The sequence below is a fragment of the Pyrus communis genome, chromosome 16 (genome assembly GCF_041283825.1).
Source record: "Pyrus communis isolate YQ-2024b chromosome 16, ASM4128382v1, whole genome shotgun sequence".
NCBI lineage: Eukaryota > Viridiplantae > Streptophyta > Magnoliopsida > Rosales > Rosaceae > Pyrus > Pyrus communis.
In genome coordinates, this window is record NC_142580.1 from 13,378,280 (window position 1) to 13,450,368 (window position 72,089).

General features: G+C 39.2%; 3 protein-coding genes and 2 pseudogenes across 3 annotated transcripts in view; 1 reads left to right on the forward strand and 4 right to left on the reverse strand.

The window, feature by feature from the left end:
* LOC148690012 (3-ketoacyl-CoA synthase 20-like) overlaps positions 1-4,636 on the reverse strand; it is a 5,357-nt gene extending 721 nt beyond the window's left edge. The window contains exons 1-2 of the mRNA XM_088688166.1: positions 3,804-4,636; positions 1-123 (exon numbers count right to left, since the gene is read on the reverse strand). The exon at positions 1-123 is cut by the window's left edge and continues 721 nt beyond it. Coding sequence (XP_088544292.1) covers positions 1-123; positions 3,804-4,583 — 903 coding nt within the window. The 5' untranslated portion in view covers positions 4,584-4,636. The remainder of the gene's footprint in view (positions 124-3,803) is intronic.
* A 14,026-nt stretch (positions 4,637-18,662) lies between these two features.
* Positions 18,663-19,454, reverse strand: LOC148690013 (3-ketoacyl-CoA synthase 20 pseudogene; annotated as a pseudogene).
* A 21,469-nt stretch (positions 19,455-40,923) lies between these two features.
* Positions 40,924-42,143, reverse strand: LOC137732720 (F-box protein CPR1-like; annotated as a pseudogene).
* A 616-nt stretch (positions 42,144-42,759) lies between these two features.
* Positions 42,760-45,919, forward strand: LOC137730753 (armadillo repeat-containing protein LFR). Its single transcript, XM_068469713.2, has 8 exons — positions 42,760-43,014; positions 43,367-43,536; positions 43,782-43,924; positions 44,032-44,285; positions 44,669-44,774; positions 44,857-44,995; positions 45,085-45,230; positions 45,347-45,919. Exons 1-8 carry the CDS (start codon positions 42,828-42,830, stop codon positions 45,600-45,602), a joined length of 1,401 nt encoding a protein of 466 aa, XP_068325814.1. The 5' UTR covers positions 42,760-42,827; the 3' UTR covers positions 45,603-45,919.
* An 11-nt stretch (positions 45,920-45,930) lies between these two features.
* On the reverse strand, positions 45,931-49,218 carry KCS20 (3-ketoacyl-CoA synthase 20). The gene is made up of 2 exons (XM_068469712.2): positions 48,167-49,218; positions 45,931-46,896 (listed from the first exon to the last, which is right to left on the reverse strand). Exons 1-2 carry the CDS (start codon positions 48,944-48,946, stop codon positions 46,111-46,113), a joined length of 1,566 nt encoding a protein of 521 aa, XP_068325813.2. The 5' UTR covers positions 48,947-49,218; the 3' UTR covers positions 45,931-46,110.
* Between the last annotated feature and the right edge of the window lie 22,871 nt (positions 49,219-72,089).

Genomic DNA, 72,089 nt, shown 5'->3' on the forward strand with positions numbered 1-72,089 from the left:
GATGGCAGCGCCACCCATTCGGAAGAGGCAGTTGGTGAGAAGCATAGAGCGGTCATTTCCAAAGTACCAATTGAGAGTCATGTTCTCCATGCTTACAACTAGGGCATAAGAGTTGGGGTGCACCTATTACACATGTTAAGTACAAATTTAGACATGATTTTACCTAATTTCGTATGGATATAGGAATTGCTTTTGTAAGAAACATTTATGTTCACAAGTGCTTCGATTAAAAGTGGTAAGAATTCAAGTAATTCATGAAGAAGTATTTGACAAGTGTTTTTGTAGTAAAGCACTTCTATAATCCATAAACACTTTTAACTTTTATGTCAAATGCAATTAAAAGCATTTTTAAACATTCTAAAAAACGATCTTAAACATACTAATAACACTTCTCTTTAACTTATGATCTTTAAAGGTATAGAAAGAGTATTCCATTTATAACCTAGTGTACTAATGTGAATTGGTCACCATGTATAAAACACAGGCATCCATAGTCGGTGATAGGCCTGACAATTTCTGACACGACCCGATAACCCGACACGACACGACACGAAATTAACAGGTGTTTGGATCGACACAATAACGAATCGGGTCTTATCGGGTAACCCGATAAGCACCTGTTAAGATAGCGGGTTGGGTCGGGTATACACGTGGGTAAACACGATACACGATAAGCAGAATATTATTTTTATAATTTTATAACCCTAAAAAAATACTGTAATAATTATATACATTAATTTTACAATTTTATACCCCTAAAAATTATAATAAATATATATATATATATATATATATTAAATTAACTATAAAATTTATAATAATTATAATTATTATATATACTATAATAATTATACCCCAAAATATTAAGTCTATCTATACTAATTATATATATATATATATTAAATTTTATAAAAACTATAATGCATATTAATTAATAATTTAATATGCATGAATCATGATCATGCATTTGCCAACTTGCCGCCCTTTTTGAAAAAAAAAATGGAGGGAAAATGAAAATGTTAAGAAAAGTTGAAAATAAAACAAAAAAGTGAGGGAATTAGGGAAAGATGTTGGAGGGAAAAGTGAAAATGATAAGAAAAAGTTGAAAAGGAAACAAAAAAAAGAGGGAAAAATGAAAATTAATAGAAGTGGTGAGAATTTTTTTTTTTTTTTTAAGTTATTAACTTTTTATCACACACATGACTGTCATGACATATCTCACTATTTTTATAATGACACACGTGACACGTGATGTATGTACTATTCCGTGTACCAGTCAATTATAATTTATACGTACAAAATAAATAGATTTAAATCTACTTAATAAATATATATATATATACACACACACACACAGAACTTGATTGATGGCATACGAATTCTCCAAAACTAATTTCAACGATCCCAACCGTCAAACTTGTTTGTATATGCTTTGAGATCACATCAACAAAAAATCATAAAAAATAAACATTCAGAGATCAAGTAACGGGACAAAGCTTTTCAACGGTTATAAACGAAAAATCACGATTTAACGGTTATTTTAACTCTGATTTTGATGATTTTTTATAACTACACTCCTTGACCCTATATGAATACAATGAATGAATTCGATCTTCAATTTAAAATATTTACACAAGTGGATACCACAAAATCTTTTGTTATACTTAATGAAAGTATAAATAAACTCTAAGTGTTAGTCAATCTATCGTTTTACGAATTCTCCAAAACTAATTTCAACGATCCAAACCGTCAAAATTGTTTGTATATGCTTGGAGATCACATCAGCAAAAAATCACAAAAAAAAAACATTCAGAGATCAAGTAACGGGACAAAGCTTTTCAACGGTTATAAACGAAAAATCACGATTTAACGGTTATTTTAACTCCGATTTTGATGATTTTTTATAACTACACTCCTTGACCCTATATGAATATAATGAATGAATTCAATCTTCAATTTAAAATATTTACACAAGTGGATACCACAAAATCTTATGTTATACTTAATAAAAGTATAAATAAACTCTAAGTGTTAGTCAATCTATCGTTTTACGAATTCTACAAAACTAATTTCAACGATCCAAACCGTCAAAATTGTTTGTATATGCTTGGAGATCACATCAGCAAAAAATCACAAAAAAAAAACATTCAAAGATCAAGTAACGGGACAAAGCTTTTCAACGGTTATAAACGAAAAATCACGATTTAACGGTTATTTTAACTCTGATTCTGATGATTTTTTATAACTACACTCCTTGACCCTATATGAATACAATGAATGAATTCGATCTTCAATTTAAAATATTTACACAAGTGGATACCACAAAATCTTTTGTTATACTTAATGAAAGTATAAATAAACTCTAAGTGTTAGTCAATCTATCGTTTTACGAATTCTCCAAAACTAATTTCAACGATCCAAACCGTCAAAATTGTTTGTATATGCTTGGAGATCACATCAGCAAAAAATCACAAAAAAAAACATTCAGAGATCAAGTAACGGGACAAAGCTTTTCAACGGTTATAAACGAAAAATCACGATTTAACGGTTATTTTAACTCCGATTTTGATGATTTTTTATAACTACACTCCTTGACCCTATATGAATATAATGAATGAATTCGATCTTCAATTTAAAATATTTACACAAGTGGATACCACAAAATCTTATGTTATACTTAATAAAAGTATAAATAAACTCTAAGTGTTAGTCAATCTATCGTTTTACGAATTCTCCAAAACTAATTTCAACGATCCAAACCGTCAAAATTGTTTGTATATGCTTGGAGATCACATCAGCAAAAAATCACAAAAAAAAAACATTCAAAGATCAAGTAACGGGACAAAGCTTTTCAACGGTTATAAACGAAAAATCACGATTTAACGGTTATTTTAACTCCGATTTTGATGATTTTTTATAACTACACTCCTTGACCCTATATGAATACAATGAATGAATTCGATCTTCAATTTAAAATATTTACACAAGTGGATACCACAAAATCTTATGTTATACTTAATGAAAGTATAAATAAACTCTAAGTGTTAGTCAATCTATCGTTTTACGAATTCTCCAAAACTAATTTCAACGATCCAAACCGTCAAAATTGTTTGTATATGCTTGGAGATCACATCAGCAAAAAATCACAAAAAAAAAAAACATTCAGAGATCAAGTAACGGGACAAAGTTTTTCGACGGTTATAAACGAAAAATCAAGATTTAACGGTTATTTTAACTCTGATTTTGATGAATTTTAACAGCTACACTCCTTGACCCTATATGAATATAAAGAATGAATTTGATCTTCAATTTAAAATATTTACACTAGTGGAATTTATATACTTAATAAAAGTATGAATCAACTATAATATTAATAATTATATACATTTAATATTTGTAATAGATTAGTAGTGTATGTATTATTTTTTTTATTAGGTTTTCATTTTCGAGTGTAGATATAGTACTTGAACGAGAAATGTTTTAATGTTTTCAAGTAATATTTATGTCGCAATGTGTGGTATGTGCAAATTGTAAAAAAATATATTTTTTTCTTAACGGGTCATAACGGGTCGGGTCACTTTACCCGTTGGGTAAAGTGACACGACCTGTTAAGGACCCGTTAAGATAACGGGTGTGACACGACACGACCCGTTAAGATAACAGGTGTTACACGAAAACGACACGAACACGACAGACACGACCCGTTTGCCAGGCCTAGTCGGTGATAATTAAGAGAAATATTAGTTTAACTAAGCAAAAATTAAATGCAAAAAGGCAGTGAAAATTATGCGTTAGTAACAAACCTGGAGAAGCTGCTTTGCCAGGTCAATAGAAATGAGGCCAGCACTGCAACCCATCCCACCAAGGTTATAGCTCACAACGTTCCCCCTAAGTTTGTAGTGATTCACAACCATGGACGACAGAGATGGCGTCGGATTGAACAAGCTGCAGTTCACCACCAAAATCCCAATATCCTTAGGCTTCACCCCCGTCTTCTCCAGCAACTCGTCGATCGCTCCGAACATCACCATCTCCGCCTCCTTCCTCGCCTCCGCCATGCACAGGTTTGGAGAGACCTGGTGAAAGGCCTCGGGCATGTATGTGTTTTGCCCGAGGCCGGACCTCTCGAGAATCTTTTGCTGAAAAGCCAAGTTCTCGTCAGAGAAGCTGCCCGTCAGCTTCGACCTCTCCATGAATATCTCACGTGTGCACGTGAGGGCCGACTCGGGCTTGTAGCATGCGAAGTTCACCAAGTATACTTTTCTAGGGCGGGTGGTGAAGTATACGGTGGTTAGGAAAACCATGAGGCCCGAGCACAAGGTGACCAAGACAAAGTTGAACTTGAGCTGTTGCCACAAGTGGAGGAAGTCATCGGTGGTGACCGTCGAGAGGTGGGCGGAGGCCGCAGCGATGAGAGGGACTAGTAGGAGGTAGATGACGTTGGAGATTAAGTAGTGGTATCCTAGCTTGACATATTTGAGCTTCACTGATAAATGAAAGTTAGGAAGCGCAGTTTTGCGACTTCCTGCTGACTCAGGTCCCGAGTTCGATTCTCCTTTCTGGTTCTGGCTTTGTGCCGTCATGTTGGCCTCAGGAACACTACACTAATCAATCTCACAGAAGGGGAATGCAACTGCAAACACCCCAACGAACTTTTGTGTATATATAATGCTTGATAGGGGAATGCAACTGCAAACACCCCAACGAACTTTTAATTGTGGACCGCGGGGCGGCATTGAATGTTTGCCAAATGGAAAAATGGTGGAATTAATTGGGGCAAATTACCATGGTTTCCCTCCTTCTTTTTACAACAGTCTACACATCATGGGTACACGTGACAATTGATGCCTTGGTAATCTCAATAATTTCTCACTCGTTGGTGAACCACGTAGCTCTTCTCCCCCCTAATTTTTTTTGGCGCTCTTTTTATGGTATTAATGTTTTTTTTGGCGAACGTTTTTTTGGTGTGATCTTTAGTTTCTTTACCCAACCGGCCAACAAGATCATTAATTATAGTGGTTACACGTAATAATTAAACCATGGGAATGTTTTTTTTGGCGAATGTTTTTTTGGTGTGATCTTTAGTTTCTTTACCCAACCGGCCAACAAGATCATTAATTATAGTGGTTACACGTAATAATTAAACCATGGGTATAAATTATAATGAATAAATAAAACATTTTTTATAAATAATATTCACATCCTTTACATATATACATTTATATGTTATGAACATACCTCTAGCACATGTGTGATTTTTAAAATTATTAGTAAATTGTAATTGGGATACTAGAAGATCATTTTCTTTTAAGATTGTATAACTTGTAAGGTAAAGAATCATCATCGGTTTACTATAAATAAAGACACAAGAACTGAAACATAGAAAATTCCTCAAATCCTTTTCTCTCTTCCCCCTTTTCTGCAACTCTCTCTTTCTCTCAAATAAAATAGTCCATGAACATTATATAAAGAATAATCATATGCATTGTTCTAAAAATTCCCACCTAGATGCTAGGCAACTGGTCACTGCCCCGATTAATGCCTAGGTGTTTAAAAATTAAGAAATGACGCCTAGACCTACTGAGGTGCCCGCCTAGACTGCCTAGCCTGTCAAGACCCGCCTAGGTTTCAACTCACTTAGAGATAACTTTCATTTTGCATTTTTTTTTTTTAATAAATTGTAAGAAACTTATTGAATACTTAAATGAACACACATTATATGCATGTTTCCTGTGTTTTCATTATGTTCCAATAGCTCATATATATGTCATTATATTTTGTAGTTTATAATGAAATTGTATATAATTTAAGTATAAACAAACACTTATTTACATGAAATATAATTGTTGACTCTAAAAATTACAAAACCTACGTGGCGCGCAGGCCGAGTAACTAATAAGCTAACTACGTCCTTCGGTTGAATGCGGGGCGTGCCAACTCGTCGACCGAGCTCGGCCGAGGAGTAAAATTTGTTGATGTCGCGTTGAGCGCGTTGTTGACTTCTTTATCTTGCGACTGCGACCGAGGAAGGAACACCCTCGGTCTTTGGGTTCTAGAGCCTGAAGACAAGGCTACTAATTCTGCGAAGTTCACAAATCGTGAAAGCCCGATTCGGTCACTGTGATTATTCGTAAGAGTATAGGCACGTCGAATCGACACCAAACTATACGGACACAGGTACTCAAATGTGATGTATGTCTTGATGGTGAATGTAGTTCGGCCGTCAGAATGCCGAACTCTGAAACTCACTTGTGAGTATCCAATCACAAAATCACTCGACGTCCAGTACGCCGAATAACGCAATTCATAACACCTTACTACGTCGAGAAGGCTAGCAAGGTGACCTTTACCAACAAGGGTTCGAAAACCCTTCTCGGCCGAGACTTAGATAGGTAACCAGTCGGCCTCGACGCAGTGCTGTTTATCCAAACTGAAGGTGCTTCTCGGTCGGCTAATTCTGCGGCAACAATGCTGTTTATCTAAACCGAAGGTGTTCGCCGGGTGCCTCCACAGTGTTGTGTATCCAAACTGAAGGTGTGTCGGCAGAAAAAGAAAAGGAAAAAATCTCAAGGTATTTGAGAGGCTTTGGGCAGGGCAATTGTATGCTGAATTGAAGGGACCTTCTTTGTTGCATAATTTCTTGTATTTATAGCACCTGTTCCTTGAGATCGAATCGCGCCCTTATCTGGATTGGGAGTCCTTGTCCCGTTCCAACTTTACTTCGAACAAACCCACTCCCATTAGGATTTTGAACTTTCCCCTCTTCCGAGGCTTTATTCTTCGCTGTCCGGGAATCCTGGTTGCACCAGGACTTCCTCGACCTTTTTGTTTATTTGAATTATTCCTTCTTAGGATAGGACTCGACCGACCCTGCTAACTGGCCCAGAATCTATCAAGCAACCCATAGTAGTTGACATAGCTTTGGGCCGAGCCCAACCGTATGCTCGACCCAACAGTATTATTTTGGGCCCAAACACTGCCCCCTCGCTTCTGAGGTCACCGACTGTCGACCTTTGGTCAGGCTTCGACCTTGAAGAATCGGAACCATCTTTTGTTTTTTAGACTTCGCTTTTCTTGATAACCATCACTGCATATTTATGAGATATGATTACACCATCTTTGTTACTCCCGCCGTGCAGCCACGTGTCGACTCTCTGCCAATCCTAACAATTTTCAATCATGGCCTTCGAAAACATGCATCCACCGAAGCGTCTCTTCCTCATTAATGCATTGAAACCGCCGCCGCACGCAATCGTGCATCGTGCATCCTGGATCCTCAAAAATCTCGATCCTATCCTCGCAGGTTCCCAAAATATCCGAAATGATTGGGACCTTTTCCCGGTTAAATTTCCCCCCAATTCGAACTAGTGCTCTTCGAATACCAAACGTTTGATCTTCCTTCTGAAAAGCCTATAGATACCCAAATTTCCACCATTCGCATCCCACGCCTTCAGAAATTTCGAAATCTTCCCTTTGCTATTCCTGCTTGCTTAAACAAAGCCCTCGAGTTCATCTCTCTGCAACCTCATTTTTTAAACCCACATTCTCTCTTCTTTACCAATGGCCTCATTTATTTCAAAACTTTCTGACGAGTGCAATAAATGCAAGGACGTCATCGATCGGAGCGCTATCAAGACGCTACGCTTCGAAAATGACCTGGCCACTACTCACCAGATTCTGGGTCCACTATTCAAAGATGCAGTGTAGTCGTGCATCACTAAACTTCTTAAGGAGTAGTGCTTAACACCCCTGCTACAGGGGTTCGATTGGTCGAAATGGTGCTTAGCGCGGTCCCAAGGGGCCTGGCCCTCAACTACTACAGCCTGGGCCGCTTGGGTCGACCGAATGAGCACATTCTTCTGCAAGGAGTGGAAAGCTCTTGGTATCTATGATGCCATCATGCTTTCGACCATGGAGATTACCATAGATAGGGAGCTGCTTATGGCGGCCCTGAGTTTATGGTGTTTGGCCACCAACACCATGATCCTTCATTTCGGCCCTCCCGGCCCCACAGTCCTTGACATCTCGGCTATCCTTGGGACTTCTCCATCCGGTCTCCCAATCGATGCCACCCTTTCTGGATGCTCCTCTCTTTTCGACCTAAAGGCGCTATTCGACGAATGGGCCGTCGAGACGCTCAGTCGGGGCGATCAGAAGCCTTCAAAAGAAGAAGTTCAAAAGCTCCACAAGAACTTCTTCAACTATAACACTCTCATCCTCCACTTGGTGAGGAAAGTCTTAGGAAGGGAGAACACGAAGCCTTCCTCTTCTACTGGTACAACAAATTCATTTGTTGTACCAGGTCAAACAAATGCCTGGTCGAGAATATGCCGGTGGCCCAGGCTCTGGCTAGTGGTCGTTCCTTGGCGCTCAGCTCGGCTATCCTTGCCAATCTCTTCCGTTGCTTAGCCGAGACGACCATCAACAAAATCGACCCTCACCAGAACGGACCCCTATGGGTATTCCAACTCTGGTTGCAGGTTTACTTCTCCACTCTTCGACCCGAGGTTCCTGCTTTCCAGTGTTCGGCAGCTCTCGGCCCTCAACTGGCCTCTCGACCGGCGCCTTCTCATCGGGCAGACGAGGTCCTCAAACACTTCTTCAATCTCGACGTCCTCTCTGACGACGAGTTTCTGGTATGCCGACGCCGAAAGTACCCTGCCTCAATCAGGCTTCCAATAGCCTCGTGGATTGAGACCGAAGATGCTGATCTTCGTCAGCATTGGGGGTCATTTGTATTGGCTCGCGACCTCCCCGTTGGTTGCGATGCCCGCCGAGCCAACTGGGAGGTCTATCATCCCCACTTTGTCGCCCGGCAGCTTGGCTACCTCCAAGGTTGCCCTGTACCCTTGGTTGCCTCTCGTTCCCTCTTAAGTCGAGGACGTCTTTCTGGTTCCTTCGAGAGGGAATGTAAGACGACGGAGCAGGAGTTTCAGGATAAATGTAAGAAATTTCAGCTTCGGCTGACCGTTCCTGAATCCCTGGGTACCGACACCTTCGGGGACTGGTGGGATGAGTACACTAGCGACTTCTTCGACGTCTCAGCCGAAGACGTGGTAAGCAGAGTCTTCGGCGACCGACCCAAACTAGCTCCTGTGGCCCAACCCAAGGAGTCGACCCAAGGTATATTGTCTTTTCGATCTTTGTACTTCAATTACTTGCCCCCTGTTATTAATTACTTTGCTTTTTCAGGGGGTCGTGTGTCGAGGAAGTTGAAAGCGGTCGCCGCGGTGGTGAGGGCGAAAAAATTGGTTCCCACGAAGAGGACCATTGCCACCGAGCGAACAGTATCCGCCAAACGCCCTCATCGAGAAGCCGAGCAGGAGAATGACGCTCCTCGTCCTTCCAAACACGTTAAGAAGTTGGCGAAGAAAAGCGACCGGGAGATTCACGTTGTTCCTAGTGACACCACAGGGACAACTGCATCTGCCGGCTCTCCTTCTGTCCCAATTGCCTCAGATTCGGCAAACCCCCTTCCTCCAGCCGTCTCTCTGACTGAGGCTACGGCCGATCCGACCGTCGTATCAGCTCTAGCTTCGGAGCCGGTCATGGCGCTTGCCGTGGGGAAGACGACCGCACCTGTTGAGGCACCCTCCATCCAGCGACCGACGGTCATTCTGGAAGAGGTATAATTCTACTGCCATCCTTTTGTTTATTTAGCCTTCTAGTCGTAACAAAGGTTTTCTCAGGACGTCGAGAGCGACGAGAGTGACGAGGTCCCGCTGGAGCGTCGCCCTCGACCAGCCAACTCACCTCCCGTTCATTCTCCTCCGGTGGTCGAGGCAGCCGTTCAACCGCATCCTCCAACAACGGATCGTGGAAAGAGGCCCCTGGTCGATCCTGAGGCGACGAAGGAAATGCCGCTCCATCCGCAGGATGAAAACCTTCCTATTCCTCCTCAAGAAGTCTCCTCGGCCTTTGTAAGTCTTATTTCCTTTGTGTTGATTTTATCATGACACATGTTCTTAAAGAACTATTAAATGTCAGGTGCTCGAACGTTCATTTCACCGACAATTTTATGCGCCGACAGGTGTTGTCTATATTTCTTGGCCAGCGTCGTGGCCATCAAATGTAGATAACTTCCATTGGCCGCGTGAATTGAGAAGCGGTCTAAGGTACTGGGCTCGACCATTAAGTTCCCTGGGTTCGAGCAATGACCCCGAGGGCATGGCCGAAGTCTCCTCCCGGTAGGTCTAAAAACAATCCCTTTGTTGTGTATTCCAATACCACGTCTTATTTTCCTTCACAAATTTTCCTCTATGTATAACCTTCGTGGGAAGTAGAGCTCGACGCTCTCCTTCAGAGTACGACTGGTGAGGCCGGCTCCTCTGCTGCTCCTGCCAAACCAGTAGGGATCGTGCCCGAGGCCCAAGCCTTCGTGAAGCTGCACGAACTTCTGTCCCTCTCTGCCTCCCAAGTTCTCCAATGCAAGGGTCTTGACTCCGTTGGGGAGTGCTTAAATGACCTTGCCAGCGGCGGTTACCTGAGCACGGAGAATATCTCCCTTCTCACTGACCTTTTGGAGTGAACTCGGCAACACTTCACCATTTTTGAATGAGCTCTTCGGGCCGAGGACGACTTGAAGGCGGCTAAGGTCGCGCATGAGGCTGGCCGAGCGGAGGTGGAGGTGATCAAGGCTAAGAAAGCGCAGCTGATCGAATTTGATCGTCAGATCTCCGACCTCCAGAGTCAAATTGCTGAGCTTCAATGGCAAAGGTCTGCTACTGCTTTAGAGCTCGAGAGGGATTTTGAGGCCAACAGAGCTCGGCTTACGGCCTTCGCTGCCGGCGTGCGGCACATCCAGTAACTGCAGTTCAACAAGAAGACGAGGCAAGCTGAGATAATTTTGAGCGAAGTGAAGTGGCTGGAGTTAAAAGCTGCCCTCGAGACTTTCTTCCCCTCGACCCCCTAGAAAATTATCTTTGTATCTGCTCACTTTTGTTATTAATACAATGGTCTTTTACTCTTGCATTTCCCATGTGACTAGATAGTACTTTTTAAAAAATTTTCCATTAATTGGCAATTTGTGAATTAAATCGATCCGATCTCTGAGATGATATGCCTCCTTGCCGAGAACTTTGTGAACAATGAATAGCCCTTCCCAATTCAGCGACCATTTACCAAACCTGGGGTCTTTAATCCCAACGGGCAACACCGTTTGCCACACTAATTCTCCTTCGCCGAACGTTTTCTGTCTTACGCGCTGGTTATACGCTCCCTCGGCAATTTTCTTCTGTGCTATTAATAAGTTACCCACGTCGATCCGATTTTCTTCTAAGTCTTCTAATTCTTGTCACATCGCTTGACTATATTCGACACTGAACAAACTACTCTGCTCGATTACTCGTAATGAGTTTATACTCAACTCGACTGGTAACATAGCGTCGTGTCCATAAGTTAACACATAAGGAGTAGTTCCAGTGGCCGACCGGGGTGAAGTTCGGTATGCCCATAATGCTTCATTTAACTTTAAATGCCACAGCCCAGGCCTTTCTCTTACCGTTTTTTTGAGGATGCCGATCAACACTTTATTGCTTGCCTCAGCCTGCCCGTTTGCCTGAGGGTAGTACGGTGTAGATTGCTCAAGTCGGATATTCAGACTTGCCGCGTATTCCTTAAACCTATCGGTCGTGAATATGGTGCCATTGTCAGTTATGATCGTTTCTGGCACATTGAATCTGGTCACAATATTTTCCTCTACGAAATTGCATACCTCTTTGGCCGTTAATTCGGCGTATGATCTTGCCTCGACCCACTTAGTGAAATAGTCAGTTGCTACTATTATCCACGCGTGTTTTGCAGCCCCCGACGATGGCGTGATTTTACCAATTAAGTCCATTGCCCATCCCCTGAACAGCCATGGTTTAGTAACCGAGTGGAGTAATTCGGCCGCGGCTCTCTGCACGGGTCCATGAATTTGGCATGGTACCCATTCGTAAGTACCGAATGCCCCAGGGCAGCGGAAAGCCGTCTTATGGACGTCGGCTTCGGCGATGAAGATCTGGTTGTAACCGGCATGGCCGTCCATGAAAGATAGCAATTCATGATTAGCTGCAGCATCAATTAGCAAGTCTGAGATTGGCATTGTATATTCATCCTTGGGAGTGGCCAGATTTAAATTACGGAAATCGATACAAATGCGAAGGGCTCCATCGGGACGATATTGGCCAACCATTCGACGTACCGAGCGGTCATAATAAACCAAGCTTTTAGAAGCTGAACTAATTCGTCTTTGATGCCAAGTTGTACTTCGGTCGAAAATCGGCGTGAGGGTTGTCGAAAAGGCTTACACCCGTCCTTGATGCGTAGCTCATGCTCTACAAGGTTTCGATCAAGGCCTGGCATTTCATGATAGTTCCACGCGAAGCAATCTCTAAATTCTTGGAGTAATTTACGGAGTACGACCTTCATGGACGGTGGGAGTAACGCGCTGATAAACAATGTTCGAGGATCATCGGCCGTGCCCACATTGACTTCCTCTAATGGGTCCTTAACCTGGGGCCGATTGTCTTCGAGTTCGGCTGGTGGGGCCTGAACTTTATCAAAAGATAGAACGGGGCCGTTATCCTCTTCGGCCAAAAATTCGATTAAATTGATGCCGGAATTTAGTTGCTTGGTAATGGGTAATGGCGTACCAATGGGCCAGTAGATGTTCCATTGTCGATGAAACCGCGGCCTGACGCCTTTCTTGCTTGGTGGTATCAATCATTGGCATTGGTGAGTAAATCTGCCAAGCCAAGTCTCGCCGAATCCTGTTGGACAGTCTGGGCGCCGACCTCAATAACTCTCTGTACCGAAATTCTCGTCAGCCGCCCATCCTCGTTAAGGCCTTGGAGGGTGATATAGCCGACGTGATCATCGTAATAGCGAGCCTGAATCATGTTGGTTTCAAATGGTTGATTATCGGCTGGGTGTACTACGACTAATTTGCCATCCCAAAAGACGAGGACTTGGTATAGTGATGAAGGAATGCAACTAGTTTGGTGGATCCAATCGCGGTGAAGTAATGCGTTATAGTCGGTCTTGAAGTCAATTATAAAGAATGTCGTCATGTGGTGACGATCGGCAATGCTGACTTCCAACGGGAGCACTCATTTGGTCTGAGACTTGTCGCCGATGAAGCTGCCCATACTGATCTCCATATGTTCGAGGACCGAGGGACCCATCAGATCGTGGTCGTCGTTTTCCGCAAAAGTAACCATAGTATCAGTCGGCGGAGCATCCTCAATCGAACTTTGGAGTGCCTCGGTGTGAACCGGCATCTGTGGCGTGTTGACCGAGTCTAGCTTATGTTGGCTGTTTTCCTCGACTATGTTTACTGCAGAAGATTTATTTTGGTCCTGCGTTATACGAGCTCGTTCTTCATAGGCGATACGGGTGTTCCTCGTGTCTAGATATGTATCCAACCGTGCTATCCTTTTTTCCTTGTCGGCTGTGAGGCCGAAGAGAGATACAGCCAAGAAAACTTCAAAATGATATCGCAAATGCTGAAGGTCTTCAAGTGAAAAGGGTAATTCGGTAGTGTCAATATCCGTGTAAGGATCGACCTCAAAACGAAGGACTCGAGCCTCCTGTATATGTTGGAATCTAGCTTTTATCGCTGGGTCGGAAGTTTTCTGAATAATTTACTCGGCATCAGGGCAAGTTAGTGCTAGGTCGAGGGCTTCCTGACATGCCTTAGGTAGTCCATACAAGTCATTGGCGGAATATTTCTTATGAAACTCTCGCATGTACTCCAAGGAGTCACCGAGGAATGGAAGGTGTAGATTGCGTCGTATTTTGATGAACGGCTCGCGCGGTGGTAACGGAGAAAGTTTCCTTTCGACCTCTTGTCTAAAATACTCGAGATGAGCTCTCGTCTCCCCAGGCCGGAGAAGAAGCTTGATACGTTTCTCAGACTCTTCAATAGTGGTCTCAAAGTCAGGAGCCGCTACTTTTCTCCATTCGAGTAACTCGGTCATCATAGTCGGGGTTGGCCTTTCACTAATGCTTTCCACGGCCTTTTTTGGTTGCCACCGGTTGGCAGGGCTGGCCTGCTCTTCTCGTCGTCGAGCCATGCAATCTATCCTTTGGCGACGACGTTTTTGAGATTTAGACAATGCCGTATATAGGCCAGTCGGAGAATTGTAACTGTACCAGCGTTGATCCGATGTCCTGGGTGGTTTGAAAGTTTTTTGATCGGCTGGTGAGCCCGAACTACTGGTATTGCACGAGTAATAATCCTCGTTATAGAAAGGTACGTCGAAGTCAAGACGCTGCCTGACCGGGGCCTGGTCTTTTGGTCGTACCTGTGGGCTAAGTCTCTCAAACACTTGGCGTCGTGGACCATTACCAAGTCCCCTTGGCGATGTCGTAGGGATCGTAAATGGTGTCGAAGATGTCTTCTTCCCAGGTTCGACTGGTGTTTTACAATGGTCGCATAAAACCCTTGATTCGTGAGTTTCCTCGGAACTCGACCCCGTCATAGGCTCATCGATGGGTGGCCCCGAGCGTTCCGTAGGTGGTGCATTTGAAAATAAATCAATCTTTAGTCTTGTTTGACCATTCCGTTTACGGATATGCTGCACCGGTACGTATTCGGCCTTCCCTTTTCCTTTGTTTTTAGGAAGATGAGCATCCACCATACCAATTGTTGTTGAAGGGAAAGGATTGACGTCGACTGCCATCTGTTTCTCCGGGAATTTCAACTTTCCTTTCTCAATCCAACTTTGAATTGTGTCTCGGAATACAACACAATTATTGGTTGCATGCTTATTAGAATTATGATACTTGCAGTATATCTTGCCCTTCAATTCGTCGGCCTTAGGGATAGTGTGCCCCGGTCGAAGCTTGATGATTTTTGCTGCCAATAATTGATCGAAAATTGCATCGACTTTGGTGATATCGAAAGTGTATACTTTCGATGATTTACTCATTTCCTCGGCAGCCGAACGGGTCTTGGTGTCTTTGGAACTCACTTGAGCTAAAGCCTTGCAGACATAAGGTTTATCTATTACTATCTCGGCCGTATCCACACTAGCATATTGAGGGTCCTCGTTTTCGGCCAATGCATAGCTAACCGTGGGATTCTTATACAACGTTCATCGGGATGGTAACTTTGATATATTTTCTTCTCGGAGCAAATAATCATACTGCTCAACGTGTTGAGCAAGTTCGTACATATCTCGAATATTTGCCCCCAGAAACTTCTTTTTGTATTCCACGTCCAATCCGTTGAGGGCGATCCTGACGAATTCCACTTCGGGGAGAGGTACTCGGCACCAATTCCTGGCCGACTTAAACCTTGTTAGGTATTCCATTAGAAATTCGTCGGACGCTTGAGCCATCCTGGCCAATGATGATACAGACATTTCCATCCCCAGTCGATAGAATTGTTCATGGAATTTCTCGACTAATTCTTCCCAACTCTGCACGGAGTTGGGTGAGAGATTAATGTACCAAGCGAAAGCTGAGCCTGTCAGTGAAAAATTAAACAGCCGTAATTTATAGAAGTCGCTATTGACGTCTCCACACTGCGCTGTGAACCGAGCCACATGTTCTAATGAGGATAAAGACGATTCCCCGGCGAAAAGACTGAAATCAGGGATCTTGAAACCTCGCGGGTATTCAAACCTTTCTATATAAGCCGGGTATGGATGGATGAATTTTGGAAACTTTGGTCCCTTCTTTAGGGCCGAGTCAATCATTCTCTGGACCTCAGTCATGTTTACGGAAGCGGCTTCTTCTCCCTGGCTTGGTCCATCGGATCTATTGCCCGGTCCAGCTCTTTTATCTAAGGTGATTGGTTGTGGCCGGGCGAACCCTTTCTCGGCTTGTACTGGAACATTCGTAGAAAGCAGCCGAGGCTGGCCGACCTGGCCATCTTCAAAGGCTTTACTAACCAACAGTTCAAGCATCATGGTCTGTGTGTCGTTGTTACTTCGGATTGCGTCTAGTAAATCATTCATCTTTTGACCAATCGACTGCTCGACCTGGCGATACTGTTCATCGAGTCGTCTCCAAAGAAACGACCTAGTTGGTGGATCAAAACCCTCCCCACCATCGTCGTCGCAATCTTCCACTATTCCTTCAACGAATATGCCTGCTGTTTGGTTAGGGATTTCTGAGTTGCGAGGTTGTCCGCCGAGATAGATTTCATTCTCTCGGCGTGTCGCGCTTGTGTCCTCGGGCGGCGCAACAATGCTAAGATTTTTTGCCGGGTGCAAATCCTGCCCAAGGCCTTGCACTGGTAAGTCAGCTGTTGACTTTCCTATGATTGTTTTCTTCTTTACAGATCGTGTCTTAATGGTCATGAACTTCGAAGGTTTAGCACAATGGTCCTACTGGGCGTGCCAAAATGTTGACTCTAAAAATTACAAAACCTATATGGCGCGCATGCCGAGTAACTAATAAGCTAACTACGCATTCGGTTGAATGCGGGGCGTGCCAACTTGTCGGCCGAGCTCGGCCGAGGAGTAAAATTCGTTGATGTCGCGTTGAGCGTGTTGTTGACTTCTTTATCTTGCTACTGCGACCAAGGAAGGAACACCCTCGGTCTTTGGGTTCTAGAGCTTGAAGACAAGGCTACTAATTCTGCGAAGTTCACAAATCGTCAGCGCCCGATTCGGTCACTGTGATTATATTCGTAAGAGTATAGGCACGTCGAATCGACACCAAACTATATGGACACAGGTACTCGAATGTGATGTATGTCTTGATGGTGAATGTAGTTCGGCCGTCGGAATGCCGAACTATGAAACTCACTTGTGAGTATCCAATCATAAAATCACTCGGCGTCCAGTACGCCGAATAACGCAATTTGTAACACCTTACTACGCCGAGAAGGCTAGCAAGGTGGCCTCTACCAACAAGGGTTCGAAAACCCTTCTCGGCCGAGACTTAGATAGGTAACCAGTCGCCCTCGACGCAGTGCTATTTATCCAAACTGAAGGTGCTTCTCGGTCGGCTGATTCTGCGGCAACAGTGTTGTTTATCCAAACTGAAGGTGTGTCGGCAGAAAAAGAAAAGGAAAAAATTTGAAGGTATTTGAGAGGCTTTGCACAGGGCAATTGTATGCTGAATTGAAGGGGCCTTCTTTGTTGCATAATTTCTTGTATTTATAGCACCCGTTCCTTGAGATCAAATCGCGCCCTTATCTGGATTGGGAGTCCTTGTCCCGTTCCAACTTTACTTCGAACAAACCCATTCCTATTAGGATTTTGAACTTTCCCGTCTTCCGAGGCTTTATTCTTCGTTGTCCGGGAATCCTGGTTGCACCAGGACTTCCTCGACCTTTTTGTTTATTTGAATTATTCCTTCTTAGGATAGGACTCGATTGACCCTGCTAACTGGCCCAGAATCTATCAAGCAACCCATAGTAGTTGACATAGCTTTGGACCGAGCCCAATCGTATGCTCGGCCCAACAATATTATTTTGGCCCCAAACAATATTATTTTGGCCCCAAACAATATTATTTTGGGCCCAAACAATAATATATTTAATTAAATCCGCCTAGACCCCGTCTAACGTCTTTTAGAACCTTGATCATATGTATAGATAATTCATGTATTTTTCATAGGTTTTTTTTTTTTTTTTTTTTTTTTTTTTGGAGGAAATATTTTTTCATAGGGTTAATTACACTTCTTCTAGAAGTAGGGATATAGTGCGACATTGATGGAATTGTAAAACCATACAACTCAATGCAAATTACATGCATGCTTCTTCGTATTTCATGCTCACATTTAAAAAAAAAAAATTCGGTTAGTTCAAGTGAAAGAGAGAGAGCGAAAACATAGTTATAATTAAGTTATATTCTTATTTACAAATCTTTTAAGAGAAGGAATTTCATTTCTTTCAAAAATTAAGAATTGGTAATGAGACTTACACCACATCGAATTTTAACGATCTGAAACGTTTATTTTGTAAGCCTTATTTCATAGATTATTCTTACAAAAATACAGTTCAATCATAACCATTTGAGTATTTAATTGGCACCATGATATTTCAATGTTTCTCGGAACATATAGTGTTTGTCAATTTTTTTGAACTAAATTAAATGCCTCAAATATTTTTGATTTGGCTAATATTTTGTAAGGATGATCCATGAGGTGCAACTTAAAAATAGATGGTTCGGATAGTTGAAGTTGATGTAATATAGGCCCACAACTAATCCCTTTCCTTAAATGCCGGTTTATATAATTGCATCAACCAAAAAAAATCTATTTGTCCACTTTGGAAAGAAAAAAAAAATCTAGTTATCCACATGAGACTTTAAAAAATTGGACATAGGGATTGCTTTTGTAAGAAATACTTATGTTCACAAGTGCTTCGATTAAAAGTGGTAAGAATTCAAGTAATTCATGAAGAAGTATTTGACAAGTGTTTTTGTAGTAAAACACTTATATAATCCATAACCGCTTTTAACTTTTATGTCAAACGAAATCAAAAGCATTTTTAAACATTCTAAAAAGCGATCTTAAATATGCTAATAACACTTCTCTTTAACTTATGATCTTTAAAGGTATAGAAAGATGATTTAGTAATATTCCATTTATAACCTAGTGTGCTAATGCGAATTGGTCATCATGTATAAAACACAGGCATCCATAGTCGGTGATAATTAAGAGAAATATTAGTTTAACTAAGCAAAAATTAAATGCAAAAAGGCAGTGAAAATTATGAGTTAGTAACAAACCTGGAGAAGCTGCTTTGCCAGGTCAATAGAAATGAGGCCAGCACTGCAACCCATCCCACCAAGGTTATAGCTCACAACGTTCCCCCTGAGTTTATAGTGATTCACAACCATGGACGACAGAGACGGCGTCGGATTGAACAAGCTGCAGTTCACCACCAAAATCCCAATATCCTTAGGCTTCACCCTCGTCTTCTCCAGCAACTCGTCTATCGCTCCGAACATCACCATTTCCGCCTCCTTCCTCGCCTCCGCCATGCACGAGTTTGGAGGGACCTGGAGCAAGGCCTCGGGTATGTATGTGTTTTGCCCGAGGCCGGACCTCTCGAGAATCTTTTGCTGAAAAGCCAAGTTCTCGTCAGAGAAGCTGCCCGTCAGCTTCGACCTCTCCATGAATATCTCACATGTGCACGTGCGGGCCGGCTCGAGCTTGTAGCATGCGAAGTTCACCAAGTATACTTTTCTAGGGCGGGTGGTGAAGTATACGGTGGTTAGGAAAACCATGAGGCCCGAGCACAAGGTGACCGAGACGAAGTTGAACTTGAGCTTTTGCCACAAGTGGAGGAAGTCATTGGCGGTGAGCGTCGAGAAGTGGGTGGAGGCCGCGGCGATGAGTGGGACTAGTAGGAGGTAGATGACGTTGGAGATTAGGTAGTGGTACCCTAGCTTGACATATTTGAGCTTCACTGATAAAAGAAAGTTAGGAAGCGTAGTTTTGCGACTTCCTGCTGACTCAGGTCCCGAGTTCGATTCTCCTTTCTGGTTCTGGCTTTGTGCCGCCATGTTGGCCTCAGGAACACTACACGAATCAATCTCACAGAAGGGGAAGTTTTTCAAACTGTTTCTATGAGGTTTTGATGGAGAAATTGAAGGGTACTTGTATGTATATATAATGTTTGATAGGAGAAGAGGAGGAGGAGGAGGAGGAGGAGGATGGGATAGGAGGATGCAAGTGCAACCACCCCAACGAACTTTTAAATGTTTAAGTTATAGTTGAGAAAAAAAAAATGTTTAAGTCTTTGTGTAGGTCCTTCAAGGTCATTTTGGAAGAGGGAAAATTTGTCAACAAAATGTTTAAGTTATAGTTGAGAAAGAAAAAAGACAAAGGGATGAGCTTAGCAAAAATTGCGTGATTCAAAAACTAAAATCATAGTTTTTGGCCACAAAGAGAATGGTACCTTTCTCAAAAGCTAAATAGTCATGGTTTGGCTGGAAAACTGCTCGAAAGTGGCTATTTTGTTCTCAAGTTAGCCATTTTGAGCCATTTTTCGACCAAAAAAAGGCGAATTAGCCATCAAGAAAGATATCATTCTCTTCGTCTCGTTGAGAAGTATGATTTTCATTTTTGAATCACTCGATTTCGTTGAGTATTGAAGAAGTTATGAATGTTTAAAGTTTACCCAGTTTCCGACGAGTTTTCCAGTTTTCCCGCAGACCAGGCACCTTTCAGGCTTTTTTTTTCCAGCCATCTCCGGCAACCATTGGGCTTCCAAATAGGTATAATCTTGTTCTACACTTTCCTATCTTCATTTTGATATATTATGGGTCGAATTTGGTTAAGAAACGATTGAGTTATGAAGCTTTGTAAATTGCCCAAACTTCCGGCCAAGAGTTACGGGACACTTAAGGGAGTTCTTAACGAAAGGACCAAAATAATGAATGATGGACAATCTCATGGACTATTTTTATTGATTTTCAATCTCATGGACCAAAGTGATGTGTTATACAAATCTCAGGGACCATTTTAGCTAAAAAGCCGAATCATAAATCTTAAGGAGAAAATGATTCATTATGTAATGATGTGATAAAATGTGAGTTTTACATTTATGCTGACATGGTTGCCAACTTATGCAATCAAACAGCTATTAAAAAATAATTATTAATAATATTTCAATTTCTTTGTATTTATTTAAAAAATTAAAAAAACCTAGGGCTTTCAAACTTTCGAATGCCGGATTAGAAACGCAAGGGAGCTTGGTGGCGTCTCCCACTCCAAGACCGACCTCTCCTCCGCCTTCAGTTCCCTTCCGCACACTTAATTTGTTAATCTTTCTACATATTTCTGCTTGATTTTTCATAAAATACAGAGTCGCTGATACTCATATATACAATACCAATAAAAGATAGAGAGGAAATAATTTCTAATAAAAGGGTAATAATCTCTACTTTCGAGTGCACTGCCCATACCAGCTGCACTATCCACTTTGTTTTAAGGTGTACACTTCTATTCTCCGATTGTTGGCTAACTTGGCTCCGTAACTTGGAAATCTGGTCAATTTGGAACTCATGAAAAAGTATTCAGGTCAAAGAGAAAACATTGCAAACAAAACTCACAACTTTCAAGCACCACTGATACGCATGAACAATTTCAGCACTTTTTGGGTTATGGATCCCAAAAAAAACAATCTGTAATGTCGTACAAATTCACATTTAGTTATTCGTCTGAATAATAATCCTGCTCAAACTGTTTGACTGATTGCAACATAAATCAACCAATAATTGAAACAAGAGCGATCGGGATAGCAGATGACATATAATTTGTGAAATTTGGCTTCATTTTGACAGTTCGAAACAGCCTCATATTCTCTTTACATACCCATCATTTCTTCATGATAATGCAGACTACACTGTACAAAGATCAATAACTTCCGCACATACTTTTGCTGCGAACATTCATTCCATGAAAGAAAAAAACAATATGTATCCAAATCAGTTGGCACCCAGAGACATACTCCAGAAAGGTAGACATTGCCTTGGCAACAAAGAGTAAAGCGAAAGAGAAGCAGCGTTATAATCCAATCCAAGTATCTATAGAAGCACAAACTGCTATGAGATACTAAAAACCCAACAAGCTTGCAAGAGGAAGCTAAATGGAAACAAGGATTAGAGATCAAACAAGAATACTCGTATGCTCAGTTTGAATTAAGGATTATAGTTTTTTCTTTTTTTTTCCCCTTTTTAATCTGTTGAATCAAGAAGTAGAGGTTGAACAAAGATATTCGTAATCATAATCAACGATAAAGGCATTCAAATATATTGCTAGAACTTGTGACAATTCAGAAAAGAAACATGCTGTTCGTTCTAATTTCTATTTGTACTGGACATCTAAGTAAATAATAGTGATTACAATCATCGCAAATAATGCTTATATAGCTCCTACTCATTCAAAATAGGGTTTATATGCTGTTTTCCTTTAGAATGGAATGGCTTACATGTTCATTGAGTATTTGAATGGAGATGTTGGAGAATGAGCATTTGAGCAGTAAATGATTTGTGAAAAGAACGTAATGTGAAAATATTGTTCAGTGATTTGATTTTTAATTAAATATAATGCAATAGATTTGTCTAGGGCTAGAAATATGTTCCAAAAGTCCCAAATCAAACAAAAAAATTTATGATCCCATATTGAAAAATTCTCAAACCGATAATATCGAAATTTCAGGACTCCATACCTAATAGATACCAAAATTTTTAGTACATGATTCGGTCTGAGCTATGCATTCGTTTGGGAATCCCGTACGGAATTAATTTTTTATTTTTTATTTATTATTTAGGGTTAATTTCACCTGGTGTATTGGTTCAGAATAATTCAGGCCGTCCAATTTTGTCTCATCTTTATCTTCCAACCGTACTCACTCTCTATCATTTCATTACGCTTTTCTCATCTCTACCTTCAGTTAGAGTCTCAGACTCTCTCTGTCTATCCATCTTGAATTCGAAGCTAAGCAGCCACGCACCCTCTTACAATCTCAATCCAACAAACTCTTTCCACTCCAACGACCCCTACACCTCACGGCTTCATCCCCACCTCACGATCACACTGTCTTCGACTCTGCACCCTTCATCCAACACACATAACCAATACTCTCTATCTTGCGATTCTCTCTCTGAGACTGTCTCCAATTCTCTGCAACATTTCTCTATGTGTTGGGGTTTCGAATTAGGGGCATGGGTCAAGAGGAGGATGTGGATCTAACTATGTCTTCAGTCTGGCTCTCTCTCGACCTTCAATCTTCACCAATTCACTATCACTTTGTCTTTGATTCAATTTGGGTTTAATGCATGTTTGGATGATTTTAATTTCAATTTGTGTTGGAGTGGAAAAATTTGGTTCCTCGAATCTCCAACAAGTAAATCTTGTAACCACGTTGAGAAGCCCATAACGCCATCTCCACTAGCCATCAATGAGGGAGGAGAAGGATCTGCAAGAAAACACTTTGACGCTCAAGTCAACCTTTGTTTAAAATGATCAACTGATCCTTCTTTCTTTTTCCTCCCCCTGTTCTGGTGGGATTCTAGGCCTTTATAGGCATAAAATGCTTGCACTCCAAGTCCCATCATCTCACTCCATGTTCCCTAGTAGTGGTTGATTCATGTTGCTTTATCTTAGCCCCACTCCCCAATTTTTAGGATGCATGGGAAATGGCTAGCTACTTGGCCCTTAATTTTTGCACCCACAAATGCCCCCTTTTTTCTTTGTAAACACTGATCATCTTAATCATGTGACTTGAAATTTCATCATGAGTTTAGCCTTCAGTTGTGATCATAGTTTAGCCTTTGGTTAGGATCACACAATCATAATTTAGCCTTAATGTACGATCATACGGTTGGCTATGATCATACGGTCATAATGTAACCTTTAGTATAATCGTATGATATTTGACCATGGTCATACAATCATAGTTTAACCTTTAGTATAATCATATGATATTCAACCATGGGTTTTGGGTTTTCAACACTCGGTCTTGGGCATTCGGCCATTTTACGATCTTTGTGTTTTGCTATCTAAATTTGTGTTCGATCTCGAGCCTTTTGACCCCATTTGGTCTTTAGTTTTGATTTTAATTCGGTCTTGACCCATTCGATCTTAATTTGGTCTTAACTCATTCGATTTGGTTTTCAATCTTAATTCAATTTCAACCCATTCGATCTTGGGTTTTCAATCTTAGTTCAGTCTCAATCCATTCGACCTTGGGTTTTCGATCTTAGTTCGGTCTCAACCCGTTCGACCTTGTGTTTTTTATCTTAATTTGGTCTCAACCCATTCGAACTTGGGTTTTCGATCTTAATTCGGTCTCAACCCATTCGATCTTGGGTTTTCGATATTAATTATGAGACTTTATCTTAATTTTATATCTTCGATTCTTGGTCTCAAATTTATAAATTCCAGTTCATGATAAATCATGCAATTCATAAGCAGTCATTATAGTATTAGTAGAAAAAAGTTGGACCTTAGCACTTACGCGGGTTGGTACGGCACCCATATTTGTCGTGCCTTAAACATCCGCATGCTGAATTCTGCCAACAATAATGTTCAAGCGCAAGGGAAATCTTCATAACGATGTAGCTTTCTTTCATTCATAACACTGGGGATTCGGGGTGGCATGTCGATCATTATCGTATTGCCTTCATAATTTTTTGTGGTCGAACATTCCTCCCAGGCAACTTCGTCGCCGCTGGAGTTGATGTAGAGTGCTTTTCTTTTGCTCAGAAGTTTTGTCCCTTGATGAGAATTGTGCGTACTCCTGTATAGAAGAGCAATTCAACTCTGCATATTCATATGTACATATTGATAGCGTCGTTCCAAGGTTATGAAATACATGAACATGAATTAAAAAATACACCAAACATGTTGGTGTTCAAGTGAGGCATTAGAGTGTACTTCCCTAAAATGTATCATTAAGTAACGAGTCCAGATCCAGATATTAATGAGTAATGAATCTCGTTCAAGTGAGGAACGAGGGCCTGCATTCTTGCATTTCAACACATATTGAATCAAGTTCCACATACTGACATGCACTGAGAGCTAAGAAAGGAGAAATAAAAAGGGAACTTGTATATTCAAATAGGAGCTTCGACTCCTACAAGCAAAAGGAAAGCAGCTGCATCAACTTTCACACTGTCTGCAAGTCAGTGTCTGGAATAGTTCTATATTATGGTTTCATGCAGTTTCATGTATACAACTTTTATTTAAGTTGATATACATACCAAACAGAGTGTGTCCCATGAATAGTAATGATCATACGGTCATAGTGTAACCTTTAGTATAATCGTATGATCATACGGTAGGAAAAGTCTTAGCTTTTCTATTATCATGATGCTATTGTCATGATCATACGGTCATAGTGTAACCTTTAGTGTAACCTTTAGTATAACCTTTAGTATTGATTTCCTGTTATCATGATGCTATTGTCAAAATTAGAATACGGTAAGAAAAGTCTTAGCTTGTTAGGTGACTAAGGAATTCCTCTAACACTTGCAATGTTAGAACCAGTAAATATATCCTTTCACGCAAATATCTGAGATTGGAGGCTTTAACTTGTGCCATAAGTCCAGTCTTTGATCATGGAAATGATACTTGGTCATGATTCGGCCTTCTGCCTGTTGAATTATAAGTCTCTAGCTGATTGAGTATTAGAAATAAGATGAGTTTAATGTGTGTATTCACTTGAGCATATCTGCCAAGTGTAAAGTCAAAAGATGTAAGGCCATGAGTGCCATGTGTTGTTTGATCCATGTAATTAGGTAGAAGAGTGACTAAGATGAAATGTAGTGTTTTGTGTGGTCCTAAAGCTAAGGCCATCAATTAATGTAAAGCAGGGTTAGTGCTCATTTTCTGAATAGTAGAAATATTCCTCTGCAAAACTTTTTGCACGAGTGAACAAGAAAGAAAACTTTCGTTTCAGCTTCTTCTATCTTTGCTTTGCTTCTGTTCAGCTTCCTGTAAATAAAACCCAGCAAAATCAAGTTACACTAACATGGTATCAGAGCCTGTTTTCGATTAGATCTGGGCGTGTTTCTGTGAACTCAAACATCACCGTTTCTGGACTCGGTGAAGTTTGCCGGAGTTTGTCTGTGATCTAAGAACTACGTGTTTCTGGATTCACACAAGCTCACGATGGCTGGATCTGGGAGTGCTGAAGTGAGGACCCCGATCTTCTCCGGTGAGAACTACAAGTTCTGGAGAATCAAAATGGTTACCATTTTCAAGTCACATGGACTATGGAATCTGGTGGAAAAAGGGATTTCGGTTTCCGATTCGAAGAAGAAGAAAGCTAAGACTGATGAAGATACAGATGTTGATGCTGACGATGATGAGAAAATGGCTGCAATCTTCATGAAAGATGCAAAAGCTCTCGGAATCATTCAAAGCGCAGTCTCCGATCAGATCTTCCCTCGAATCGCAAACGCAGACTCAGCAAAAATGGCATGAGATCTGTTATATAGCGAATATCACGGTGGGGATCAGGTAAGATCTGTGAAAATCCAAAATCTTAGACGAGAATTTGAATACACTATAATGTGTGATGATGAATCCTTGACTGGGTATCTTACTCGTTTAAATGATCTGATTAATCAAATGAAGACGTTTGGTGAAACTCTGTCAAATGAGAGATTAGTTTAGAAGGTGTTAATCAGTCTCACTAAGATATATGATCCTATATGCTTAGTGATAGAAAACACCAAATGTTTAGAATCTGTTGAACTGCAAGAGGTACTAGCTATATTGAAGAGTCAAGAGCAGAGGTTTGATTTGCATTCCTCAGATGCAACTGAGAGAACATTTTCTTCTCTTACTGTTAATTCAAAAAGGCAGAATCGAAGTTATGCTCAGTCTAGTACTTTTAAACCACAGAGAAATTGGAATCAAAAGGGTAAGAAATGGGATTCAAAACCAAAGTTTCAGCAAAAATCATTCACAAATGTTGCACAGAATAGTACTTCCTCACAGGTTATGGGTCAAGAGAGTGTAAAACCTCAATGTAAAGTGTGTTCAAAGTTTCATTATGGTGAATGTAGATATAAGGGGAAATCCAAGTGCCATAACTGTGATAGATTTGGCCATTGGGCCAGAGAGTGTACTGTTGGAAAGTCTGTTCAAAAGGCAAACTGTGCAAGTCAAATGGAAGTGACAGTAAACTTATTTTATGCAAATTGTGCAGTTGCTGAGACTAAGGTTAATGGAGATTGGTACATAGATAGTGGCTGCAGTAATCATATGACAGGAAATGTTGATCTTCTTGTTGATGTGAATACAAATGTTGCAGGGAAAGTTCAAATGCCAACAGGAGTGTTAGTTAATGTGGCAGGAATGGGATCACTGGAAATTGAGACTAACAGAGGAAGAAAATACATCCGAGAAGTCATGTACTTACCTAGTTTGAAAGAGAATCTATTAAGTGTAGGACAAATGGATGAGCACGGATATTATCTTGTGTTTGGTGGACATATGTGTACTGTTTTTGATGGTCCTTCTCTGAAATGTCAAATTATCCGTGTAAAAATGAAAGAAAACAGGTGTTATCCTCTATCTCTACGGCCTGAGAAACAACTTGTGTTGAAGACTAGTTTTGCTCATTGTTCTCTGACTTGGCACAGAAGATTAGGTCACCTAAACTTTGGTGGAATCAAGAAATTGAAGGATAAAGACATGGTTCATGGTTTACCATATCTAGATGAGTATGACAAAGTTTGTGAAGGCTGTCAATATGGTAAGCAACACAGAGAAAGGTTTCCTAGTGGTCAAGCACAAAGAGCAGGTGCTCCACTTGAATTGGTTCATGTTGATTTGTGTGGACCGATGAGAAACGAGTCTACTGGAGGAAACAAGTATTTCATGTTGCTTGTAGATGATGCAACCAGGATGATATGGGTGTATTTTCTTAGATTCAAATCCGAAGCTCTTACTTGTTTTAAGAAATTCAAGGCCATGACTGAGTTGCAAAGTGGTATGAGGGTAAAATGTGTAAGGAGTGATAGAGGAGGGGAGTTCTTATCAAATGAATTCAATCAATACTGTGACGCAGAGGGAATCCAAAGGCAACTGTCTCTCTCTTACACTCCACAGCAAAATGGAGTGGTTGAAAGGAAAAACAGAATTGTGATTGAAATGGCCAAGTCTATGCTTCATGACAAAGGAATGCCTTACTATATGTGGGCAGAAGCTGTGCACACTGCAGTCTATATATTAAACAGACGTCCTACCAAATCACTGGATAGCATAACACCTTTTGAAGCTTACAGCAAAAGGAAACCAGGTATTGCTCATTTGAAGGTTTTTGGCTCAGTTTGTTATGTTCATACTCCATCCGAGCTAAGACACAAGCTAGAACCCAAGAGTATAAAAGGAGTCTTTGTTGGATATGCAAAATGTGAGAAAGGGTACAGAGTATTTGATCCAATCTCTAAAAGACTGATCCTGTCAAGAGATGTTGTGTTCGATGAAAACTCAGTTTGGGATTGGGAAAGAAGCACAGAAAGACATATGTCACTGCCTATTTATGAGTTTGACTCTGTTGATACACCAAGAAGTGAGAATACAGAAAATGACACTCAAGTTTCAAGTGGTTTATCATCTGGCATATTGGAAGAAGCTGCAAGTGGTATTGATGATACACAGATCAACTCTCAGTCAAGTGCAGGTGTGAGTGACACTCAGTCATTTGATCATACTCCATTAAAATGGAGAAAACTGGATGATGTACTTGCTCAATGTAATCTGTGCATTATAGAACCAGAGAAATATGAAGATGCGGCTAAGGATGAATCTTGGATGAATGCTATGAAGGATGAGCTCTCCATGATTGAAAAGAATGCAACCTGGGAGTTAGTAGACAGACCAAGTAACAAGCCTATAATTGGAGTAAAATGGGTGTTTAAAACCAAACGCAACCTGGATGGAACTGTGCAAAAGAACAAGGCAAGGTTTGTTGCAAAGGGATATGCCCAGAAACCAGGAATAGACTACAATGAGACCTTTGCTCCTGTTGCTCGGTTAGATACAATCAGAACCCTTATAGCATTGGCTGCACAAAAGAGTTGGAAACTCTATCAACTTGATGTCAAATCTGCTTTTTTAAATGGTGTTCTAGAGGAGGAGGTTTATGTAGAGCAGCCTGATGGTTTTGTAGCTAAAGGGGAGGAAGACAGAGTATATAAACTTCACAAAGCCTTGTATGGTCTAAAACAGGCACCACGAGCCTGGTATGGAGAGATTGATACATATTTCTCACAGTGTGGTTTTACAAGAAGTTTAAGTGAACCAACACTGTACATCAAGGCAGAAGAGAAAGACATTTTGATTGTGTCAATCTATGTGGATGACATAATCTATACTGGGAGTAACAAACAAATGCTTGAAGAATTCAAGGAAGACATGAAACGAAAGTATGAGATGACTGATTTGGGTCTTCTCCATCATTTTCTTGGAATGGGAATAATTCAAACAACTTCAAGCATTTTCATCCACCAAAAGAAATATGCAAGCTCTTAATTAGACAAATTTGGTCTAAAAGAGTGCAAACCTGTGCTTACTCCACTGGTTGCAACTGAGAAGTTAACCACAGATGATGGAAGTGGTGCAGCAAGTGAAGAGTTATACAGAAGTATGGTGGGAAGTCTCCTATATCTCACTGCAACCAGGCCTGATATTATGTATGCATCCAGTCTGTTAGCCAGATTTATGCACTGCCCTACCAGTAAGCATGTTGGAACTGCTAAAAGAGTGCTAAGATACATTAAGGGCACACTAGATTATGGTCTGGAATATGTGAAGGGTAAGAACTCAATGTTAATTGGGTTCTGTGACAGTGACTGGAGTGGATCAATTGAGGACAGTAAAAGTACTTCTGGTTATGCCTTCTCCTTTGGCAGTGGAGTATTCTCATGGGCATCCGTGAAGCAAAATTGTGTAGCTCTTTCCACCGCAGAAGCAGAGTACATCAGTGCTTCAGAAGCAACTACTCAAGCCATTTGGTTGAGATTTGTTCTTGAAGACTTTGGTGAATTTCAAACCGAAGCCACTCCAGTGCACTGTGACAACACCTCAGCAATTGCAATCACCAAGAACTCTGTGTTCCATCAAAAGACCAAACACATTAACAGAAGATACCATTTCATCAAGGATGCACTGAAGGATGACATCATTGATCTGGTGTACTGTCCAACTAATGAGCAACTAGCTGATGTTTTCACAAAACCTCTGCCTAAAGATCGGTTCAATTATCTCAGGAGCATGCTTGGAGTGAAATCAGCTCAAGACTTAAAGGGGAGTGTTGAATTATAAGTCTCTAGCTGATTGAGTATTAGAAATAAGATGAGTTTAATATGTGTATTCACTTGAGCATATCTGCCAAGTGTAAAGTCAAAAGATGTAAGGCCATGAGTGCCATGTGTTGTTTGATCCATGTAATTAGGTAGATGAATGACTAAGATGAAATGTAGTGTTTTGTGTGGTCCTAAAGCTAAGGCCATCAGTTAATGTAAAGCAGGGTTAGTGCTCATTTTCTGAATAGTAGAAATATTCCTCTGCAAAACTTTTTGCACGAGTGAACAAGAAAGAAAAATTTCGTTTCAGCTTCTTTTATCTTTGCTTTGCTTCTGTTCAGCTTCCTGTAAATAAAACCCAGCAAAATCAAGTTACACTAACACTGCCATCGTTGTGCCTTGGAGTTGAATATTGGTTACCCCTATTATGCAATCTATTGAACAAATGCCCATTGCTTCTTTCCTTTTCTCATCCACAGATAACTCTTGACAATGCCCTACATCTAATGCTCCATGTGAGGATTGGGCATTTGAATGATAGTTGCTTGCTCCCATTGGATCTGCTCCATTCAATAGACAATACATTAAAGCATGAATTGTGAATAATTTTACTTTCGCTCTTGGTAAATGTTGTTTTCGATAACAACCATCGCACATAACCCAGACTAGAGATAGCAGCACTGCTATTTTGAGTTCCTGCCTGTTGGTTACTAAAAATTTACTACACAAATATGACTTTTGCATAATTGTAAGACTGCATACGTTCCTACTCGAAAACTTAGATATGTATTTAGGATATTGGAGAGTTTTGAACATTTTACAACATAAAGTTTCTTTTGTGAAATTCAAAAGTATGAAGGGATGCAACTCGTTCCCTCATCTTAAGTTGTATTAAAGAAGATCCATAGTAACATGTCTTAACATACCATTTTGTTACATGCTATGATAAAAATGCACACTTCTGTTGGAGAACAATTTAGAAACAATAAAATAACAGAAATACAAAACCAAAATGCTTATACTTTATTATTCAAAAATACTTGCAACACAGAATGCAATAACACAATAATTACAAAAAATTAATATGATACTAACTTGAATGAATTGAAGGTAGAGGCTAGCGCAAACGCTATGTCCTTCGAACAGTATTTCCGTCCCACACGTGTGCTTGTGGTTCTACAACGTCTACTCGACCAGGATACAACTACCTAATTCTACAACCCGCACTGGATTATAGAACTCTAGTGAATTGCTTTGTGTGTTTACTCTCTGGAAAGTTTGTACGGAAGATAAGGAGGAAGAAAAGATGATTTTTGATGGAACTGAGGACTCCAGTTATATAGGCTCTTTCATACCTCTTCAAACACCTTTTGGATATATCTGAAGCTATACAACTCTTTCCAAAGAGATACAACTTTTTCCAAAGAGTTGTGTCTATTAATCAAAACGTTTTTAATTAATTTAATTAAAAACTTAATTCGAAATTAAAACTAATTGATCAGATTAATTTTAATTCCTTGGCCCCAAGTGCCCCAAGGCCCAAGGCCCTTGTCTTGATTAATTAATATTAATTAATATTAATATTATAGTATAATCATCAAGCCTAATCCACACAATCATAAGGCTCAAGCCTTCAATCCATTTCCAAATGGTCCCAGTTCTAATTACTAAGAAAAAATAATGTTGACCAATGTGGGACAAGAGGGTCTCAAACTCCAACAATACCCCACATTTGAGACGACTCTTTGGTCCTAGACACACTAAGATACAAGAGTAAACAATAGATGTGACATACATTAGGAAATGTGTCTTTTGGACTTGAACCTACCTTAGTATATACTTATCGGATTTACTAGATGACGCAGTGAATATAAAATCTTGAACTGTTCATCTCCGTACTAAACCAAGACAATAAGCAAAACATATGCCACATTTACACATCACAAATTCATACGTTTGTGTTCTTTTTGGTCCTGAACAAATCCTGGATTCATGAGAGCTTTAGAGAATGTAGCCATGTAATTCTCATAAATGCGACCCCACATTTACTCTCATATAGGTGATATTGACTAAGAATAGGCTGCTACTATTCCACTTGATTTACAAGTATCAATATCATTAAACTAATATATCCTACATCATCAGCAGTCACCACACTTCTTCCATCATAGGAATGGGTATGTAAGTGTGTTTCTTCTTGAATCTAGCCAAACCAGTTTGCCTATTGAACCTAGACCATGGGATCTCCAATCAACTAGGTTAGGTTTCCGTTTGGCAGTTTCATTTTACTCTATTGGCTTTAAACCCATTCCCCTCGATGTGTGCTTAACTTGCTCTCTAGACAAACCTTTAGTAAGCGGATCCGCAATATTATCTTTTGACTTAACATAGTCAATAGAAATTACACCACTAGAGAGCCATTGCTTTATTGTATTATGCCTTCGTCTAATTTGTCTAGACTTCCCATTGTATACACTATTTTTAGCTCGATATTGTGCAGCTAAACTATCACAGTGTATACATATTGCCGTTACAGGTTTAGGCCATATGGGAACATCCTCCAAAAAATCTCTTAGCCACTCAGCTTCTCCTCCAGCCATATCGAGAGCTATAAATTCCGATTCCATAGTTGATCGGGCTATGCATGTTTGTTTAGAAGATTTCCAAGATATTGCTGCTCCTCCCAAAGTGAATACATATCCACTTGTGGATTTTGTATCATTACTATCCGATATCCAATTCGCATTAGTAAATCCTTCATGCATAGGAGGATACCTTGTATAATGCAATCCATAATTCATTGTATGCTTTAAGTATCTCAATACTCGAATTAAAGCTTCCCAATGATCATGCCCAGGATTGCATGTATATCTACTCAGTCTACTCACTGAGTATGCTATATCAGGCCTTGTACAGTTCATAATGTACATAAGACTTCCAATAACCTGTGAGTATTCACGTTGAGATATAGCATCACCTCTATTTTTCTTAAGTTTGCTATTGGCATCAAAAGGAGTAATTGCATCTTTACTTTCCAAATGACCATATTTTCTAAGTGTAGCTTCTATATAATGGGATTGAGTAAGAATATATCGTTCTTGGTTTCTTTTTATTTTTACACCATGAATCACATCAGCTAATCCAAGATCTTTCATATCAAAACTTGATTTCAATATCTTCTTGGTCCAATTTATTATCTCTTTGTTAGTTCCCATTATAAGCATATCATCTACATATAAACACAACATAACGCAAGCATTATTTTGAGTTTTTGTGTAGACACACTTATCACACTTGTTTATCTTAAAACCATGTGTTATCATAATATGGTCAAATTTTTCATGCCATTGCTTTGGAGCTTGTTTAAGCCCATATAGTGATTTCACAAGTTTACAAACTTTGTGTTCTTGACCTTTAACCACAAACTCCCCCGGGTTGTTCCATATATATTTCCTCATCTAAGTCTCCATTTAAGAATGCAGTCTTTACATCCATTTGATGTATTTCCATGTTATGGAGTGCAGCTATAGCAATCAACAGTCTTATTGACGTAATTCTCGTTACAGGCGAGTATGTATCAAAGAAATCCAAACCATGTTTTTGACGGTATCCTTTAGCTACCAAACGAGCCTTATATTTGTCAATCGTACCATCAGGTTTTAATTTCTTCTTAAAGATCCATTTGTACCCAATTGGCTTATTGCCAAGGGGCAAATCGACTAATTCCCATGTATGATTTTGCATAATGGAATCTATCTCACTGTTAACTGCATCCTTCCAAAATGGAGCTTCAGGAGTGGACATGGCCTCCTTGAATGATTGAGGTTTTGTCTCGGTTAATAAGGTCACAAAATCAGGCCCAAAGTTCTTTCGAATTTTTGTCCTTTTACTCCTTCTAGGTTCAAGTTCTTCTTCTTCTTGAACTCTAGACGAGGATGAACCATCATCATGTTCTCTAGGTTCGTCATTAACCTCAGATACATCATCATGTAATCTCTTTTTCAATAAATTAGTCTTGCCTATTTTGTATGGAAATATATCCTCAAAAAATATTGCGTTTATAGATTCTATAATAGTATTGACATGTATATCACTGACTTCGGAATGAAAAACTAAGAATCTATAAACTGAACTATTAGATGCAAAACCAATAAAAACACAATCTATAGTTTTAGGCCCTACTTTTGTTCTCTTTGGCAATGGGACTTGTACTTTTGCCAGGCAACCCCACACTTTAAGCAATTTAACGTTGGGGTTCTTCCTTTCCATAATTCATATGGTGACTCCTTTCTCGTTTTAGGTGGAATTCGATTCAAAATTTTATTTGCAGTAAGTAAAGCTTCACCCCACAAATTGTGTGGAAGCCCATAGCTATTCAACATAGAATTGATCATGTCTTTAAAAGTCCTATTTTTTCGTACGGCAACACCATTTTGTTGCGGTGTATAAGGGGCTGTTGTTTGATGAATTATACCATGTGTGGCACAAAATTCAGCAAAGGCATAAGACTCATATTCTCCTCCCCTATCGGACCTTAAGACTTTAATCTTCTTGTTAAGTTGATTCTCAACTTCTGCCTTATATGTCTTAAACATATCCAAGGTCTCATCTTTACTATGAAGTAAATAAACATAACAATACTTACTGAAATCATCTATAAATGTTACATAATAGTTCTTTCCACCACGAGTTGGATATAATCTAAAATCACACAAGTCACTATGAATTAAATCTAATAAATCATTGGACTTTTCATGCACTGATTTAAAGCTTTGACTCACAAATTTCGATTTTGTACAAGTCTCACATTTAACATTATCTAGATAATCAATTTTGGGCAGCAAACCTAAATTATGCATTCTAAAAAGTGAACGAAAATTTACATGTCCTAACCTAGAGTGCCATAAATTAGACGAATCAACAATATAAGCAGAAGCATTATTTATTTCATTCATAGCATTAACAAGTACATTTAGTTTGAATAATCCATCAGCAAGGTAACCCTTCCCTACAAACATTCCCCCTTTAGTTAGTACAAACTTATTGGACTAAAAAACTAGTTTGAATCCTTTATTACTAAGGATAGGACCAGAAACAAGATTCTTCCTTATATCGGGGACATGTAGCACATCAAGGAGGGTTAATTCCTTTCCAGAAATGAATTTCAGAACACATTTCCCTATTCCAGCCACAACAGATGCAGATGCATTTCCCATAAACAGTTGCTCGTTTCCCTCGATTTTCTGGTACGAAGAGAACATATTTTTGTCACCACACACATGGCGAGTTGCACTGGTATCTATCCACCAATCAGCGTGATCAGATACAAGGTTGATTTCAGAAATCATTGCAGCCAAGGCATCCACATTGTTTTCAATCAGGTTAGCGCGATTGTTGTTGCCTTGATTTCCAGGACCTTGATCCCTTCGATGGCGACATTCTTAAGCCCTATGGCCTTGCTTTCCACAAACCCAGCAACTTCCCTTGATTTTCTTGAAGTCTTTGCCTTTCGCACCAGGGATAAAGTGTTTTTCCTTCTTCTTAGTTTTCTGGAACTTCGGCCTTTGCTTTGATGAACTTCCTTCAACAACATTCGCCTTGGCTTCTATACTCGAAACCAGGCCCTTCTCATTCTTTCTGTTATCTTCCTCTATTCTCAGCCTTACAATGAGATCCTCAAGGGTCATCTCTTTACGTTTGTGCTTGAGATAATTCTTGAACTCTTTCCAAGAAGGTGGCAATTTTTCTATAAAGGACGCCACTTGGAAAGACTCATTGATCACCATCCCTTCAATATGAATGTCATGGATGATTTTCTGGAGATCTTCAGTTTGAGAGACAACGGACTTAGAATCCACCATTTTGTAGTCCAAAAATTTGCCCACGACAAATTTCTTCAAACCAGCATCCTCAGTTTTATATTTTTTCTCAAGTGATTCCCAAAGTTCCTTGGCTGTTTTGCATACTACATAGACATCATACAATGAATCATCTAATGCATTGAGAATATAGTTTCTGCAGAGGAAATCATTATGATTCCAGGCATTTATAGCCGTTAAAGTTTCTGCAGAAAAAATATTTTCTCCATCTACAGTAGGTGCAGTCTCGCGCAGACCATTAGCCAAATTGAAGGTTGTCAAATAAAACAGCATTTTCTGCTGCCATCTTTTGAAGTCTCCGCCCTTAAATTTCTCAGGCTTCTCAGAATGAGGTTTAGTTCCCGATTGTTCCATACTGTTCGAAGATTGTTGGAAAACAATTTAGAAACAATAAAATAACAGAAATACATAACCGAAATACTTATACTTTATTATTCAAAAATACTTGCAATACAGAATGCAATAACACAATAATTACAAAAAATTAATACGATACTAACTTGAATGAATTGAAGGTAGAGGCTAGCGCAAACGCTATGTCCTTCGAACAGTATTTTCGTCCCACTCGTGTGCTTGTGGTTCTACAACGTCTGCTCGACTAGGATACAACTACCTAATTCTACAATCCGCACTGGATTATAGAACTCTAGCGAATTGCTTTGTGTGTTTACTCTCTAGAAAGTTTGTACGGAAGATAAGGAGAAAGAAAAGATGATTTTTGATGGAACTGAGGACTCCAGTTATATAGGCTCTTTTATACCTCTTCAAACACCTTTTGGATGTATCTGAAGTTATACAACTCTTTCCAAAGAGATACAACTCTTTCCAAAGAGTTGTGTCTATTAATCAAAACGTTTTTAATTAATTTAATTAAAAACTTAATTCGAAATTAAAACTAATTAATCAGATTAATTTTAATTCCTTGGCCCCAAGTGCCCCAAGGCCTAAGGCCCTTGTCTTAATTAATTAATATTAATTAATATTAATATTATAGTATAATCATCAAGCCTAATCCACACAACCATAAGGCCCAAGCCTTCAATCCATTTCCAAATGGTCCAAGTTCTAATTACTAAGAAAAAATATTGTTGACCAATGTGGGACAAGAGGGTCTCAAACTCCAACTACTTCATGCCATGACCTTGAGATAATAAAAGAGAAAAGAAATTCTTTCCTGCTTGAGATAATCGGTATTCCACTATCGAACTCTATGTATTAAGTACAAGGAAGCACGTTTATATTCATTCATCCTAATAATACTTTATCATACAAGGTTTGTCCTCTCAGAAAAGGGAAGGGGTCTAAAAGCATAGCAACTAATTCACAGAACCATCTAAATCCGAAATTTTGAAATGCAGGGCAGCCATAGTCATCAAAGTATCACTAACCATATATAGGATCCTGTGAATTGCATGGCTTTATTGGCTAACATGATACATTAAATCCAACACTGTTAAAACATCTGTGATTGTTGAGTGCAAACATCAACTCCTAAGCTATGTCTGTACCCTACTGTCCTAAAATATGTACTACCATACACAAGAATACCGGCCACATATAAAGAACAGGCTTGGACTAGCAAAAAAGAGGTGAATTATAGCGATAACGAGTTGAGAACCAGCCTGCAAACGAACAAATGAACCAGCATTGTGTTCTCCACCCTTGCATTTTCAACGAACCAAGACATTATTACGAGTTGAAAAAAAATCCTCTGAACAACAGACGCGTGAAATGTCAGCACTGAACACCGGAAGTGATTAGAAAATAGAGGGGAAGACAAACCATAAAATATGAGTTGAACATGATTGATTACAAAGATAAAAGATCAATAAGATTAGTAGGCTAGTACATAGGAAGGAGCATAAGTTCACATACTTGTAATTCGTAACTTTTGTTCACTGTTGCTTGAAATTTTCCTGTTATTAGAGGTAGAAGGGACTTACCGCTGCCTCCAAACAATCACGGGATCACCGTTCTTCGTGAACACCAAGGGTTTGCAATACCCAAGCCACCAAGGCATAGTTTCATGCTCAATAGAATAAAGCGGGGTTCAAGATTCTATCACTCCATATTCCTTCATAATCCAAACGTCATGTCTAAAGACTCTACACCAATCATTTTACAGATATACATAGACAGCCAGCCAAAACATCCATTTCTATTATTATAGAATTGTCATCCTCGTCCACCGGGGTCTCAAACTTCTGATACTTCCAACGGATGTACAATCTTGACGGCTGACCCTATCATCTCATTGTCGCCCAAAGGCAAGGAAAACGAGACCAAATCAGATGAGTGAAGTAAAATGGTGCGAGTGGAGATGGTTAGGATGGAGCGTTGGTGGTGAGATTTGAAGAAGCTTTTTGATGGAGCGTTGGTGGTGTGATTTGAAAAAGCTTTGGTCGCCCATAAAAGCACTCCACGCTTTGGAAGCACACATGCTTCGAATCAAATCTTCCGGTGGAAGCCGCAAAAGAACGTTGACGACCAGCTGCGTTGGGAAACTTGACTTTGTTAGTGCATTACGCATCTGAATTTTAATTGTTGTAAAACATTACTGATGAGTCAATATTGTATTATATATTTTACCTTTTTCTTAGTATTAATTTGGTAATATTTTGGTAGAATTTTAATACATTGCTTTATATTTTCAATATAGGACATTCGACTTCCTCTGGAGCAAAACATGACCAAACGGACGAATTTTGGAGTGATTCAAATTGGAGGACATTTGTGTGTCTCTTTTCTTATTTGTATCAAAATTTGGGATTTTTCTACTGAGCGGTTATTTTCTGACGATTAAATAAAGAAGCAGTGCGCGTTGTTGAAAAGTGACATTTCTGGGTTTGACTTGCGTTTTTTGAGCCCAAGATGACCTCATATGGGTTCGTGGCCTTCTGGAGAAGTGTTCAGAATAGTTCAAACTTTAAATCCAGCTACTTTGGGTCAGTTTTGGGGTTAATTTGGGTCCAAAACATGGCTGTACAGATTTCTAGGCGAATTTACCAAGTTAATTTAGGATTATGTTTCCTATTTTATTTCAAGTTTTTAGGTTTCCTAGTTTTATTCCAAGACCTTGGACTAGGAGGATTTGAGGGAGAGTTGTATAAATAAGCCTTTGGCAAACCTAGTTTGGCGTTGGACGTATGCAACTTTTGAGAGAATAGTTTGGCTAAAGCTTTAGAGATTTCAAGACTTACACTTCAGCTGTTTTCATCCTTTTTCTAATTTAATACAATTATGTTGATTTTATTTATGAATATGCGTAACTAATCCCTTTTGCAAGGGTGAGGCCATGATCCTTAGCAAGAATATGTAGTCCCTTTTTAATTTTCTTATGAATTTATGCATGCAAGTTTTGGATTGTTAATCACTGTGCTTTAAACTATCTATTTGTCTTAGTTATTCGCGACCATTAGGATATTTAGAAAAGTAATTTGATGCAATTTTAGCGGAGGGCTGTCCCTAAAATTGACTAAGGCTTCTTGTGGTTAACATGTGTAACTACTTAGGATGGATGACACGTCTTAGGAGTTATATGGTTTTTCAAAAGGTCTTCACAAAACTTAATGAGTCTTGCATGTTCACATTCGATCTGGATGTCACGGACGGGTTGTATGTTAGATATATGTTCTATATTGGGGGTTCCAAGTAGGGCATACTTTAGGAAAACCTAACCTTCAAAATATGTATGTGTAATTCATAAGAAATTAGAAGAACTACGTAAGATTGTTAGGGTGACGGCGGAACCCTAGTGCTTTTCCAAAGTTGTTTCTAAAAATCTTTTCTCTTTGATTTGTTTCCTTTTTAATTGGTCATTAGTAGCTTTCTTTAAATTACTTTTATTAAAATTCGTTTTTAATACTTTTAAATTCAAAATCAACATTTTCCAATTTTGACTTTCAGATAATTATTTAGGATTAGGGTTTTTCATAAATTGTTTTAAATAATTGCAGCAGAAAACGACCTTACTTGAGTCGTTTATACTACAACAACCTTGTTCTCTTGCAAGTATTTTTAAGTGTTTTTATCCTTACTTTTTGCAGGTGATAAAACTCCTATCAATTACCTACAAAGACTAGTTATTGTTCTAGCTTGACCTCCCATAAATGAATTGATTTTTCATCAAGCGGAGGAAGACGTGCAGTTCAAGTTAAAGTCGTGATGGCAATACTGGAGAAAGACATCATAGGTTTTCTAGTATTTTCTAAGGCTTCCTATAATTCTATAAACCGGATTTTAAACCGTTAGATACTTGGTTAGATACCTCGTTAGGGATCGAAAATTAGTTTGATAAACGCAGGAAAAGATTAACAAAGAAAAGAGTAGCCTAGTTGTTGAAAGGGTCATTGCATTTTATTCCGAGGCTGTATAAGAGGAATCCGAGCAATCTTTTCATTTGGAATTTCTTCAACCTTCTCATTTGGAACTTCTAAACTGTCTATTTTCTACGTTACTTTTTATTTTAACAACGAAATTATGAAAATGTGAGTTGAACAATTAATCGATTTTTAATTTGGTTATTTTTTTTTTTCAAAATTGATCACAAAAGGGTGGTCCAGAAATGAGGTCTAAACGATTTATCAAATGCAACATAGTTGAAACATTATCCGCCATTGCTGAGTGCAAACACCAAGTCCTCTCGTATGTCTACGCAGTACTCTCCTTAAATATCGTGGGTTACAAAACAACAATCAGATTAATGGAGATGAAGATAGAAGGATAGGTAAGTGTGTCACAACAGTACAGTAACAGAAAAATTTGACAGAAAGCTAACGGAAAAACCAAATGATTTGCAAAACACATTGTCAGGGACCAAATTGATGGATTTTTTATTTCCGGAACTATTTTGATTGGAAGGTCTAATTTCCGGGACCAACCATGATAAAAACTCAAAAGAAAAGTATCCATTACAGAGATAATAAGCCTAGTCTAAAAGGTGACTAATTAAGTTCACATACTTGTAATTGCACAACCAAATTCACCTTACGCCAACAATTACTGATGCAACATGATGCATGCCAAACATGTATATCAATTGAAGCCAAGTTGAAACAACATTTTCCATTTACTAGTGCAATGATCAACCCTACACCAGAGGTCTAGCTACACATAGAAGAAGGACTAGAACTACCTATATAGAGCTGAATCATAACGATATAACTTGAAAACAAACCTGCAAACGGACGCACCAAGTAAAAGTGTTACCATAAAGAGAAAAATACTAATTGCAGCGTTCACAAGAAGCATTGTCTAAAGGAAGATGCATAAGTTGGCATACTTGTAAGTTTGTAATTGCACCTGAAAATTCACCCTTGCCGCTCAATTAACTGCTATCCTCCCTAGTTTTGATCATATTCTGTTGCATTGACTACCACATCAAGAGCCTAAACTCTCCTCAATATTTCCTCTTCTTAGAGGTAGAGCCAACTTGCTACTGCCTCTCAGCAACTACAGAATCGCCATCAAGAAGACAAAGGCTTCCCACACAGACGGTTGCTGTGTAGGTACTTGGTTCACCATGAATTTCAACTCGTTTGAAACTTTTTTTCTCAAAGTCGTACCAATAAATATCACCATTGTCATTCGTCAAAAGAACGATGTCACCATTCTCTGAGAAAACCAAAGGTTTGCAAAGTAAATCAAACCCCATAGGCAGAACTTCCATCTCAACAGAAAAAAGAAAAGTCCAAGATTCTGCCACTCCATATTCCTTCATAATCCAGACATCATGTCGGCCGCTCGTAATTAACACAAAAACATAAACAGCCTCCCAAGACATGTAGAAGCAGATAAGTGCGGCCACTCCCAACATATGGGGTGGGAAATTGGCGATATTTCTCACTTGCAAGATCAAGGGATAGAATTATCAACCGATTTGTATTATTATGCATCAGCCAACAAAGAGCACCACTTATAAACAATAAACGACGTGAACAAATTGGATATACTTTAAATCCATCGCAAGGCATGTTTTGGATGCTTTTCCATGAGTTAGATTTTAGACTATAAAGTTCAACACGACAACTCACAATAACATTCTTCGAATTGTAAAACTCTATTACTCCCACAAGTTTATAATCAGCATTAGCGGAATCATACCCGAATCCATACAAGGCAGAACGCCCCGAAACCAGGGGTGGCAGCGGCTCAAGTGTGCTGCGCGGAATCTCCTTCAACTTTCGGATGAGTGGATTCCACAAAGCAAAGCCCCCATTCCCTTCGTTGAGAATGCAAAACAGACCATTAACAGACCAGCCCAATCTCAAGATCCAAGTATCTTTCAGCGCGGGCACAATCTTGACGGCTGACCCGAACGTTTCATTGCCGCCGAAGGGCAAGGAAAATAAGACCGAATCAGATGAGGTGAGTAAAATGGCGCGAGTGGAGTTGGTTTGGATGGAGCGTTGGAGGTGGGATTTGATGAAGTTTTGGCCGCGGATGAAAGCATTCCAAGCTTTGCAAACACGCATGCATCGTATCAAATCCTCCGGAGCAAGCCATGAAAGGATGTCGACGACGAGCTCCGGTGGAAAACTTGACATTGTTTGCCTGAAATCTTGAAAAGGGTTTATGCGGATTGCCCAGATGGAAAGACATTTGAAATCTTAGGGATGGGTTGGATTTTTTTTAGTCTTGTTGTATATACTTCTTATTCTTTAAATCCCACAAAATCTACAACTTATTAAAATCCTTCAAAATTTTAATTTGTTTAATACACTGACTTGGATGGACTTTAAAATTTCTAATAAAATCTCAATGGACTACAACTAGATTTGCATGGATTCTAAAATTCTTTAAAATATTTTAATACGCTACACTAGGATTTTAAAGTTTTTTAAAATGCTTTCAAATCCAAGTTTGACTACACCCTTAAATTTTGAGAAGAGGTTTAATTGTCCTCCAAGTAAATATCCTATATAAAAATAAATAAAAATTAAAAAAAAGAACAGCGAGTAACCAAATCTATCTATAATTTGCAGAATTACAATCCAAAGGCATCTATAAGAGTTATTGATTGTACGTAAGAAAAAACTACAAGTAGCGCAGAGAGACTGCAAAACATCAGCACTTTATTTTTTATTGTAATGTGGGTCAAGGCCCACACTAATAACTCAAGAAGCACTTAAGCCCAAACAATTTCACGGGGATGGATCCGGGTCAAAATTTATAATCTGTGCCCTAAAGTTATAATCCGATCCCAGACCAGACACAGGAGAGACGGAGGGAGATGCAGAAGAGGGAGCAAAGCAAGTCCAGTGGCGGAGGTGGCGGAACCTCGCAGCCGCCGGCGAAGAGAGGCCGCCCGTTTGGAAGCGGCGGAAACAGCGCTGCAGCTGCTGCCGCTGCCGCCGGCGACACGGTAGCTCCGTCGACTCTTCTTGGTCCTTCCCTTCACGTCCACAGTTCCTTCGCGGGTCAGTTTATCAAAACCCTACCACTTCACATTTCAATCTAAAATTCTCGGAAGTTTCAATTTTCCCATGAGTTCTTAGATACTCGTAATTATTAAGTTCTTGGGGTTAAAACCAATAGCCGAAATATAAATGAAAACAAAAAAACCAAGTGAAGTAACAATTTTTCAGAACTTTACTGAGATGGGTGAGCTGTAGTAATGCTAATAATTCCGGCACCAGTGTTGGCAACGAAATGGGAGTCGAAGTTCATGTGATACTTATTGGAACTGTTATCAGTAGCACGAAGGGAAAGGTTCCTTTTCGAGCATTGTGGAGTCGACATTCTTATCAATACATATCATCTGTATTGCAGATCAGAACAATAAGAGGATAGTTCTGGCACTTCAAAGCGGCTTGAAGAGTGAGCTGACATGGGCATTGAACACTCTCACGTTACTCTCTTTTAAAGAAAAAGATGACATGCGCAAAGACACAACCCCTCTTGCAAAGATTCCCGGCTTGCTTGATGCTCTTCTCAGTGTTGTATGTCTTGAACTCTTTTGCTTTCTGATTTATATAGTTATATTTATGCTCAAGTTTTAAGCAGCCCTCAGTTGGTCATTTAGCACTTCAAATTCAATAGTATTACCATTTTAAAAACACGCACACAAACAAGAGAAGATGACCAATTGGGTGTGGAATAGCATTCCCCAAGTTGTGAACTATCTTGTTCCAGCCAATATCTATTGACATTGGACGCCATGTTGTCGGGATTCTGTGAATAACAGATTGATGATTGGCGTGATATAGCCCTTCCAAAAGAACACGTAAGGGCGCCGAGAGTGAGAACTCTGGGTGCAAATTTGCTTGTGACAGGGTTTGGAAATGAGTATGAGGCATTGGGTTCAAATGGCAATGTCCCGCATCCTGGGTAAGCTCTACAGATTTATAGTATTCTCATGAGTGAATTTGTGGTTTGAGCGTCTGAAGTTGTCTTTGATACGAGGAACTGATTGTGGGAAAATATTCATGTGGCAGCTTGGGATCCAGTACTCAAGAAGCATCAGTGCTGAGTACTGTGACCAAAATTCGTTCTTCTTTGGAGTGGTGGCATGATGAAGATGGTCTGTTTAACCTAGATGAAGAAGGTCGAGCAGAAAGACAGCAGTGTGCTGTTGCTGCTTCAAATATCATTCGCAACTTCTCTTTCATGCCAGAAAATGAAGTCATTATGGCCCAACATCGCCATTGCCTGGAAACAGTGTTCCAATGCATAGAAGATTATGTCACAGGTGAAATGCGTTATATTGGAAAGCATTACTTATTTCTTCACTGCACGCCGTCTGCAGTGTATAATTTCTTGTCTCAACTCTAAAATTCTTTTTCCGGTATAATTGTCTGTGCATGTGAGATAAATGTTTAAAAAAGTTAAGGTAACATCCAGTTACAAACTCTCTGGTGTTATTATCTTCTTGTAGTTCAGTTGTTAAGGATGTATAGATTGTATGCTTTCCCATTTCAAAGATGGGTTTATTTTAGTATGTTACTGGCAGTAAATCTTGTAGACTTTAGTATGCTTCATTCACTTTTGAGCTTCATACCTTTTAACCTTCCAGTATGCTTTTGTTGTTGTGATATTAGAGTAAAATGACTCAAATGCTTTCTATGTCAACAGAGGATGAGGAACTTGTGACAAATGCTCTTGAGACAGTTGTAAATTTGGCTCCGTTGCTTGACCTTGGAATTTTCAGCTCATCAAAGCCATCATACATAAAGATAACGTAAGAATTGTGATCTTTTTTGAGCTGAAGCTCTCTTTGTTATCAGTCTGTTTTACAAATTAATTGATTTTCTATCAAACAGAGGAAAACGTGCAGTTCAAGCCATCATGGGGATGCTGGGATCTGTAGTCAAAACATGGCATTGTGCGGCAGCTGAGTTACTTGGGCGTTTGATCATAAACCCTGATAATGAACCCTTCCTTCTTCCCTTTATTCCGCAGGTTAATATTCAGAAATTACCCTGTTATAAAAGTGTTTATACATTTTGCAAATATTGTATAATTGTAATGACGCTCAGTGAACACTGCAGATACACAAGAGATTGGTTGATCTTATGAGCTTACCATCAGTAGATGCACAAACGGTGCATGGGGCCCAAGCGGCTGCAGTTGGCGCACTCTACAACCTCGCTGAAGTGAATATGGACTGCAGGCTAAAACTCGCCAGTGAGCGATGGTAATGGCTCTTCCACTAAAAAAGAATCCGAAATACTGAATCATTTCATTTTGATCACCATTTTGAAAATCAAAATTTGTTGCTTGAAATAACATTTTCTTTTGAAATAATTTCAGGGCCATTGATCGACTGTTAAAAGTTATCAAGCAACCCCATCCAGTTCCTGAAGTTTGCAGGAAAGCTGCAATGATATTGGAAAGCCTTGTGTCTGAGCCACAGAACCGAGCATTGCTGCTAGCTTATGAGAATGCATTTGCTGAAATAGTATTCTCAGATGCCAGGTATTCCGATACCTTTGCCAGGATTTTGTATGAACTGACGTCTAGACCAAACAGCAAAGTGGCAGCAGCCCGTGGTGTTTGGGGCATGTAACTAAGAATTGTGTCTGATGATGAATTTTCTCTTTATAAATGTATTTGGTTGTTCGTCTGCTAAGAAGTAAATATAGGATCTAATCTTTGTAACTCTTGTCTTAAGAAAATATTAGTCAGATCCTTAAGTGGTAATCCCATTCGGATACTCTCTTATGTGGAAGTTTAGTTTTTTTGAATCAGAAACTAAGGCGGTGTACCGTATAGGGATGTTTCTGCTCTGATTCTGTTGTATACTATATAGAATGTGTCTGATATCCTGCACTCTATTCGGTTGCTTATTTTCATTCGACCCTGTTAGATAGCAACTTTGGTTTATATTTGTGGAGTTTGTTTGATGGAATTCCCAAATAATAGTTATTTTATGGTCGTTTACTTAACCTCTAAAGGTAGAGCAGGTTACAGTTTTCGTTCTTTCTAATCTTATGCATGAACAGAGCCTAAAAGGAAGTAAACTTGGAATTAGCAAGCCTTCTTTTTCCACTTGCTCAGGTAGACATTGTTCTACCTTAAGAAACAAGGGCTGCCACTTTAGGCACCTCAACAGGAAACTCATGAATCTCATCGATCCAAGGGTTCTTCTCCTTAGCTGGTTTAACAGTCCTCAGCGCCTTCCACACTGCACTGTTGCACTTGAACCCCGACCCAAACGCAATCTGCCACATCCGATCTCCCTTCCTGACTCTTCCCTTGGCCTCCGAGTAGGCCAGCTCATACCACAGTGAGCTGCTTGAGGTGTTCCCAAACCTGTAGAGCGTCATCCTTGATGGTTCCATGTGCCAGTCACTAAGCTCAAGGTTCTTCTCGATCTCATCCAGCACCGCTCTCCCTCCGGCATGAATGCAGAAGTGCTCGAACGCCAGCTTGAAATCCGGGATGTAGGGTTTGATGTTCTTCATCTTGAACACCTTTCTTGCCACCAAAGTAGCAAAAAACAGGAGCTGTTCTGACATGGGTAGGACTATTGGGCCAAGAGTTGTGATGTTGGTTTTTAGGGCTTCTCCAGCCACAGCCATCAAGTCTTTTGAGAGAGATACGCCGATTCTTTTTGTGTCGTCCTCCTTTTGGAATACGCAACTGTACGCTCTGTCGTCTGCACCCTTGTGAGTGCGGACAGTGTGCATGAGTTGGTACTTTGAGCGGTGGCGGTCAGAGGAGCGGTTGGAGAGGAGGATGGCGGCGCCGCCAATTCGGAAGAGGCAGTTGGAGAGAAGCATGGAGCGGTCATTTCCAAAGTACCAATTGAGAGTGATGTTCTCCATGCTTACAACTAGGGCATAAGAGTTGGGGTGCACCTATTACACATGTTAAGTACAAATTTAGACATGATTTTACCTAATTTAGTGTCAAATCAAATAAAAAAAAGTAACAATAAATTTAATTTTTCATATGTCTTTATTTTTCTATTCCAGTTGATCTATTTATGTTGGAAGATGATTCTTTCTGGATTCACTAAGATCCCCGCATCTTAGGCGTTCATCGTACATCGTGCGGCCAGTTTTCGTCAGATACTATTTATGTTTAATTTTAAATAAAAAATTAAATGATTTCTAACCGCACGATACACGATAAATGACTAAGATGTGGAGATCCCTATTATCTTCACAAAATAAATCCGTATAGGATCCAATACCATTTATTTTGCCCTGCAGTAAGCGTACTTTTTATGACATCCCACATGCCAGCTGGACATTCCAGCTAATCCCTACCTAGCATTACTCATTTATGAATGGTCTAATTGGTTGTTACAACATGTATTTATGAACACAAGCATATTCATCCAGCTAATCCCTACCTAGCATTACTCATTTATGAATGGTCTAATTGGTTGTTACAACGTGTGTTCATGTGCTTATGAACACATGCATATTCATCGACCACTTTTAGGTGACATATTTACTTTTCACTTATATTTCTCTAAATATTTAATTGCGCATTCCGAAATTTAATTTAAAAAAAAAAAAAAAAAAAAAAAAAAAAACTCTCATAAAGAATGCACAATTAATATTTAAAGTACCAATAATAGTTCTATGTTTTTTTTTTCGGTGAAATATATCTGTACAAGTGAGGTGTACGTATGCATATGAACCTATTTGTCCACTTTGGAAAGAAAAAAAAAATCTAGTTATCCACATGAGACTTTAAAAAATTGGATATAGGGATTGCTTTTGTAAGAAATACTTATGTTCACAAGTGCTTTGATTAAAAGTGGTAAGAATTCAAGTAATTCATGAAGAAGTATTTGACAAGTGTTTTTGTAGTAAAACACTTATATAATCCATAAATGCTTTTAATTTTTATGTCAAACGGAATCAAAAAGATTTTTAAACATTCTAAAAAGCAATTTTAAACATGCTAATAACACTTCTCTTTAACTTATGATCTTCAAAGGTATAGAAAGATGATTTAGTAATATTCCATTTATAACCTAGTGTACTAATGCGAATTGGTCATCATGTATAAAACACAGGCATCCATAGTCGGTGATAATTAAGAGAAATATTAGTTTAACTAAGCAAAAATTAAATGCAAAAAGGCAGTGAAAATTATGAGTTAGTAACAAACCTGGAGAAGCTGCTTTGCCAGGTCAATAGAAATGAGGCCAGCACTGCAACCCATCCCACCAAGGTTATAGCTCACAACGTTCCCCCTAAGTTTGTAGTGATTCACAACCATGGACGACAGAGACGGCGTCGGATTGAACAAGCTGCAGTTCACCACCAAAATCCCAATATCCTTAGGCTTCACCCCCGTCTTCTCCAGCAACTCGTCTATCGCTCCGAACATCACCATCTCCGCCTCCTTCCTCGCCTCCTCCATGCACGGGTTTGGAGGGACCCGGAGCAAGGCCTCGGGCATGTATGTGTTTTGTCCGAGGCCGGACCTCTCGAGAATCTTTTGCTGAAAAGCCAAGTTCTCGTCAGAGAAGCTGCCCGTCAGCTTCGACCTCTCCATGAATATCTCACGTGTGCACGTGCGGGCCGGCTCGGGCTTGTAGCATGCGAAGTTCACCAAGTATACTTTTCTAGGGCGGGTGGTGAAGTATACGGTGGTTAGGAAAACCATGAGGCCCGAGCACAAGGTGACCGAGACGAAGTTGAACTTGAGCTTTTGCCACAAGTGGAGGAAGTCATCGGCGGTGAGTGTCGAGAGGTGGGCGGAGGCCGCGGCGATGAGAGGGACTAGTAGGAGGTAGATGACGTTGGAGATTAGGTAGTGGTACCCTAGCTTGACATATTTGAGCTTCACTGATAAAAGAAAGTTAGGAAGCGCAGTTTTGCGACTTCCTGCTGACTCAGGTCCCGAGTTCGATTCTCCTTTCTGGTTCTGGCTTTGTGCCGCCATGTTGGCCTCGGGAACACTACACTAATCAATCTCGCAGAAGGGGAAGTTTTTCAAACTGTTTCTATGAGGTTTTGATGGAGAAATTGAGGAGTACTTATATGTATATATAATGTTTGATGGGAGAAGAGGAGGAGGAGAAGGATGGTATAGGAGGATACAAGTGCAACCACCCCAACGAACTTTTAATTGTGAACCGCGCGGGGGCATTGAATGTTTGCCAACCGGGAAAATGGCGGACTTTCATTGGGGCAAATTACCATGGTTGCCCTCTTTCTTGGCGAGTATTTGCTGCTTTGCCATTTGTTGCAGGGTCTACGGTAGTAGTATATGCGTACGCTGCACAACGGTCCACACATCATGGGTGCACGTGTCAATTGATGCCATGGTAATCTCAATAATTTCTCACTCGTTGGTGAACCACGTAGCTCTTCTCCCTCCTAATTTTTTTTGGAGCTCTTTTTATTGTATTAATGTTTTTTTTGGCGAATATTTTTTTGGCGTGATCTTTAATTTCTTTACCCAACCGGCCAACAAGATCATTAATTATAGTGGTTACATGTAATAATTAAAACATGGGTATAAATTATAATGAATAAATAAAACATTTTTTTATAAATAATATTCGCGTCCTTTACATATATACATTTATATGTTATGAACATACCTCTAGCACATGTGTTACTTTTAAAATTATTAGTAAATTGTAATTGGGATACTAGAAGATCATTTTCTTTTAAGATTGTATAACTTGTAAGGCAAAAAATCATTATCGGTTTACTATAAATAAAGACACAAGAACTAAAACATAAAAAATTCCTCAAATCCTTTTCTCTCTTCCCCCTTTTCCGCACCTCTCTCTTTCTCTCAAATAAAATAGTCCATGAACATTAAATAAATTATAATCATATGCACTGTTATAAAAATCCTCGCCTAGGCGCTAAGCGACTAGTTATCGTCCCGATTAATGCCTAAGCGTTTGAAAATTAAGAAATGGCGCCTAGACCTACTGAGGCGACCGCTTAGACCGCCTAGGCACTCGTTTGGCCCGCCAAGATCCGCCTAGGTTGCGACTCACTTAGAGATGACTTTCATTTTGCATTTGATTTTTTTCAATAAATTGTAAGAGACTTATTGAATACTTAAATGAACACATATTATATGCTTGTTTCCCATGTTTTCATTATGTTCCAATAGCTCATAATATATATGTCATTCTATTTTGTAGTTTATGATGAAATTATATATATTTTAAGTATAAATAGACACTTATTTATACGAAATATAATACATTTAATTAAATCCATCTAGTCCTCCTAGACGTCCACCTAGACCCCTCCTAGCCACCTAGGCGTTAGGTCCCAACCCATCGCTCAATTAGCGCCTAACGTCTTTTAGAACCTTAATCATATGTACAGATAATACAATCATATGTAAAGATAATACATGTACTTTTTCATAGGTTTTTTTTTTTTTTTCGTTTTTTTTTTTGAGGAAATATTTTTTCATAGGGTTAATTACACTTCTTCTAGAAGTAGGGATATAGTGCGACACTGATGGAATTGTAAAACCATACAACTCACGCAAATTACATGCAAGCCTCTTCGTATTTCATGCTCACATTTTAAAAGTTTTTTCGGTTAGTTCAAGCGAAGAGAGAGAGCGAAAACATAGTTAGAATTGAGTTATATTCTTATTTACAAATCTTTTAAGAGAAGGGATTTCATTTCTTTCAAAAATTAAGGATTAGTGATGGGATTTACACCACATCGAATTTTAACGATCTTAATCGTTTATTTTGTCAGTCTCATTTCATAGATTATTCTTACAAAAATACAATTCAATCATAACCATTTGTGTATTTAATTGTCACCATGATATTTTAATGTTTCTCAGAACATAGTATTCGTCAAATTTTTTTAACTAAATTAAATGCCTCAAATATTTTTGATTTGGCTAATATTTTGCAAGGATGATCCATGAGGTGCAAGTTAAAAATAGATGGTTCGGATAGTTGAAGTTGATGTAGTATAGGCCCACAACTAATCCTTAAGTTTTGAACAACTAATCCCTTTTCTTAAATGCCGGTTTATATAATTGCATCAACAAAAAAATATGTAATGTTAGGTAGACTAAATTTGCAAACTAAATGATGTTTCACCAATAAAAAATAGGTTTGTTAATCAACACTTAAGTAATGATTTAATCATAACTTCCATGTCATTTAATTTACAAAGTTTAGTCTCCCAACATTACCAAATAAAAAAAAAACAATAATTACGTTAAATTTTGAATTACATTTATAATACGGGATAATCCTCCATTTTTATCGCAGGCATTGCATAATTTGCATTACATGAAATAAAAATGACATTCTCACACATAAACCACCAGATAATATCAAAGTGTTCTCAATAAAAATTGAAATCAAAACTTACTTTGACAAAGCGGAGAGAGAGGAATACCACGAGCTACTTCACTCGGACGCTGGATATTCAGGTTCAAAAATATTATTCTTACCATCTATTGTAAATTATCTGTATCCTTTCTTTAGTAGAAATAGGATTTACACATGTTGATATACCCTACTCTATTAGAGAAATAGTACAAATAGATAGTAAGTGTAGCCACTAGCGAAGCCAAGGTGGGTGCAATGGGATTCATTGACCCCAATAAGTTTGTTGGGCCACTCTTTTTCTTTTGGTGCAAACAAGAGAACAAATAGGAAGAGGCATTGCTTTGGCTTTTTGAAGAATAAAGAAAATGAAAGGCTGATGACTTTGGTTTTATAATGGGAGAGAAGGCAGAGCCTTTTGTTATGCCTTTTGGTTTTGAGCAGCAGAAGAGAGAAGAGTTGTTTGTTGACAGTTCCAATTTGTGAGCAGAGGAGAGAGATGAGAGGCACACCAAGGAGAGCATTCGGCTCTCCCATTGAAAAAAAACGCGGTCGAGTCTACCATAAGCAGACGCAAAGAGTGAGAAACATGGGGCACTTGTTTGAGAAGGCAGTAGTTGCTGCTTTAGTGTTCTCTTTGGATTGCTTTATTTGTTTGCTCTCCTTTGAGCAATCACTCATATTGGTGCTAGAGAAATTTGTTATGTATTTTCATATTCTCTACTTGTTCTTTGTTAGAGTAAGAGCTATGGGTGTATGTGAGATTTGGGATTTGAGTTTGAAATCTATTTTTAAATGAAAGTACGATCGATTTTTGAAAGCTATTTCTTGACTCCACCACTGAATGTAGCACTTCAAACAATTTAGGGTATGTTTTATTATTCGCACTTCAAAAAGTTTAGAGTGTTACTATGCCCACTTCCTTTCTTATCTCTCAACTCAACTTATTTTGTCACCCACCATTAAAAGTATAAGTAATGAAATACCATCTCCACACCCACCATTATTCCTAAAATAACCTTAATCTTATAATTTTTTTGAACTTTTTCTACCACCCACCTAAAATAACCTAAGGGTAAAAACAACGGCAACCCAGCGCACAACCATCCCCCCTCCCCCAAAAATCCCAGCACCCGCAGATCTCAAACCATCCCCCAACACCCAGAACCCACCCAATCTCAAAGTTTGTAGAACAACCACAAATCCATTTTTAGTCGCTGAATTTTAATTAATATGGCACACTCTCAACGGGGGGCGATTTTAGGGTTCTTATTTTTAGCATTTTCAATTTTAATTTTGTTTAGAAGTCTTTGTGTAGGTCCTTCAAGGTCATTTTGCAAGAGGGAAAATTTGTCAACAAAATGTTTAAGTTATAGTTGAGAAAAATAAGACAAAAGGATGAGCTTAGCAGCACTAAAAATTTATTGTGCATTCCTCATAATTATATTTTTCTTTAAATATTAAAAATTTAAAATGTACAACGAGGTTTTGGAGTGGCAATAATAAAAACAATACCTTTTGGGACAATCCCATTTGTGTTGCAGTCCTATTAGATTAGGAATGTAATTGTGTAAATCCTAAAATATTTAGGATATCTTTATGGGATTCTATCATATCTCTTAGACTAGATATTATCCTGTTAGAGTTGTAATCTTATTGGGGTAAGGAATTTACCTTTCCTATTACTATAAATAAAGGCAGAATGGGGTGGAATAGAACACACCTCACAATTAAACATCTCTCTCTTTTCTCTCTATGCCGCTACACCCCCTATCTTTGGCTTCTGTAACTGTTCAGTAAATTATGCCTACAACATGTCATTAGCATGTTCTTAACGTTGCGCTAAAGAGAGTTTGATATTCAATCAGGGGAGTAATACATTTTAATCATTCTTTTTATGATTATTTTATTATTTTATTAAATCTACATACTATTAATTCAATTTAATTTTTCTATGTTAAACGTGATACAATGCATTGGAGATGCAATTTCGACTTTCCGAGAAGGATCTTCTACAAAATTCAAGGGCTCATTTGTTTTCTGCCAATCAGGTTCTATTAAAATAAATTAAGATATTTTGAAATGACCATGAAACATGAAAACATTCCCCATGATGCATGAAACCCGTACATTTATATTTTCCTTCCGTTATATATATTGCATATGTTTTCATATAATTGTCAAAATATATATACATTCATGCATTACGCAATTATAAATTCACTATGTGGAAATTGTGAGTCAAAGAATCTAAAGAAAATAGAAACATTATTTTTTATTATTATTATTATTTGGGTTCTAAAAACACTAAATACTAAAATCTGAAAATTGAGAGGAAAACAAAAAATAAAAAAAATAAAAAAAGGGAAAAACACGCGTGAGCAGTGCCTGAAGCTGCGCCATGTTGTGAAGCCAAAAGAGTCAGTAGTTCTTGGCCCAGAACCCAGAGAAACGACGTCGCTCGATGTCATCTCCTACCATGGGACTCACCGCCTGCAATCGAACGACATAGGGTTGCACTGTCATGACAACCTAATGTCGTCCACCAGTGCACGGAATCATTCCCGGCGTCTAGGTCTCAAAAATTCCAAAAAATCCGACCTAGTTTTGAAGATCCACCATGATTTTCACATTGAAAATCTCATCTCCGTTGTGAAATTTTGGTTCCTATTCGAACCTCAGTTAATGCCGGCTTGTTTTCCCGCTTGAGAACATCGCTATTTATGGCGACGCCGTCGAGCATCTCCAGCCATCTCACACCCAGCTACAATATGCTTCCCTTTCAGGACATTGCAACCCTTTGGGCCTGCTGTCATTTGGACCTAAGCCCAACTAGGCTTATCTATTTTCTTTTTCATTTTTTTTCATTTGGCCTACCTCAGCCCACCAGCAGCATGGGTTGCTTCTTTTTCATGGACCAAGCCCAATTAGGCATCCCTAATTGATTTGGCCCGCAACCCAGCTTAGGCTGGGGTTGCCCATAATAGATGTAAGCCCTTTTTTTTTGGGCTACCTTTTAATTAGCCTGTAACCAACATGATTTATATGCATAGGCCTAAATCTTTATATTTGTTTGCTTCTACGATCGACCCCGAATGGTCTCAATCTATTGAATTAATTAAAATGACCAGCAATCCATTAATCTAACAAGAAATCCAAAATTATTGGCCTGAAGCCCACTTTTGGACATTATCGATTCAATATTTTATTTCTTTTCTTTGAACTGCTGACTCCCTTTCGTAGTCCCGAAGCCCTCACACTTGAGTTCATGAAGCAACCTAAATCCACTACACTTAGTTGTATATTGTATTTTGTATTCTTACAAGTACCTCCTTTTATGAACTGGAAGTTCATAACTAAAATCAAACTTGTAGTTTCTACTTTAGTGCCTTTGCAACCCAAAGTTTTCATAAAACAATACACCCATGAAAACCCGACGTTTTTCATGTAAACCATGTCTTAGAACCCGAATGTTCTAACTTTGATGCTTATGGATATCTTATTTCCATAGCAGTGGATTGTCGAAACCGTAACAAGTTCGATTTCACTGATTTAGATGTTTCTTGACTGAAACTACTTTATGTGGGTACAAGACGTGAATCTCCACTTGACTATCAAGAAGCTAAGAAACAATTAAAGCCAACAATGACATGGAATAACTGAATAAGCATCCACCATGATCTTCATTCGAAGACTTATGCCCGAAGCATTATAAATAGAAGTACCTCCCGAATGAGGATCCCATGGTTTTTTGGCTCACTCCTACGGACCGTCTAATCATGAAAATATTGCCTGCAACACATCATGATTACGTTCATAAATGAGTACGATTTTGAAGTTTGTAATTCCAATCGAATTTTGACTAGAGAATACTTTTCTAGTCCTTCCATTTTTCTAACTAGCTCCTGAAGTGGCAATATAGAAAACGAAAGTATACCAAAATTCTTGGATCTGATTACTATAATCAATGTGAGAAAAAGGTATAAACCCAGCTTCGGTTAGAGTCTACCAAACAGTATAGACCCAGTTCGGCTGGAGTTTACCGAATGACTCGACCTAGTTCAATCAAGGCCTATCTAATGGTGATTCCCAGTTTCGACTAGGGCCTATCGAACGATATTACTCTGCTTCGGCAAAGGCTTACCGAACAGATCCTTCCAGCTTTGGCTGGAGCCTCCCGAACCCAAGTTTGGGTATGTTTCTCTCACAATCCAATCTCAAGTTTGTTTTTACAACATATGGTAGAATCAGGGTCTGCTAAGGTGTGGCATCATGCCCAAAGCTTGATCCTTGGCACCTAAGGCCTAAAACTTTAAGAATTAGGGATATTGTTCCCGAACTTCAACCCTACAAAATCTACTTTTGTCTCGATGGAATAGATCATTGGTTATGCACCTGTTTGTGCGTCTACCAATGTTGTTGAGGAGTACCATTCTAGTAGTCAATATGTGAGACTAATTTTGGTCTACTGAACACCGTTGAAATAGCAGACTTTTGACATAGATGGCCTTGTAGGTCGAATCCCCTTAGTAAACAATTTACTTTGTGATCATTTTTCTATGTTCTTGGATTTAAGGTTGGTGTTTGCTTTAGATATGGATAACCTTATCAATATTGTCCTCGAATATGAGTTAATTGAATCATGTTTCTTAATACATGTGACCAAATTCAATTAAACATGTGATTAGGTGGGAATGTGGGGAAGTTAGTTGTCTAGATGAATGCAATACTACGCACACTAACTTTATACCTAAATCACATCTCTAGCAACAAATCCATGCCCATCCAACCTGATTAAGAGCACTGACACGCTCCTCGTTGTATGAATGGTATTAAATTACAATTTAATAGACCTTATATTCTCCCCATCTCTGAACACCACTACAATATTAGCTTTACGTGGCAGATATTAGAAAAATCATGTCGGATAAATTATATCCAACACATTGTTTAATTAGTGGCGGATATTAGAAAATTTATATCGGTTATATCCGACATAAATTCCTGACGGATATTAAAAAAATAATGTCAGTTATAACCGACAATATTTTTTAATCTTTTTTAAAAATAGATTTGACAGATTCTGGCTGTTTTTAAGTTAATGGTGGCGGTTATAACCGACAGAAATTTACTATTTATTATTTTACTTTCTGACGGTTATTATTTTAGTATTCTGGCGGTTATAACCGACAGAAATGAAAATTTTATTATTTTAAAATGTTATATTTTTCACTCATGACCCTATAGTCTAATGAACCTAATTCCCACAAGCCATATATTTTATGAGAGAATAATAACAACAGACTACAATCTAAAGCTCTATCATTTTTGTAATAAGGATTGTCCTCCCTTAAAGGCAAGCAACAAGATACAAAGAAATTCAAACAATTTTTTTCAATGCGTCACAAAGCACATTGTCTGACATGTCTGATTTTATTATATTTTTCAATGCGTCATACATATGAACATCTGGTGTGCTCTATCATGTCTGATTTTATTATTTTAAAATTTTATATTGATTAAAAATAAATAAATAAACACATGTTTTTAATATATTTTTTTTCACTCATGGCCCTGTCGGATATAACCGACACGAACAAAGCAAAATTTTGGACGGCCGCTAGAATAATCTCTGAATGTTTTTTTTGTTTTTGCGATTTTTTACACATGCTATCTCGAAGTATATACAAACATATTTGATGGTTAGATTATTGAAACTAGTTTCGTAAAATGCATATCCTATCAAATTGATAGATTTAACAAACACTTAAGAATTAATGTTATACTTCCATTAAGTGTAAACTAAGATTTATCCACCAGTGTAAATATTTTAAATTGAAGATCGAATTCATTCATTGCATTCTTATAGCATCGAGGAGTGTAGCTGCAAAAAATCATCAAAATCGGAGCTAAAATAACTGTTAAATTGTTATTTTTCTTTTATAACTGTGAACACGAAAAATTCCTAAAACAAGAAACAAGAATACGTGTACAAAATAATATTTTTGTGTTTAATGATTTTGGGGTTACGATCTCTCTCAAATTTGGTCCTCTGATTCTATCTTCGTAGGGTGTAGGTTTGTGGATGAGTTGTTGATCCAAAGGGCCGTCGGGGCTTGATCTTAGGATGAACGGATGATGAATGATGAACACTTTCTTCAAGGGGCCGTCGGGGCTTGATCTTGAGTTGGTGGGAGTTCTTCAAGGGCCGTTGGGGCTTGATCTTGAAGGAGGATTTGACGAAGAACGAAGAGTGCTTTCTTGATCCTTTGGGATTTTCTTGAGAGCTTTAGAACTTTAAGGCTTCAAGGTTTTGGTCCCCCCCGTGTGGAGTATTCTCTTCCATTTTGGGAGTAGAGAAATGTATTTGTGAATTGGTTCCCCTTTTCCTCTTGATGGAGAAGCCTATTTATAGGTATTGAGAGTGAATCACCACCATTCATTTTTTTGGTGAAGTGAGTGGAGGTTGTAGGTGAAGTGAGTGGAGGTTGTAGGTGAAGTAAGTGGATGTTGTAGGTGAAGTAAGTGTGTGAGGTTGGTGAAGTAAATAAATGTTGTAATTTTAATACATTGGTTAACATTTATTTTACTGAAATTTCGATGTCTACAAATGCCCCCACTTCAAGGCGCGTCGTAGACATGTGCTTGTCACGTGTAGAAGATGCGTTTTGAAGTCCCTTAATGTAGATGTCAACCCAAGGGTCATCGAGGCTTGATCTTGAATTGGGCTGGAAATTTCTTCAAGGGCCATCGAGGCTTGATCTTGAGTTCGACTGGAAGATTTTCTGGTTTCCTCCAATCGTTGATTTTCCACAGGCTTAATCTTGAACTGGGCTGGAGGATTTTTTTGGTCTCCCCCGAAGGTCTGAACTTACTCCTTTTATCTGGAGTTGAATTTGATTCAAGGGTGGTGAACACTTGATTTTGAATCGGACTTGTGATTTCTTCAAAGGCCATCGAGGCTTGATCTTGAGTTCGACTGGAAGATTTTCTGGTTTCCTCCAATCCTTGATTTTCCACAGGCTTAATCTTGAACTGGGCTGGAGGATTCTTTTGGTCTCCCCCGAAGGTCTGAACTTACTCCTTTTATCTGGAGTTGAATTTGATTCAAGGGTGGTGAACACTTGATTTTGAATCGGACTTGTGATTTCTTCAAGGGCCATCGAGGCTTGATCTTGAGTGAAAATATGACCATGAGCGGTTTCAGGATTCAGACACATGGCAGGCAAGCACGAGGTGGAGGTGATGACCTGTTTCTTTGTTCAATCTTTCCAATTCATATTTGAAGAGGGTTAGAGGATGACTCAGCATATACAGTTGTTGCGTTTGCTAACGATCCACAAGATTGATGTTTCATTGTCACTCGTCTTAGCTGTTCTCCAAGCAAATGTGGTCACTTCTCTGGAAGTGTATCAACCGTTGAAGATGACTACTCGAGAGCAACGCTAGGTAAGCAACCAGGGAATAGATTCCAGGTAGTCGGTTCCAGATCGGAAGACTGACTCTAAGTGCCGGCTGATTGCTCTCTTTCTCTTTGCCCTGCGAGTAAGAACAATGACAAAGGGAAGGACATGGAGAAAGCATGATATGAGATACCTTTGCTTTCGCCCTTGATGATATGAGATACGTTTGCTCTCGAAGACTTGGTTGAATAGGTGTTTTCAAGGGAAGAAGAAAACTGAGCATGTTGAGAGGTTTGGTTGCAGTTACATTCTCGGCCGAGAAGAAGAGTCATGTGTTTTTAGATGTATGCCTTGCCATGAATGTTGACATATATAGAAATTTTAATGGCAAGTAGTAGTGCGGATGCGGCTTTGTCACCCACGCTTGTCGGCAAAAGTGTGGTAGTTGGGATAATGACCTCCACGCGTTTTCAACTTTGTCAGAGATCTTTGACAAAGTTGCACGTGTTATCTGAAAAGCCGAGATTGTGTCTGAAGAGCGTTGCCGAACTTTACGCAGGAAAATCCGGCTTTTAAAATTTGAAGAGTGGTGTCTCTTCAATTTTTTTGAATCGGTGGTTGTGTCGCCTCTCCTTTTATAGAGGTATCGATCACCTCCAACATGCACACTTTGAAGATTGCCCATTCGTGAAAATCGTCTCCGGTGTATTTTGTTTTAACGGCCCTTTGAGATTTTACTCCATCCAACCCTTCTCTTTTAACACCTTTGAAAATGGCTAACCCATCTAACATTTGCCTAGATTTAAGTCTCAGCAGTGATACGGGTGCGCCGTACAGGGTAATGTATGGTGCCCGTCTTTCTTATCTTCTAGTGGCTCTCTTACAGGTGAAGACTCTGTGATGAAGGATGCAACAACAGCTACAATAGTAGCTAGGAACCTCCTCACTCCTAGAGATAGTAGGCTGCTTTCAGGACGGTCCGATGAGTTGGCCGTTCAAGAGTCCCTAGCTCTCAGTGTTCAGTGTGCGGGCTCCGTGTCCAACATGGGCCAACGCCTACTTGCTCGATCCCGTCAAGTTGAATCATTGATGGCGGAGGTGGAAAATCTTAAACAAGAGATTCAACAGCTTAAGCACGAGAATAGAGGTTTGCACGTGCTTGCAAATAATTATTCGACGAGCATGAAGAGGAAGCTTGATCAGCTGCAAGAATCTGAAGGTCGAATTCAAAGTGACCGTCAAAGGCTTGCCGCTTTCTTCCAGAGGCACCTTTTTCCTGCGTCATCTAGCGTTCCACCAAGTATTGAGGCCTCAAATGATCTATTTTCGATGCCTCCCGCTCCTGGAGTTTTGCCAAGTAGTGGGGCTTCACGTGAACAACCTTTGTGAAAGCTCCATCTTTTTTTTTTTTTTTTTTTTTTTTTTTGTACGCACTTGTAATTTCTCGGAGATCAATGGACATGCTTTATTTTATTCAGTGTATTGTGCTAAATATAGATAAAACATATATATCACCAAGATGTGTTATTGCCCCTTTTTTTTTTTTTGGTGATTTTGATAATGATTTTGCCGTACACAGTTTATGCTCTTGCGGGCCAGGAACGTTGGTTGTCACCTTTTAGGCTCGTGCGAACGAGGAGCTTTTGGTGCCGTTTGCAGTTTCAGCTCGTGCAAGCAAGGAGCTTTTGGTTATCGCCTTTTAGGCTCGTGCGGACGAGGAGCTTTTGGTGTCGTTTGCAGTTTCAACTCGTGCAGACAAGGAGCTTGTGGTGCCATTTGCAGTTTCAGCTCATGCAGGCAAGGAGCGTTGGTTGTCACCTTTTAGGCTTGTGCGAACGAGGAGCTTTTGGTGCCGTTTGCAGTTTCAGCTCGTGCAGGCAATGAGCGTTTGTTGTCGCCTTTTAGGCTCGTGCGAGCGAGGAGCTTTTGGTGCCATTTGCAGTTTCAGCTCGTGCAGGCAATGAGCGTTTGTTGTCGCCTTTTAGGCTCGTGCGAACGAGGAGCTTTTGGTGCCGTTTGCAGTTTCAGCTCGTGCAGGCAAGGAACGTTTATTGTCACCTTTTAGGCTCGTGCGAACGAGGAGCTTTTGTTGCCGTTTGCAGTTTCAGCTTGTGCAGGCAAGGAGCATTTATTGTCACCTTTTAGGCTCGTGCGAGCGAAGAGCTTTTGGTTGTTGTTGTGGATTTGTCAAGCGATCTGGGAGAGGCATTCCTCGCAATCTTCATAGGAATGAGCCTTGACCGAGTAATTGAAGAAGTCTTCTGGGAAGAGGTCGCACATTGTGATGGGGATGGACGATCTTTGTGTCGAAATTTCATTATCTCCAACACTTTCACATTGTTCTGGAGGTTGACAAGAGCTGTTTTGCCCCCTTTTCGACTGATAAACTTGTGGACAAGATGGTTGCTGCTTGTCCAATTTCTTCGAAGCGATCTTCGAAATGCATTCCTCACAATCTTCATAGCAATGAGCCTTGATCGAGAAATTGAATAAGTCTTCGAGGAAGAAAATATCCCGAATGAACGATCTTTGTGTTGAAATTTTCTTATCTTCAACATTTTCACATTGCTTTGGAGGTTGGCGAAAGCTGCTTTCCCTCCTTTCTGATTGGTGCACTTGTGGAGAAGACATATGTTTCTCGTGCAGTTTCTTCGGAGTGACATGAGTCCATCCTTCAATTTCACTTGACTTGGAGCATGCCCCCAACAGTCGAGGTGAAGACTTTGAGTCGAAAGAGCCAGAAGTGACATCTTTCTTAGGGATTTCATCTTCAGTGCCGTTCTCTTGGGTTTGTTGGCATGAAGATTTGCCAGTGTGGACGATGATGCGCCTCCTTACCTTCAGTGGTCCTTTTGTGTCGACCTCTAGGATTGCTTGGTGCTTCATCCTTGAAGGAATCAAGCTTCGAACGTCGTCTTTTTCTGCTAACCCATCGAACTTTTCTTCCTTTGGTGTTGTCTTCCTCTTTCCAAAAGGCTTCTCATTATCTTCAAATCTTTCTGAAGCTGATCGTCGCAGAGGAGAGATAGCTGTGTTGCTTTGTTTCTTAGGCTTTAACAACCTTTCAAAAACAGAGCTTTGGGATGTTGGCGCATTAAGCCTCTTGAAGACAGAGGTTCGATCTTGACTACCAATGCGATTAAGCACTGAAATTCTGGAGCTTGAATGGCTCATCCTATCGAAGACCGACGTCCGAGGGGCGGGTTTAGGCTCTTTTTGGTCTTGTTCAATGCTCACGCTGATGTGTTGAGCGCTAGCTTTCTTCACTTTGCTTGAAATCTTCACGGGTGCATTTGGTGTGAAGCCAAGTTCGGCTTTGTTGTTGTCAACTCCGTAACCATGCTCCTTCAACTTCTTTTGAGTTTTGGTGAGGTTACGTTCTTTGTCATTGACAGTGTTTGAAACCTTCTTTCCAGCCGCCTCAGAAGAAGCGAAGTCGTACCCGGCCTTTGACATGAGTTTGTAGGTGTTTGGGTTGAAACCTTCCTCGGTCCTCTTAGTTGGAAGAGAGCTTGGTTTCACTTTGACACCATGCTGTGCCTCCAGACAGTTGATGAGTCCAGTGGTTTGCAAGTTTTTCTCCTCCGCAATCTTTATCAGCCTTGTAATGGTTTCCTTCATCTGAACCAGCTGTTTTTCAATGGAGGTAGCGCCGATGGTCATGACTTGTTCTTTGTTTGAAACCATGGAGTGTGAGTGAATATCTTGAACAGAGACAGAGATGAGAGGTAGAGATTGTCCCACTGGGCGTGCCAAATTTGTGAACACGAAAAATTCCTGAAACAAGAAACAAGAATGCGTGTACAAAATAATATTTTTGTGTTTAATGATTTTGGGGTTACGATCTCTCTCAAATTTGGTCCTCTGATTCTATCTTCGTAGGGTGTAGGTTTGTGGATGAGTTGTTGATCCAAAGGGCCGTCGGGGTTTGATCTTAGGATGAACGAATGATGAATGATGAACACTTTCTTCAAGGGGCCGTCGGGGCTTGATCTTGAGTTGGTGGGAGTTCTTCAAGGGCCGTTGGGGCTTGATCTTGAAGGAGGATTTGACGAAGAACGAAGAGTGCTTTCTTGATCCTTTGGGATTTTCTTGAGAGCTTTAGAACGGCTTCAAGGTTTTGGTCCCCCCCCCCCCCCCCCCCCGTGTGGAGTATTCTTTCCATTTTGGGAGTAGAGAAATGTATTTGTGAATTAGTTCCCCTTTTCCTCTTGATGGAGAAGCCTATTTATAGGTTTTGAGAGTGAATCACCACCATTCATTTTTTTGGTGAAGTGAGTGGAGGTTGTAGGTGAAGTGAGTGGAGGTTGTAGGTGAAGTAAGTGGATGTTGTAGGTGAAGTAAGTGTGTGAGGTTGGTGAAGTAAATAAATGTTGTAATTTTAATACATTGGTTAACATTTATTTTACTGAAATTTCGATGTCTACAATAACCATTGAAAACTTTGTTCTATTACCTAATCTCTGAATGTTTGTTTTTTGTGATTTTTTATGTATGCAATCTTGGAGTGTGTACAAACAAGTTTGACGGTTAGATCGTTGAAAAACGTTTCATAGAATGTGTATCACATCAAAACGGTAGATTAAACCAACAATTAGAGTTAATGTTATACTTCCCCATCAAGTATAAAATAAGATTTTGTAGTATTGTCACATCCCGGCCCTGGCCCCCACCACATCCTAGGCCCACTCCTCCACTGTAGCACGATATTGTCCGATTTGGGCCCCAACAACGCCCTCATGATTTTATTTTTGGGAACTCACACGAGAACTTCCCGATGGGTCACCCATCCTGGGAATGCTCTCAAGCGCTACTCACTTAACTTCGGAGTTCCCATGGAACCCGAAGCCAGTGAGCTCCCAAAAGGCCTCGTGCTAGGTAGGGATGGGAAAATACATATAAGGGTCACTCCCCTAGGCGATGTGGGATGTCACAATCTCGACGTCCTCGTTGGCACACACGCGACCAGGGTTAGGCTCTGATACCAAATTGTCACATCCCAGTCCGGGCCCCCACCACATCCCGGGCCCACTCCATCACCGTAGCACGATATTGTCCGCTTTGGGCCCCGACCACGCCCTCACGGTTTTGTTTTTGGGAACTCACACAAAAACTTCCCGATGGGTTACCCATCTTGGGAATGCTCTTGCACGCTACTTGCTTAACTTCGGAGTTCCCATGGAACCCGAAGCCAGTGAGCTCCCAAAATGTCTCGTGCTAGGTAGGGATGGGAAAATACATAAAAGGATCACTCCCCTGGGCGATGTGGGATGTCACAGGTATCCACTAGTGTAAATATTTTAAATTGAAGATCGAACTCGTTCAATGCATTCTTATATGGTCAAGGAGTGTAGCTGTAAAAAATCATCAAAATTGGAGCTAAAATAGCCGTTAAATTGTGATTTTTCGTTTATAACCTTCGAAAACTTTTGTTTTGTTACCTAATCTCTAAATGTTTTTTGTGATTTTTTACGTACGTGATCTCGGAGTGTGTACAAATAAGTTTGATGGTTAGATCATTGAAAAAAGTTTCGTAGAATGTGTATCACGTCAAAACTGTAGATTAAATAAACACTTAAGAGTTAATGTTATACTTTCATTAAGTATAACATAAGATTTTGTGGTATCCACTAGTGTAAATATTTTAAATTGAAGATCAAATTTATTCATTGCATTCTTATAGGGTCGAGGAGTGTAGTTGAAAAAAATCATTAAAATCGGAGCTAAAATAACCGTTAAATTGTGATTTTTCGTTTATAACCGTTGAAAACTTTTGTTCCGTTACGTAATCTTTGAATGTTTGTTTTTTACGATTTTTTACATATGCAATCTCGGAGTGTGTACAAATAAGTTTGACAGTTGGATAGTTGAAAAAAGTTTCGTAGAATACATATCACGTCAAAACGGTAAATTAAACAAACACTTAGGAGTTAATATTATACTTTCATTAAGTATAAAATAAGATTTTGTGGTATCCACTAGTGTAAATACTTTAAATTGAAGATCAAATTTATTCATTGCATTCTTATAGGGTCGAGGAGTGTAGCTGTAAAAAAATCATCAAAACCGGAGCTAAAATAACCGTTAAATTGTGATTTTTCGTTTATAACCGCCGAAAACTTTTGTTCCGTTACCTAATCTCTTAATGTTTTTCTTTTTGCGATTTTTTACATATGCGATATTGTTGTATCTACAAACAAGTTTGACGGTTAGATAATTGAAACTAGTTTCTAGAATGCATATCTCCTTTAAATTTGCCTAAATTTTGAAGTGTGAAAAATAATTTGTGCTAAATTTTTATTTATGTTTTTCAAATATTGATTAGACAATATTTAGTTTGTGTGATGACATTTTCATTGTACAATTATCTTTTTGTTTCTTCATTGCATATTTTACATGGGTTATTGTTACATCCCACATCACCTAGGGGAGTGGATCATGTAAGCCTTATATGTATATTCCCATCTCTACCTAACACGAGGCCTTTTAGGAGTTCACTAGTTTCGGGTTCCGTAGGAACTCCGAAGTTAAGCGAGTAGCGCGCAAGAGAGCAATTCCATGATGGGTGACCCACTGGGAAGTTCTCGTGTGAGTTCCCAGAAGCAAAACCGTGAGGGTGTGGTAGGGGCCTAAAGCGGACAATATCGTGCTACGGTGGAGTCGAGCTCGGGTTGTGGTGGGGGCCCGGGGCGGGATGTAACAGTTATTATCTATTAACATAATACCCCTCCATTTCTTCCGTGCGCCGATGCCTTCTCCCTTCCCCTTCCTTCCCCATTTTCTCCTGTCCGCATTTTATTCTCTTCTCTTCTCTCCTTATTGCAACTGAGAGCCTTTGGGAAAGGAAAAAGTGAAATGATTCATTCACTTATTTATACGCATGTGCTAGACATGAGTTCAAGCACAGTTGTCACACTTCCAAATTCAATTGGGAGGTTGAAGCTCTTGCGTTACCTCGATTTATCCTCTTTTTGTCTGATTTTATTTTCTCGGCAACCAAACAAGCATCAACTTTTGATTTCTCGGAAACCCTAATTATCTATTTCTTTGATTAAAGTGATGTAGGCTACGACGAGAAGCGGCAGAATTTGATTCGGAGAATCGATTTTGCTTTGGCTGTGGAGAAGGACAAGAACAAGAAGCATAAGAAGAGCTCGAAAGAAAGCGCAACAATGCAATGGCAATGGCAGAGCATGGTGGAGAACTTGCAGCTGGCACACCAGGAGCTCTCCATTATCATTAATCTCATCAACACTATAAGTATTTCGATTTTCATTCGATTTCAGGGAGAGATTATACGCAATGCTTGCTGTGATCGAGTGATTCTAATCGAATGTGAATGTGTGCAGGTAGAAACAAACGATGTTGTGATTGAGTGATTCTAATGGAATGTGAATGTCTGATCTTGCTATGAATATGGAAAATGCCAAAAAAGTGGTTGTTTACATTTTTTTTCTTATTAATATATTTTCTATCGGTTTTATCCGACAAGAATGCTTTATTTATTCTTATTAATAAATTCTCTGTCGATTAAATCCGACAGAAGTCCTATCGGTTTTAGTATTTTCTATCAGTTTTAGCCGACATAAATGCTCTTATTTATTCATTATTAATATATTCTCTGTCAGTTATATCTGACACAATTTCTGTCGGTTTTAGAGTATTTCCTGACGCTGGCAATTCTGTTGCTTATTATATATGCCACTGCATGCATTTTCTATTGGATTTTGCTTAAAATCCAACAGTAATATACGTTTCCTGAAGGTTATCATAACAACACTAATAAATGGTTTTGTAGTAGTGGAAGAACGTCATTGAGTTTTAAGGATATTCGAGATGACAATGATCATGAATAATACCATTGAAGATAATAGAGTGAAATATCTTTGCACCACCTTTAAAAAATGAGCCTGAAGCGTTACTTTGGGGCCAATGGGCTGTCTCCCAACTAGGAACACACCAGAGCTTGATGATTGAGCAGTTTACTTGCTTTAGCACGACCGTTTAGGACACTTAGATCGAACAATGAAGCCATGACACATCTCCTTACCCACAGTAAAGATCTTGTGCTTACAAGCACACTTTGCCAAGCTCGCTCATTTGGGGAATTTCATTTCTATATCATCCCTATCAAAGATACGATATGACCCTCTTTTCACAATGGATTTAAGGGAATATATATGGACTAATTCAACCAAAATACAGACCATATAAATACTTATGGTTTTGGTTAATGAATCGACAAACTGGTCACATGTTTATCCACACACATTGCTGCTAAACCTCCTAACTGAATATAAGGGTTCACCACCCTAATTATCCCATAAAGTCTGGAAGGCTAGATAATGTCAAAGAATTTATGTCGAAGGTTTTTGATAAGTTTGCATGTATTTTGGGTTTATAATTGAACATCGAATTCCCATGTTCACCGCAAAACAGCCTCGCAGAGTGATCATAAAGTGCAGTATAAATGAAACTTGGTGAATGCACTAAACTTTCGGTTTCTACCTAGGGCTATGCAATATTATATGCAACTATGTTGGTTCGTCTTAAGGCCTATTGCCACCCAACCTATTCGACGTTACAGTTGGTTACTGGGTACGAACCTAATGTTTCATACTTACGCATTTGGGTATGCATTCCATGTGCCAAGTTATGCCACTGTAACGTACCAATATAGGTCCTCACATAAAGATGTGAATCTTTGTCGATTACGATTCTCCTTCACACTAGCTCTTTTAGAGCCCTTGCACGTGATCTCTTGACCGCTCATTTTGCAAATTATCACTTCAATGAGACAATCTTCCTGTCGTTAAAGAGAGATAAAAATGTCAAACGTTCTTGTAGAACGGCGTGAATTTGCATTAACGTTCCCACTATGTTTCATCTCAATCCCCGTACCACATAAGTGTGATAAGCAAATGCGATGTATTCTAGCTTTTAGAATGTTGATCCAGACGCATTCCTTTAATCTAGCTAAAGTGACAAAATCATATACCAACTGCAAACATGCCTGCAAGGATAGACATACTTAACGGATGTCAAGTTAACATCCTTGAAGGATGTGCCGCCCCTAAATGATAGTTTGGCCGCCCCTGTTGGACGGTCCGGTACACCAACAGATAGCTAATCAATCTATCTCAGCATGAAGCACGACAGATCACTCAATTCATATGATTCACTTCCCTAGAAGAAGTATATCACAACACAACATAAATCCACACTCGATCGTTGTCTTAAATCATTTCCATCTCATAAGATTAATCTGGATTACTCCCGAGACTTGAAGCTCTTGGTCTAGTATACTAGTTTGGATGAGATAATGGAATTGAAATGAGATTATCATCAATGATGTTTTCACTCATCTAGTAGCTACCGGCTTAAATATAAAGAGATGATATCGAACCGTTGATTAGTGACAACGTAGAACTAATTGGACAACTGAAATCACAATCCAGGTTAAATTCCTTACTAAAGTGTGTTTTAGACCTATCGTTCCTACATTGCCCATGGTAACCCTGTTTTGTTACTAGTGGGAAATAAAGCATAATGAGATGAATAAAATAGTGCAATATGATGCACGCCTTACGACATAAGGTTTCTCTTAAACACTTTATGATTGATTGCAACATTATGAAATGTGGTTAGTGTTTCTCCATGGGGATATTGATACGAAGAATTACGTGGACTAGTTCAAATAGTTCCAAACCATGGAACACCCTCTTAACTTGTTTGAGGCGTTCACTTCTGGATTGAAGCAATTTGACGAATGTGGTATACCCGCCTAAGTGATTATTTAATCAGTTAGGGATATAAATTATGCCCTTGCGTGTTAAACTATGAAGTCTTATTTAGAATTGCTAAAGTTACAGTTTATGTCAAATGACATGAATCTCACTAAGACTCTGGAATAGCTTGAGAAAACTGCCTCACACCTGAAGACGAAATTTAAGATGATGGATCTTGGGAAAACTCGTTTATGCCTTGACCTAAAGTTCAAGCGTTATTCTGACAGTACTTTAGTCTACAAGTCGAACTACACCCTGAAGTTGTTACCTTTTGAGTATACATATGATCTTCCATACGCTATATGCAAATAAGACCCTTAAAGAGGTTATGGAATCCAAAGTTCCATATCTGAGTTCAATTTTGCGCTTTGTTGTACTTAGTTTATTGTATTAGACAGTACATCTCCTTCGCTATTGATCTATTGGTAAAGGTGTAGCACCGCGCCTATACGTAGCCACTGAATTGGTATTAAAGATGTTTTTTGCTACCTTAAAGGTACTACAGATTAGGCTAAACCCAGTGCATCCCAAGTGGATATGGCCCCCTTAATCCTCGAAATGATGTTTGCCTTGTTTGTTATGTTGATACTGGTTACTTATCAAACCCGCATAAGGCACATCCTTGAATGGTTATGTCTTTATCGTTAGGGATATCGCAATATCTTAGAGATCCACGATATAACTTTAGTTGCAAAATCTTTGAACCGTTCCAAGACTCACCTTACTTCACTATGCCACACTTGAGATATGGTTGAAAGCTTTTGTTGATCATATTAGAAGTACTTGTTGTTTTCATCCATCATTGAGTCCCAATGATGATCCATGAAGACCATGCCATATGTATCAACCCGACCAAGACATGATACATCCCCGAAGTCAACGCCGAGACATATTGCGTCTACATCACATCCGCAAAGCATCAGGAGATTAAAGTCATGCAAGTCGATCCTAGACAACTTTGCCGACCTTTACACGACGTCACTGCCAAAGTCAACCTTCCAGAAGCTTATCTAAGGAATTGGTATGCTTAACTATTCATATGCAATGCTTATAATTCTCATTTGGAAGTTCTATCAAACTCAAGGGGAGTATCCAGAAGTATACTCACTTGATCTTTGCTACCTAACTAGGTTTTGACGAGGCACCCATCCTAGGCTGGTCCTACCCTTATGAGATTTTCTACTTCCGTCTAGAAGATGTGTAGTTTAGACTTAATGCAACTTCTCACTTTTCTCCCTAGTCTGTGAGTTTTTTATCCCACATTAGGTTTTACCATAACGAGGTTTTGTGAGTTTTATTTATGCATTCTTCCGTTATTTTGAGACTCACATTTGTTCATTATGTCGATGACTTCATCAGCTGTACTTACTTCGTTGCTGAAGTCCTGATGCACCATTTGTTTGAGTATTTACACGCTTAAGGAGGAGTGTTGCAATCCTATTAGATTATGAATGTGATTGTGTAAATCCTAACATATATTGGATATCCTTATGGGATTCTACCATATCTCTTAGACTAGATATTATCCTATTAGAGTTGTAATCCTATTGGGGTATGAAATTTACCTTCCCTACTACTATAAATAAAGACACAATAGGGTGGAATAAAACAAACCTCATAATTACACATCTCTCTTTTTTTCTCTCTATGCCGCCACACCCCCTCTCTTTGGCCTCCATAATTTTTAATAAATTATGCCTACAACAATTTGGTATTTATTATTTAAGTAATTAAGATATTACATTAATGCAGTCTTGGATAATACTTTGGTACTCACCAGTGAGTATTCACCTTTTGGTTTTGTTCAGAAATATTTCAACACATGTTCAACGGACATGTTATTAATTTTTCTTGGGTTTTAAACATCAAGGAACAAGTGATTTTTTTATTAGGTCAAATCAGAAAATGAGTATATAGAATACTCATTAGTGAGTACATTGAGTCCGCACTAGTGAATACATAAATATTAGGATGAACGGTTGTTTAACCCCCTAAACTATTACCCCAATTGAAATCCCCTGAACTATTTTTTGGTAAATTAACCCCCTGAACTGTTGTTTAACCCCCTAAACTATTACCCCAATTAACCCCTTGCCGTTAGATTTCGTCCACTATTCTGCCAAATTCAAGGGCAAATTAGTCTTTTCATCCTTAAATCTAACTTGTCAGTTATAATCACCAATAAAATAAAGAAACATATAGCATAATAAGAAACATAAAGAAACCACACTTTTACATAACGGACCATTTCACATTGTCATACACATTATTATGTGTCCACATGTCATAATTCTATTGGTGGTTATAAGTGACATGTAAGAAGTGACAATAAAAAGACTAATTTGCCTTTGAATTTGACATATTAGTGGACATAACTTATTGATAAGGGGTTAATTGGCTCATTCAAATAGTCCATGGGGTTAATTTACCAAAAAAATAGTTCATAAGGTCAATTTCAATTAAAGTAATAGTTCAAAGAGTCAGACAACAATATACTCTAAATAATGGTGATCATTTATAGCTAGGATCTTTAGTTTAATTAATTAATGTGGTGTTCAGTCCTGGCCTAGTTCAACATTGCCGCAACACCGAGGCACATTTGAGGACCCAATATATTACATGCGCTTTTTTTTTTTTTTTTTTGTATAGATTTGTTAGATTAGATGTTAAATTAGCTACCAATGGAGTTTGAACCCACACCGTCATGCAAGAGCTCAACACCTTAAAGCATGATATCAATTACGTCAATCCATAAAATAAAAAATAAAAAATAAATAAAAATAATTTTCAAGCCATTAACCCACATTTTGGCTTATTTGTCCTTTCATATACGTATAGTGTTGGCATGAGTTAGTTATTTTATAATTAGTTGTAAATAATATTTGTTTCATTTAAAAAACATAAATTGTCCATTGTAATTAAGTTATTTAGTAACTTTTCTTTTCTTACAAATCTTTCTATAATAAGGAAAATCTCTGATTTATTTTAACATATTTATCAAAGCAAGATCCTTCCGACGATCCGAAGGAATTTCCATACCAATTTTAAACGACCCTGACCATGATCATTCAAATTGTATATATTGAATCTTACATTGCCAAGATACGTTCAGGATCAATACGTGATGTCATCAGTACCTGTTCAACTATCATATCTCACTCTTGAGATATGACCAAAATCTACCAACGGTCCAATAACATAGTATTTTCTTTTTATTTCTTGACTGCATTTAACCTTTGTGTTAGATTGCTTACGTACCTTAAGAAGGGATCTAACCATTCATAGTTCCCCTAGAGGAGTGCTAACGTTTCTTATGGCACTTTCTAACAGAAAGCATAGAGTTTCACAATCATTCCATTTCTGGAACTCGATGAGCTTGATTCACTAGATTCCAAGCTATATAACGAAAATATATGACAACCAGGATTGTCATTCACCAATCACATATATCACAATGTTTTCTAACACAATACTGCAATCAATAACATATAACATTCCAAAGAACCACAATGGACAATATTAATCTTTAACCACGTTGATCAACCAATTTGATCGTAGAT

What these genes read in the sequence shown, in the direction of transcription:
- LOC137730753 (XM_068469713.2), top strand. Translation starts at nt 42,828, where the DNA reads ATGCAGAAGAGGGAGCAAAGCAAGTCCAGTGGCGGAGGTGGCGGAACC. An exon ending in CGTCCACAGTTCCTTCGCGG is followed by an intron (nt 43,015 to 43,366) that starts GTCAGTTTATCA and finishes TCTGTATTGCAG; the next exon opens with ATCAGAACAATAAGAGGATA. An exon ending in GGCAATGTCCCGCATCCTGG is followed by an intron (nt 43,925 to 44,031) that starts GTAAGCTCTACA and finishes TTCATGTGGCAG; the next exon opens with CTTGGGATCCAGTACTCAAG.
- KCS20 (XM_068469712.2), bottom strand. Translation starts at nt 48,946, where the DNA reads ATGGCGGCACAAAGCCAGAACCAGAAAGGAGAATCGAACTCGGGACCT. An exon ending in TGGCAAAGCAGCTTCTCCAG is followed by an intron (nt 46,897 to 48,166) that starts GTTTGTTACTAA and finishes CATGTGTAATAG; the next exon opens with GTGCACCCCAACTCTTATGC.